The sequence below is a fragment of the Magnolia sinica genome, chromosome 15 (genome assembly GCF_029962835.1).
Source record: "Magnolia sinica isolate HGM2019 chromosome 15, MsV1, whole genome shotgun sequence".
Taxonomy (NCBI): Eukaryota; Viridiplantae; Streptophyta; class Magnoliopsida; order Magnoliales; family Magnoliaceae; genus Magnolia; species Magnolia sinica.
Genome location: NC_080587.1, coordinates 37,999,539 through 38,071,627, shown reverse-complemented (window position 1 = coordinate 38,071,627; position 72,089 = coordinate 37,999,539). Strand labels below are relative to the sequence as shown.

Genomic DNA, 72,089 nt, shown 5'->3' with positions numbered 1-72,089 from the left:
TCTGACAGATGCGACCCAACCTCAATTTCGTGGACCAGGTCGGATCACCTTAGGTCGGCCAAACCTGCCCTCCATGGAATCCGACCTAACCTTTATCTAGTATATCTGCGATCTCAGCCGAAGATTCAGAAAACTGACTTTGATACGGCTCTACCCAGGATTCTAGCTAAGGATCCAAAAAGATCCCCTTGCAAAGCAAAGAGTTTGAATCCTATTATAATCCATCCCTACCAAAACAAGGAAAGGCCCTCTACGCCACCGCCTCTCTTCATCTATAAATAAGAGTACCCTCAATAGTGAAAGGTACACACAATATTTAGCCCTAAACCCTCAATACTCATCCCTTTCTTGACTTAGGCATCAAAGGGTCCCCTACTTTAGTTAGGGTCTTCCTTGTTCATTCCTTGTGCAGGTACGTAGGTCCAAAGAGGGCTAACTAGAAAATTGCATTAACAGTTTGGCGCTATCTGTGGGAACAACATCGAAAGTCGTTCTCATCTCTTCAGGCTCAATGATGGCGAAAGGGAAGAAAAAGACAACCCTCTCTACTGTTGCCCTTGATCTAGCGCCATTAAAGCAGTCCTCTAGCCACCGAGACTCCTCATCCCAGCTTCAGGCTGACTTTGTGCCTGTGAGAATAATGTAGTGATCTAGGAGTCGGGGAGGTTGGCTTGTCTCCCTCGAATAACAAGTTGAGATCCTAAATAAAAACTTAAACTCAATGAAGCAGTTGTTGGAACAGTTGCAACCTCGTCCCATCTAGAAGAATGGACAGGCTTCAAGATGAGTGACTACAAAACTACCCGAGCCATCCGAAGAGCCCGCGGCTCTCATTGGAGCAGGTAGATCGGAACCTCAAAGCCTTCGCCCTCCCACATTTTGGGCACCACGACGTTGGCTGCATCTGACTTACATCACGAATTAGAGAAAAAGAAACATAGCAAAATTCTCGAGGTGATAGTTGAGAGCGGAGACCCTTGGGAAGCCGAGCTCAATGACTTGTGGGGTCAGAACGGTGATATATGGCAGGCTTACCACCCAATTACCCCGACCTCGGTTGAAGCAATACTGGAGGAAACTGAGCAGCCATTCACTGTCGACATTATGCACTCCCAGCTCTCGTCAAGATTCTAGATGCCACAGATCGCCTTGTACTCCGGGATTATTGACCTAGCCGAGCATCTGGAGTCCTTTAGGGCTTGGATGGAAATCCACGGTGCATTAACCTCAATCATGTGTTACGTGTTTTCCTTAACCCTAACAGGAGTAGCTCGGAAGTGGTTCTGGCTACTAAAGCCACAATCAATCAGTTCTTTCACATAGCTTAGAAAGATATTCATTACCAACTTTATCGAAAGAAAAGAAAGACTCAAGCCAGCCTCCCATCTCCTTAATGTTGTCGAGAAGGACAATGAAATGCTAAAAGATTACATTAAGCATTTTAATTTAGAAACAATGTAAGTACAAGGACATTCGGAAGAGATCGCTTTGACCGCCCTGATGGTGGGCCTCAAAGAGGGAAGATTTCTCTTTTCACTCAATAAAAATCCTCCTCTGACGATGACCGACCTCGTCAATAGAGCTTAGAAATACTCCAATGCCAAAGAGCATGCTAATCTACGAATGGTTGTTCGGAATAAGGGAGGCTCGACCAGAGATAAGCGGCCTAAGGTGGAGCCAACCTCAAGCATCAACAACAAGAGAAGGAAAGATTACGATATCCCTAGGGGCCAGTGCCCGAACCGACTACCTGAGAGCAGGTTTAGCTCATACACCCCTCTCAACACAACATCCGAGTAGGTCCTCATGGAAGTTTGGGACAAATGGATTCTCAAGTGGTGGAACAAGATGAAATCTGATGCTGACAAGTGAGACAAGAGGAAATATATTCATTTCCATCACAACCACAGCCATTCGACCAGTGACTGCTTCAATCTAAAAGAAGAAATTGAAGCCCTCATTCGTAACGGGCACTTGTGGGAATACGTCACCAAAAGAGAAGAACAGGTAGACCCAAAAAATAAGCAACCTACTAATAATGAACCTAATGGGGAAATCCGCACTATCTTTGCCGGACTCGCTTAGGGAGGTGACTCAAACAGAGCTCGGAGGACCCATGCCAGAAGTATTAGCTACTATGGCTTAGAACACTAAATCTGCGTCACTAGTAGGCCTCCAAAGGAGTAGAGAATGATACCTTGCGATCTGGCCGTTACCGAAGATGATGCCTGAGGTGTCCACCATCCCCATGATGACGCACTGGTGGAGGCTATGACTATAGCCAACCGCAAAATGTTTCAAATCTTGGTGGACACTGGCAGCTCGACAAATATCCTCTTCGCTGAAGCATTTGACAAGATGGGGATCGAAAGGTCTCGACTCTGACTTATCAAAACCCCTCTGCTCGAGTTCGCGAGGGTTAAAGTCACCTTGGAAGGGTCGATTCAGCTTCCGGTCACCACAGGAGAAGGGCAAAACCAATCAATGACCATGATCGACTTCCTGATGGTCGACTGCCCCTTCGTCTACAATGTCATCCTCAGACGACCTTCCCTCAACACTTTTCGAGTAGTCGTGTCAACATATCATCTCATGATGAAGTTCTTGACCAATCACGGCACTGGGCTAATCAAAGGGGATCAATAGGAAGCTCGTCAATGCTACTCTTTGGCATTGAGAAAATAGCAGGCGATGACCATCACTTCCCTCGACCCTCGAAAGACTCTATCAAGAGAGGGAATCTCGTGGAGGACCTCGTATCAATTCTGCTCAATGAATCTGACTCGACCCATATTGTTTATGTTGGGTCATCGCTAACTCCAGCACTACGGGATGAGGTGATGAACCTCCTCTGACGATATTCTGACGTGTTTGCTTGGTCACACTAAAACATGCCCAGAATCGACTTAAAGGTGATGGTTCATAAACTAAATGTTGATCCTAACCATTATTCGATCAAGCAAAAGCGAAGGGCATTCAAAGCCAAATGATATGCCATCATAGGAGAAGAGTTCGAAAATCTCCTCGAAGCAGGTTTCATAGAAGAAATACGATACCTAGATTGGATAGCTAATGTCGTCTTGGTGAAAAAAAATCTAATGGGAATTGGCGGGTCTATGTAAACTACACTGACTTGAATAAAGCCTACCTCAAGGACAACTTTTCCCTCCCCAGGATCGACTAGCTTGTCGACAACAAGGCCGAGCATGAGCTCTTGAGCTTCATGGATGCCTATTTAGGCTATAATAAAATCACAATGCACCCCTATGACAAACAAAAGATAACCTTCATCAGCGACAAAGGCCTCTACTGCTATAAAGTCATGCCCTATGGGCTAAAAAATATTGGGGCCACATATCAACGACTTGTCAATAAGATTTTCACCAAGCAGATCGGGCGCTTCATGGAATTCTATGTTGACGACATGTAAGTCAAGAGCATCAGAGCTGAGGATCACCTCTCGACTTAGATGTTCATGATCCTTAGAAAATATTAAATGAAATTAAATCTGAGCAAATGTGCTTTTGGAGTCAGTTCGGGGAAATTCCTAGGGTTCCTAGTCAACCAGAGGGGAATAGAGGTGAACCCCGACAAGATCCAATCACTGCTCGACATGAGCTCACCAAGAATGATGAAAGAGATCCAATGCCTTATAGGAAGAATATCTGCACTCAGTCACTTCGTCTCCTGAGCTACGGACAAATGTCTTCCTTTCTTTAAATAGTTGAAGGGAAATAAAAAAGCAGAATGGACAGGAGAATGTGAGCTCACCTTCCAGGAACTCAAACAATACATGGGGTCTCCACCATTGCTTTCGAAACCCGAGCAGGGCGAGCCACTTCTACTATATTTGGCAGTCTCTTCAGCCGCAGTTAGTTCAACCCTCATTAAGGAGTAGGGAGGGAAACAATTGCCCGTGTACTACATCAGCAAAGCCTTGGTCCCGGCAGAAACCAGGTACCTAGACATTTGAGGTAACCACCTTGGTAGTCGGGCCCTCACTCATAAATTTATTCGACAAGGTATTTCTGGCCAACCATCCAGATAGACGCCAGACAATATACCTAGAAATGTGACATGTGTCAGCGATTCATGACAATACCCGGTCAAGCCCCCAAGAAGCTAACACTTATGACCGGGCCATGGCCTTTTGCTCAATGGGGGATCGACATCATTAGCCCTCTGCCAACTGGAAAAGGGCAGACCAAATTTACAGTCGTTACGGTCGACTATTTCATTAAATGGGTCGAAGCCAAGCCCCTGGTAGCAATTACCGATCAAAAGATCACTGAATTTGCCTGGAAGAACATTATATGCCAGTACGGAATCCCCCACACATTCATCTCAGACAATGGGAAATAGTTCAACAATAACCGATTTCAAGGCATGTGTGAAAATCTCAGAATCCGGAATGTCTATTCATCACCTTGGTACCCCCAGGCCAACGGACAAGTCGAGGCAGTTAATAAGATTACTAAGGGTCATCTCCGAACTAAGCTCAAAAAAGGCCAAATGAGCCTGGGCAGAAGAATTCCCCATTGTCCTTTGGGAATATTGAACCACTACCCAAACAGCCACGAGAGAAACCCCTTTTTTCCTAGCCTTCGGCACCGAAGCCGTTGTCCCCGTCGAGATCTGACTCCCGACTGCTCGGACCTGCTCCTACGACGAACAATAGAACATCAAGCAGATGATGTTAGACTTGGACTTAGTCAAAGAAAAAAGGGAGCAAGCCTAACTTAGAGTTGCAGCTCGGCAATAGCAAGTCGTGCATTTCTACAACTCTAGAGTAAAGGTGAGGAGATTCCGAGCTAGGGACCTAGTACTCCACAGGACCTTTCAGAATACCAAGGAATCCAGTTCAAGAACCCTAGTTCCAAACTGGGAAGACCCTACGCAGTGACAAGCATGAGCCGACTAAGAACATAACGACTTGAGGACATGGAGGGACGACCCCTATCACATCCATAGAATGTCGAGCACCTAAAGATCTACCATGCGTAATCTATTGAACCTGAACTCAAAGTCTGCCTTTTTTCTACTACATTGAATGTACAATGTTAAAATCTACATACTTCTTTAAGAAATTACAATTAGAATCCTAAGTCAAGGGAATTTTACACTACATTCCCATCTACTAATGCTCAACCTACAAAATCTACTAAGGGTTCCCCTTTTCATAAGGGAAAAGATGCCTCATTAACGGCCCGACTATTCATAACCACAAGTGTAGGGTCGCGATGTAGTAATAATCTTCGTGAGATTGAGGTCGAATCCATAGGGACTAATCTTGTACGTTTCTGTAAGTAACTAGAACTAGAACTAGAGAAAGATATAAACTATTTGAAATAAGGAAGGAAATGTGAATATTGTGATTAAACTACCAATTTAAAGGTGGGAACTAGGGTGCCAAGGATCCACCTGTAGCAATTAAAATGCCACCTTGCTTGATTCAAGAGATCCAACTGGAGTCAGAGTCTTATCTTATCCAATTGGAGAAAGAGATGATCAAATCTTTGAACTTCTCATTGATCCAGTCTCAAAGGAGGAGAATTGTACGAATTTAGATGGGATTCCATCACCCGACCATGCCCTAGAGATGATGACAAACAACAGAATTTACCAATCCCACAATCTTAATTAAGAAAAGAAGATATCTAAAGCTATCACAGATCTATTATAATTTGAGTTATAACAAACCATTGAAAACTAAAAATATTCCTTAAAATCAAGTAGAAATAAATGAAGTTCTACATAAATATGAATCAAAGCAAAATAAACATCCCAATCATGCTACAAGCTTCACCTCTTAGCCCTAGCTAAGAGTTTTAGCCAACCATAGACATAATTGAACTAAGAACTCTCAAAGAAAGCATAAAATAACTAAGGAAGAAGAAGAGAGACTCCTGGTGGCGGTTCTCCACCCTTTGGCTCCAGTCCTTAAACCCTTGATGATCCTTAGGAATGCCCTAGGGATTCTTATTTATACTTGTGAAGCTCCACCTTACGCACTGACTTGGAATTTCCATAATTTGTTGTGAAACCACCATAATTTACGCAGTCTGTAGCTTTTCCCCGTTACGCTTCGGTCGGACCAAAGTTGGCTTCGGTTGGACCAAATTCGAATATAAATTCGAGTTCGAATTTAGAAAGGATTTTGTTTCAGTAGTTTCCCAATTTTGGTCGGACTGAGATGGGCTTGGTCGGACTGAACTTAAGTCATCAGTTGGATCAAATTAATCTTCGGTCGAACCGAATTAACTCCAAAATTCATCATTCTTCACTGGAGCTTTTTGTGCACTTTCAGTCGCACCAAATCCTCCTTTCGATCAGACCAAACTGGGTATCAGTCAGACCAAATTAACTATCAGCTGAATCGAATTAGTTTTGAATCTCATCTTTGGCTGCTAGACTGTTTTGTGAGATTTTGATCGGACCGAACATGGGTTTGGTCGGACTGAACCTGTCTGTTTTCTGCTACAGAATTTGCGATCTTTCAAGTCCTTTCTTCAGCTTTTGTACTTGGTTTCCTTGGATCTTTGACATGTGATTTCTTCACTCTCAATCTCCTAAGATCCCTCCTTTGCCTAGATGATTTTTGAGCATTAAATCCATGCTTTTAACATTCTTTTCAATCCAAGCTCTCAGATTCACCTTGCAATACAAACATGCATAAAATATACCTTTAAGCACTATCATGTTCATAAAACCAAGAAATAAATAGAGCAGAATATGCAATATTTGACACTCAACACACTCCCCAACTAGCATTTTGCTAGTCCTGAGCAAAACATGCTTGAAGTGAACTTCAAGTCTCAATGTTCAAACCTTTTTTAGAAAACAAACTTTTTTACAATTGAGTATGAATGAGTAGAACTAATATAAGAAAGTGGGACTTTGAAAACCTAGAGCCGATTCATATAAGCAATCAATCAAATAAGTTCTTTATCAATTTCTTTAAAGCATAAGTTCTGATATCATGTTTTTCAATATGCTAGTGGAAATCAAATTACTTCCCATGATAATACTATCATTTCATAATGTTAGCCACGTTCATCATATCAAGATTAGTCAAAAACTCAAGTACTGATTTCGAACTTATCCCATTCTCCTTCTTTTTCCAGTTTTTGATTTTATATCAACAGTCACTTTTATACATTCTTTTCAGACTTTACATTCCTTTTCTTTTCTTTGTTCATTCATTTCTAGTCTTTTCACCATATGTGACCTTTTTTTGTCGATCTCACTATTTTTTAACTGGTTCTTTTCATCTTTTAAGGTGGATAAAATTCTCCAGACTGAATTCTCAACATCTATCAATGATTTACATACTAATGATTAGAAATTCTAGCATAATTCACAGAAAATAGCTTGAACGTGTCTCATGATTTAGATCAACATGATATTAAAACTTCCTCTTAATCAATTGAGTGCAAGAACTTAGATGATTGGTTGATCAAACTTCAACAATTCAAAGTTCAATCTCTACCTTATTATTATACTTAAAGCATTCTTAAGTACATAAACTTTTGTTTTCTAAATAGGTATTTACTTGAAAAATTGAAAATTTTCAACAATTTTTTCTTAGAAACTAAGAAAATACTAATTAGTTTACCTAATCTACACCCCCAACCTAAAATCTACATTGTCGTCAATGTAAAAGATATAAGCATGTAATGCATATGAGACAATGAAAACAAAGGAGAAGTGATGGAAAGGTAGTACTTGAAGAAGACAAATTACAGTTCTTCCAAAGTTCTTAACGTGAAAGGTAGTATCATGCTGTATGTACTTTATCCACACCATCCATCCATTTCTCAGGATCATTTTAGTGTCTAATCTAAAAAATGAGCTAGATCTAAATCTCAAGTGGACCGCAACAAAGGAAAACAACAGTGATTAAACGTCCACTGTTAAAAAGCATTTTGCTTACGCTGACGGATTTTTGTGATTCACTGATGGCTAAAAGCCGTCGAGGAAACCACTATACGACCGTTGGCTTTGGTCATTTTTTTGGTAGTGAGTAAACTATCCTAGTCCTAAATACTATGAAAGCAATAAATCTAACTACACTGGCATCATACTAAGAGGTCAATCCTGGTAGACAGGATCCATCAGAGGTATGGACATGTCCTCTGAATCAAATTTCTCAACAAATGGCTTTAAACGATGTCCATTCACTTTAAAAACATTGTCATTCGTTGGATTTTGAATATCGATGGGCCCATGAGGGTAGACATTGGTAACAGTGAAAGGGCCGGTCCAACAAGATTTGAGTTTACCAGGAAAAAGATGTATCCAAGAATTGTACAAAAGGACTTTTTGACTAGTCAGGAATAATTTTTGAAAGATGTTCCTGTCATGGAACACCTTCATCCTGTCCTTGTAAATTCACAAGTTCTCGTATGCGTCATTTCTGATTTCCTTAAGTTCATTCAATTGAAGTTTGCGCAGCGAGCCAACGTTGTCCAAGTTAAAATTCAGGTTTTTAATAGCCTAGTAGGCTCTATGTTCCAATTCCACGGACAAGTGGAAAGCTTTCTCATAAATAAGTATAAAGGGAGACATTCTAATTGGGGTTTTAAAGGCAGTACGATATGCCCATAAAGCATCAGTCAAACGAATTGACCAAACCTTGCGATCCAGGTTAACCGTTTTCTCCAGAATATGTTTAATCTCCCTGTTGGAAATCTCAGCTTGCCCGCTTGTCTGCGGGTGGTATAGAGTACTCACTTTATGAGAGATGCCATATTTCTTAATTAAATTTATAAATTGCCTATTATAAAAATGTGAACCTCTATCACTAATAATGGCTTAAGGTGTTCCGAACTGGGAAAGTATATTTTCTTTTAAGAATTTAATGACCGTTTGATGGTCATTGTTCCGTCACAGGATCGATTCAACCCATTTGGTGAAATAGTCTACTGCTAGTAAAATATACAAATTCCCAAAGGATTGGGGGAATGGTCCCATGAAATCTATGCGCCAACAATTAAATGCTTAAATCATCAGAATGGGATTCAGTGTCATCATATTTCGATGGGACAATGCTCCCAATTTTTTATAATGCTCACAAGATTTGTAGAACTCATGAGTGTCCTTGACCATAGTGGGCTAATAAAAGCTGCACTGCGAGATTTTAGTCATGGTCGTTTTAACAGAAAACTTATCACCACAGGCCTGAGAGTGATAGAAGGAGATGACACTTTGGTGTTAATTGTCTGGCATACATCTCCTTAGAATTTGATCTGGGAAATATTTGAATAAATAAGGGTCATCCCAGAAGAATTTGCGTACCTCGGTGAAGAATTTTTTCTTATCTTGCGCAGTCCAATGTATCGGTGTGAAACCTATACTGTAGCAAGATAATTTATAATGTCCTCAAACCATGGTAGGTGGGAGAGTTTAAAAAGTTGTTCATTAGGGAACATGTCATTTATAGGTATCATCTTAAGTGAATCAGGGAGATCAAGTTTGAAAAGATGGTCAGCCACTACATTTTCTACTCCCTTTTTGTCTTGTATTTCCAAATCAAATTCCTGGAGTAGGAGGATCCATCTTATCAGGTGGGGCTTAGCATCATTCTTAGAAATAAGGTACTTGAGCGCCACATGATCAGTGTAAATGATGATCTTGGATCCAATCAAATATGACCTAAATTTGTCCAAAGTGAACACTACAGCTAAGAGTTCCTTCTCCGTAGTAGAGTAGTTCACTTGGCAGGATTTAGAGTTCTACTTGCATTGTGAATAACATAGGGCTTCTTTTCTTTTCTCTAGCCTAACACCAACCCAATAACATAGTCAGACGCTGAAAGGGGCGAGCTCTCAGTCCTAGAGGGAGGGGGGGGGGTGTAAATAGGACTATGTCAATTTAAAAATTAAAGAACTGAAAGATTAAATAAATAAGAACTAATCAGAGATCTCAACTGTAATAGTATTGAGAAATTGATTCAAACCTTGTTCAAAGGACAACCTTACACCAAAAATAAATGTTTTAGGTAGGATAACCTGATTTCTTAAACGCAGTAAGTATCAAGATCACAAACTAAACAAGAGGAATAAGAAAGAAACCTATCTATTACAACCATTCACCACAGGTACATAAAAAGATTACAACCATTTAACACATATACATCACATACATCATTCATCACAAAACACCAGGAGTTATAGTGGTTCGGTGTGTACGCCAACTGTTCTCAAGCAGCCACACCTACTCCACTCCTAATAATCATAACCCACGTGATATTGACGTTCACTAATAATCAAGGTTTTCTCAGGTATACCTTAAAACCTATACAGTTATATTTTCAAATGGGCTATCACAATCAAAACCCCACGCTGAGATTTTCTGGCTATCTCAGTCAAAACTAATATAGAGATTTTCTGGATATTTCAAGAAACCAAAAATGAATAAAGAACAATACTTCTCTTCTTCTGAAGACGCTCTTTAATGTAGCTCATAAAACCACTTTTCTTGATATAGAAATGTTCAATGTCTAATAACACATTCAAGGGTTTTAGGTTCTAATTTGATTTTAAATTAATTCAAACCATGGGCTACTTGTTTGAATTCCTTAGATCTCACAAAAAAGATTATAAACTCCCTTTATAACATAAGATTCATATAAGAGATCTAGAAAGCTATATTAAAAAGATTTAAAATATCTTACAATAGCTTGAAGAAGATGGGGACTTTTCTCTCTCAAAGTGAAGGCCTTTCGTGGCTTGAATCAATTGATTCAGAGTGAGAAAAGACCTTTATTTATAAGATGAAAAGTTGTTGCTTTGACCGGTCTAAGGTCTCCTTCGACTGGTATAAGAATCAACTAAATTTTAAATTTTAAGCACGATCGGATAAAATTGTTCTTCGACTAGTTTAAGGGCCTGCTCCACTGGTCGAGTGGCCTACTCGACTGGTCGAGCATAGCCTTCGACTGGTTGAGGGTGCCAAAGAATGGTTGCTGGACTTCGAGTCAAGCACTCTTCGACTGATCGAGGAGGTGCCTTCGACAATCAAGCACCTTGCTTGACTGGTCGAGGAACCAACATAAAATATCCATTTTTAAGTTCAAATCTTGGACTGGTCGAAACTTTCCCTAGACTGGTTGAACCAAAGCCTAGACGAGTCAAACTAAGGCTTAGACTGGTCGAACTAAAGCCTAACCAAAGTATAAAAACCCATATATGTTTAGCATATGAAAGAACCTAAGTCAAAGGTCTCTTTAGGGTCAATTATACTTGAAATTATTGGACATTGAAGTATATACTGTGAAACTTCTACTTGAATCTTCAGTAACGTTCAGTGGATCTTCTACTTGAAGTAAACTTGTAGTTGTAGCTTGATCTTGAACTTGAAGTGAAGTAGAGCTTAAACTTAAAGTAACCATCTTCATGTCTTGCACTTTCCAACTGCGTGTCTTGATCTTGAAGGTGAACTTTCCATCTTGATTCACATGAAGGTGAGCTTTCCATCACTTGTGTGAACCATATTTTAAGCTATTTTGTCTCATTAAAATTTGACAAATAAGGGTGCTTAATACATCACAACACTTACAATCTCCCCCTTTGTCAAATTTGTGACAAAACATACTTAGAAAAAAATAAATACAAAAAATTCACACTCTCTCACAATATGATCATGAAATCTTAGAAAACTTCACACTCTCTCGCAATATGAGCACAAAATCTACTCCCCCTCAATCTGAGCTTGGACTTGTGTAGAATACCTGTATTAACAAATATATTTCCAAACATACAATCCACACAATCCATTCCAACATCATTGCATCATTTGAGCATCATTCAATTCAATCATAACCATAAATCTCTCCCCCTTTTTGTCACAACTTGACAAAGGAAGATAGAATGATAATAATGAATAGATAATTGAATGACATAAAAGGCAATACGATGAAGAGTAAATCAGGAGAGTAAGGATAAGATTAAGAGAGCATAAAAGAAAGGAACATTCAAGAGTATGAATTAAGTCATACAACCCAAGCATAAGTGAAAGTTATACAATCCAAAACAAAAAGAAAGTCAAGCTAATCTGAACCAGAGGTAGAAGGAGGTGGGATAGATGGGTCAATTTGATGAAGTCCTTTAGTAATGTGATGAAAATATTTTCGCATATACTTCATTTAGGACTTGTGACTTTCAGTCAGATTGTCCCGTGAAACTTTCAATTCACCTACCTTCTCCTCTAAAGATCGAAGGCGATCATCAAATTGAGACGGTTGAAAGTCAGGATCTACCTCATCATTAGTTTCTAGCTCATCACATATGTCATCCATAGTTGTATCAGTAGGTAGTGGTGCTTCCTCTTCTTCAACATCATCCTCGTCTTACTGACCGGAGAGATATTCCAGACTCATCTTATGAATGTTAGCGTTGTCAAACGGAAAGGCTGTCTAAGGAGCGTCAATGGAAGGAATAACAACATTGAAATGGATGGCAAGTGTCTTCATAAGATAGGCAAATGGAATGGAACCATGACCCGAATGAATGCGAAATTGGATGATTAAGTAGCAAATTAAAGAAGGGAGGCAAATAGGGATGCCAGATACAATGGCATGAAGAATACGAGCCATGAATGAAGTCAACTTGGACTTGTTCCCAAACTGCGGATATACATTTGATGTAAATATGCGATGAAGAACACGGAGGCGAGGAATCATCTGAGTGGAACGTAAAGAATTACCGCTACTCCATTCGGCATCAAATCAACATAATTTTCTGGTAATCTACCGACGCTCAGGCTCAAACATTCTATCATTAAGTGGATGAATTAGTATGTCATCATCATTAAGATTTACATCAAGCAAACTTGAAATCAAGTGTCTGTATATAGGAACTGTCCCTTCTCTAAAGTTAATAGAAAATGTGAGATTTTCAAGGGACAACCCTCCAATTGATGCATATATGCCTTAAGCAATGGAGCGATAAGCCGTTCCACCTCAACCTATAATATTTTCCCAACCAATGGCAGATAGAATGGGCAACAGTTTAAATGGAGTAATGTGATTGAGATTAACTGTCTTTTCTATTATAATATCTCTTGTCACGCCCCAAACTCAAAATTCGGGCTCAAAAAATTTTCGATCGCCGAATCCAGCGCCGACAGCCTCTGTAGATCCCCATTCTCGGCTCCCAGCGCCTATTCACCAGGTTTCAATCCTAGGATGCTACGAGGAGGATTTTCAACATCAATTTGATTCGTAATAAGCATAACCAAAGGCATAACTCACAAACAACAACAAAAAACTCCATCACATTTCCACTATGATCAAAAACTTTACAAGTACAATGAGCATAAAGGGAAATACAATGAGAATGGATAAAAAGCTCTAAGAAGATTTGCTACGCGCTCCTGCCTCAGCGCTGTTGCGGTCCAACGTCACCTGCACGCAACGATCATGCATAAGCTTCTAGAAAGCTTAGAGGGTGGTGTAAGTGTGTGCACAAGGTAGTAATACAATTATGCAGTATCAGAGTAATGCGGAACATGTTGGTGAATCCATGAATACCATTAGCCGTACCAAGGCTTTGCGATGCAAGGCATGAATGGTGTCGGCCGTACCAAGGCCATGTGATGCGAAGCATGAATGATGTCAGCCATACCAAGACCATGCAATTCAAGATGCAACTCAAGCATACGAATCCTCATCTAAGTCCACATATCAATACGGTTTAAATCTGGAATATCACCGAGGTCTAGTACACTCCAAGCAGATCGCCGCCCCATCGCGCGTAATAAGGTGAGTGGAAAAGACCTCACTATTTGCCTGCCAATATCGGGCTCGGCCCGTCGATAGCGGACTCATTCCTCGAACTGGTCAAACTCAGCCTAGCTTTGCCCCCTCCTCTCGGGTAGGTAAGGCCGCACCCCCTTCCAACCGACCACGGCACAGTGGAAAATGCGGCCATCTGGTAATCGGCACTCGACACTTATGCACCCACTCGGTCTAGACGTTGGAGCAACCTCCTGGTACCATAAGGGTTTAGGAACTTTCACCCAGGGATATCTAGAGCACCCCATGTAGAACAAGATTTTTAGTATCTAATCCTACCAACCATGATGTGCCTGTGGCGGCTATGGCCCTGATGTCGCTAGGGCGAATAGTATACATGTCACACAATGCAAGATGCATGAATCACGTAATCTAGTCATACAGCAATCATGCGGGTACTACGCTCTCATGTGGGCATCTCCCTCTACCAGGGAGTCCCATAATAATTTGCTCAAAGGCCTGTACTATGAGCAATCACTCATCTCATCACAAGCATGCAGATGATGTGTATGAACATGTATCATGATGCTATGTTGTCATGTTCTCATAATCGATATTGATAATCAGCGTCGGCCTCGGCAATCGGCACAGAAAATCAGCATCGGTAATCGGCGCCGATAATCAGGGTCGATAATCGGCGTTGGCCTCGACAATTGGCGCCGATAATCAACATCGGTAATCGGCACCAATAATCAGGGTTGATAATCGGCGTCGGCCGTGGTTATGAAGTCATTCATCTACAGCGAATGGGGCCCACTTATTTGGGTCAACCCATGAAGAGAATGGCCTATCAAGGCCTAAGGGAAGGTCACAATGAGGACATCTAACCATCATTGCCCATCAATGTGGACGTTAAACCAACATTGCTCCCAAGGAGTGGTCTACATAAAGAATTTAGATGAAATGTAACGGTCACACATAGATCACATTGGGCCTCGCTTATGGGCCTCACGTACATCGCACCGGGTCGATTGAATGGGCCGATTCAAATGGGCCAACCAAGTGGGCCGAATCAAATGGGCCGATTCAAATGGGCCGAATCAGTTGGGCCGAATCGGTTGGGCCGAATGTATGTCAAATTGGGCCCACCCTTATGTAATTTAAGACCCGACCTATTCATTAGTTAACAAAGGGATAAATGAAGTGGAAAACAAATATTAACTTGAGTGGGAACCACCATGGCTCCTAAGAAGTTTTAAATGGTGGATGTCTCTGTACCCCACTAATGTTGCAATTGGTGGGGTCTACATGAACTTTGGATCTCACTCATTTATCCCATTGTCCGAAGATGATCTCACCGATGGTTGGACGGTTTGGATACAACACATGCACCATGGTGGGTGTCATAGATGGATGGTGTGGGTGAAATAGATGGGACCCACGGAACTAGCTGACATTGAGAGAGAGAAAGAGAGAGAGAGTAGCACGTGGCTCCTTTTTCACTTCTTTTTTTTGTGTCTGAGACAAAACAGAGGTGGGTCCCACGTAGGGCCCACCACAGTAGCATGTATTATAATATATTATAATATAATATGATATATCAGATTATATCATATATATATAATATAATATATATTATATTATATTATATGTATTAAACGTTCAGGCCGTCCAGGGCCTGGACAGTACACACATCACGGCGCTGCCCAACACGTGGGGTGGGTCCACTCCACACAACTACGGTGTGGCCCAACAAATGGGTGGACTGCATGGAATAGGGTGGGTCCCACGGACCCACCGTCCAATCACACTTCACCGTTAGCCACCCTACCAGGTAATCGAGGCCAAGACCTCAGTGCTGCAACAAGGTCTCTTTCACTCAGTTTGCCAGTTGAGCTATGGATATGGGTGTGGGCCTAACATTGAAACGAGGTATCTGTCACTCAGTCTACCACGTGAGCTATGGATGGGTCCCACCCGTTTGGACAGTGTGAATCTCACTTGTGACCCACAGAACTTACTGATGTTAGGGACGCAGCGTCCTGCTGTTGGCCATCCAACACATGGATGGCCTAGCTGAATGGGATGGATGGTGTGTATACAACACACACCCCATGATCAGTCCCACCGTCCTAGGCCATGGACGGTGGGAATATACAACATAGTGGGCCCACGTTGCTGGACAATGTCCTTACAGCAGCCCTCCAGCTGCTGTACTCGTACAGCGCACACACACACATATATTATAATATATACATACTATATATACCTATATATGTATTATTTATTTTCAATAACTGCCCAGTGTTCAGCCACCATCAACGGTGCTGGATGATGTCATGCATCAAGGTGGCCCCACATGGTGGGCCACTATTTAGATCCAGCTGATATTTATTTCGCCCTATCATTCGGGCTTATGTGACCGTCCGATCATGCGGACCCCGAACCGAGATCAAAGTGGCCCACTTGTTGGACGACATGGATGAGATACACACATCATAGGTGGGCCATGACCATAAGGAAGGAGAGAGAGAGGAAGAGAGAAGAGAGATCAACGATGTCGGAGGTGATGGAGGGGCCCCGCCACTATGGGCCCCTCTTTGATACCAAATATACATCAAGGTGGGTCCCACTACATGTGGCCCTTTAATCATAAAAAATGCAATGTGGAATCGAGATCACCCACCGTCTTCTGCTTCTTGGTTCGTTGGAAAGGTAGCTGCCTAAGCTTCGATTTCAACGAGGAATGATGAAGTTTGGATGGTTGAGATGGAAGATGAGAGGGTAGGAAGTGGGCCACATACAAAATTTCTCACGGAGGTTTTGGGAAGATGCTTGGACATGTGGTTTTTCTCTAGCTTGGGAAAGTGAGTTTGAGAAATGAAAATGAGAGAGAGGGTTGTAAAGAGAGAGAGTGAAAGATGGGTGATGGATGATGGATGTGGTGGGTGATGTGTGTAAGAGCTTTTTGACTTTTGTGATTTTTGGTGTAAGGAAAGTATGGGCTTGTGTAAGAAACTTTTGACTTTGGGGTTGCTTGGGAATGGGTGAAAAGTGATGTGTACTTGACATGATGGAATTGATTGATTGATTGATTAATGTGACAAGTCGTAGAGATTCTCTCGGAATTTGCACGCGCGGCGTTTTTCTCGCACCGAACGCTGGCTCACATCTCCTAGCCAGAGTATCGGATTGGTGCGCGAGTCATGGCATCAGAACTGTGGCAACGACACGGTCGCTAGGGTACAAGTCTTGAGTTGAGTTGATTCAGGTTAACGGCGTGTGACTCAGGGTCACGCGCAAATACCGGTTAAGGGTCGAAGGTTGTCGAAATTCGACCGGGAAGACCGTGGAAGCCTAAAGAATGGTACGGTCTAGGATACGAGTCTTACAGCTCTTCCCTTCTAATAAAACTTTTGTCTTCAAAATTTACACAATCATCGCAACTAGACATAACTCATGAGGAAGAAGAAACATAACATCATCATATAAAACCAAAGACAATATACAAAATACAACACATAATCAACTATTAAAGAGATGGAGATAGAGCTCTCGAATCTTGACCTCGTGCTCCTAAGAAGCCTCCTTAATAGAATGGTTACCCCACTAAACCTTCACCAACGGAATGACCTTAGTTTGGAGGACCTGCTCCTTCCGATCAAGGATACGGACTGGCTGCTCAATATAGGAAGCGTCCTCACGAACCTCTAACGGCTACCAATCAATAACAGGAACGATGTCTGACCCACACTTTCTCAACATGGAGATATGAGAAATATTGTGGACATTAGACAACTGAGATGACAAGGTAAGCCGATAGGCCACGGTGCCAATGAGCCTAATGATCTCAAAAGGTCCTATGAATCTCGGGGCAAATTTGCCCTTCACTCCAAATCGAACTATGCCCTTCATGGGCGAGACCTTGAGATACACATGGTCCCCTACATCAAACTCCAAGGGACGACGCCGATGATCAGCAAAACTCTTCTGTCGGCTCTGAGCTATGCACATCCTCTGCCTGATGATATTAATAGCCTCTGACGTCTCCTGCATAAGCTTGAGACCTAGGAGACGACGCTCTCCAACTTTGGTCCAATAACTCAGTGATTTGCATGGTCTGCCATATAATGCCTCAAAAGGAGCCATGCTGATGGTCGCTTGATAGTTGTTATTGTATGCGAACTCAGCCAATCACAGATGCTCATCTCAGCTACCCCCGAAATCAATCGCGCAGGCCCGAAGCATATCCTCAAGGATCTGGTTGACCCACTCGGTCTGGCCATCAGTCTGCGGATGGTACGCGGTACTGAGCTGTAAATCAGTCCCTATCGTTCTCTAGAAGCTCTCCCAAAACTGAGACGTAAACCTCGGGTCTCGGTTAGAAAGGATCGAGACTAGAACACCATGTAGTCTCGCAATATCCTCGATGAATAATCTCGCAAGCCGGTCCAAAGGCTAGTCGCATGAATCATAATAAAATGTGTTGACTTTGTCAGACGATCCACAACAACCCAGATGACGTCATGACCACGCTGAGTCCTCGATAAGCCCATAATAAAATCTGTCGACACGTGCTCCCACTTCCACATTGGGACACTCAACGACTGTAATAGACCAGGGGGTCTCTGATGATCGACCTTGACACGCTGGCACATGTCACACTCGGCCATAAAATTGGTGATCTGATGCTTCATCCCCACCCAAAAATACTGTCGCCTCATGTCACGGTACATCTTCGTCGAGCCAGGATGGATAGAAAACAGCGATCGATATACCTTGGTCATAAGATCTCTACATAACTCAGGAATATCCGGGACACATAATCGGCCTCTGAAGCGAAGTCCACCATCAGAACCAATCTGCCAATCTGCCTGACTCTCAGATACTGCCTCTGCTAGGTAATCCTGTAACGACTCGTCTGCCTGCTGAGCCTCGATCACCCTTGTGACAAGAGAGGGTTGAATCGACAGGCTCGATAACTGCACAATAGAAGACTACAAGCCAAACTCAAAGTCATACTTTGCTATATTCTCGAGCATCCTCCACTCCTGAATCATCATATGCATCACCAGGCCTCGTGGTTGACGGCTGAGGGCATCCGCTACTACGTTCTCCTTGCCTGGGTGATACTGAAGATCGAAGTCATAGTCCTTAGGAGCTCCATCCAGCGCCTTGCCTCATGTTCAACTCAGACTGCAAGAAGAGGTACTTCAAACTCGTGTGGTTAGAGAAGAGCTCGAACCTAACCCCATAAAGATAGTGCCTCCACACCTTCAGTGCGAAGACAACTGCAGCCAGCTCCAAATCATGCGTGGGGTAGTTCAGCTCATGGACCTTGAGCTGACGAGACGCCAAAGCCACTGGTCTCCCATGCGGCATCAGGACAGCACCCAACCCAATATGCGAGGCATCGATAAATACGATAAATCCATCATTCTCAGAAGGAAGAGTGAGGATAGGAGGAGACGTGAGGCGGTCCTTCAACTCCATAAATGCTCGTTCGTAGGCGTCGCTCCAAATAAACTCTATGCCCTTTCGAGTCAACCTGGTCAACAGGGCTGCAATACAAGAAAAATCCTCAATGAAACACCGGTAGTAGCTCGCCAAACCAAGGAAACTGCGAATCTCGGACTGTAACGCCCTGAAATTCGGGGGTCGAGCATAACTCAGCTCCCGAGTTCCAAAACATCACTTATGCAACATATTTAATGATGGATGTATGTTGACTGTATTAGTGCATAAAACATGGAATAGATTAAGCCCAAACACAGATATAATTCAGGGATAAGTGAAGAAAGCAAGCGGAAGACTTATAGAAATATATGTGTACAAGTGCAAATTCCTGAAGTACATATACAAACCAGGTCGTAATGAAAGTGTTACTTATCAAAATTACAAGTATCAAGTTACATCATTTAAATCTCAAAAATAATCCCAGCATCCCGCGCATCAGAACAAGGCTCGCTAGAACCCATCTGAAAACTGCATATAAGAGAAAGCAGCCTCATCATCATCCATCTCCCGCTCTGCCTCAGAAGTCGCATCAACATCTGCAACATCAGAACCTAAGACAGAGTCTGGTGGGTGTTTAACACCGCCCCAGAACGTGGGAGTGAGTGATCAACTCAGTGGAACAATAAGGCACCGCTTAACATGTTATCAGTTCAATCAAGCAGTAATGATAAAGTAGAACAATTAAACAAGTCCTAAGTACTCTTGTTAATGCAAGGATGTATGCAAAATGATGCGTGCCCTCACGCGTACACCCTCAGCGTCTTCATCTTACGTTACGCATGACACCACCTCAAAGTGCGCCACATCTACAAAGCACATGCAAATACGGTGCATGGATATGATTACCAAGTTGTTATTAGTCCTTTTCATACAGCAGAATTGGGAAGCTAAGATACCTTCCTCATATCACCATCCAAACAGTGATCCATTCTAGGGTCGTCAATCCTAGACTTCTCATACGATCATATGGTTTGAGGTCATAGCAAAGGGCTCATCACCAATCAATGCACGCCTATCACACCTTCGTTACTACACCAAGGCTCATCACCTCAATGCGGTATCCAGGCATGCTCGAGGTCACTACAAAAGGCTCGTCACCAATCAATGTAGGCCGATAGCACGAATATAGTGTCCCATACCACCATAATCGGCTCACGAGTTTAGTTGCTCACTGGTCACTACAGGGAGGCTCGTCACCCCAGCGTAGGCCGACAGCTCGACCACGGTGTCCCATACCACCATGTCCGGCTCATGAGTCTTAGCGGATCAAGGTACCATGGTTAATAGGATTTTACTGCTAAGTTCGGTACCCTAGATTCAAGCAGTAGCGTCCATACATGGTGAACATACATCGGACAATCGGGTTACTTGACGAACTCGACTAGCACGAGCACACGTTGGGTTGAACGACATAGAGTGCGGAAACACTCCGCGTGACCAAACCACTGCCGACAACTCTAATACGACTCGGGTTCGTCTAATCACGTCCTTTGTGGCAAAAGCGATCTCAGTCACAACCTTAAGGCAGATTACCGAATTCCTGGACTATTCATAGTCCCAAACACATTACACTACAACAGATATTCGTATTGAATGTAGAACAGTAATGGAACAACAACTTCAATCATGTGGTACTCAAGCATTTGAAGAATATCAACTTAACATAAATGTAAGCATAAGTAATGCTTGAAATTAAATAACAAGGAATGTAACTAGCAAGAAGGAAATCATACACATCAATAGGAGTGTTGAGAATCACTTCTCAACGCCCGTGATTAGTGTAATAAGTTACACTTTAGATCATTCAGACATTTCTACAAACACTTAGAATACATGAAACAACACACATGACGTATGTTGAAATACAAGCATTTGGACAATTCCTTTTACCAAGGAGTTGTCATACATACATCTAGCATACATACATGACAAATAATCATGGCAAACACAAGTGCATATTTTATACATATACGGTACTTTATACATACACATAGAATACACAAATCTCAATATAACACATGCATATCAGGAACGCAACATAAACACAACATTTGGCATGTGAAATCTCATCCATAACAAGAATAAATCATTAACTGGCATTGAAAGCCTTGAAAACCATAACCTATACACTTAAAGTCCGCACCTTAAGCCAGAAAAGAACACCGAACTGATTTTAGACGAGATGTCTTTGTCAACGGCGACAGAATAACCTAAGGCAAGAATAGAAATGAGATACAACAACACCAAGACTATTCTAAGCTCTAACACAGATTAGGGTTAGGTTAACTTACCCCAAGATGAACTCAGAATCGTCAGAATAACGATTCAAAGTGAAGGTTCAAGGATGTAGAAGAACAAGAAAGAATCCAAGATGATTCACCAACTTCTCTCTCACTTTCTCTCTCTTTTTCACTCTCTTTCTTAGGTAGGGTTAGAGAAAATTCGTATGGAAAAGAGAGCTAGGGTTTAAGGACTATAAATAGGCCTAACTTTGATGAAAATAACCCCAGGGCCAAGGTATACTTAGGGTATAACCAAAACCTGCCTCTTACGATCCAACGAAGCACTTCTGGTGGGCCTATAACCACGAAAGGTCGAACTTAAGCTCACTGACCATGGATCTAGGTCAAGCTGGGTTTTCGTACCGACCGGCTCTTCAGATCAGCCGTGGCGGACCACACTCAATTCAACGGTCATGGAATCTCGATCAGGTCCACAAGCACAAGGACATGCCTGGGCCACCTTCCCTGATCAGAGGGTGAAATTGGGTCAGAATCCAACGGTCAGATTGCTTAAAATCATCGCGCAAGCGACACGACTCAGATTTCATAAAAGCTTAATAAATATTCAACCGTTCTCACACTCTTCACTCCAGACTCAATCAAATCGACCCAGAACATCACATGGACTTGATTTTCGAGGTGATGGTCAAGCCCAACATGGTGACCGCAACAGCCTAAGATCATCGCTATCAGACTTTCGACGCGTGGTCCAGGTCCGATCCAAAACTTCCAAAAATTCTCCAGAACAACTGGATTTAGCGATGGATCCCAGATTTCAGAGTAACATAGCGCTAACTAATCTACAAGTTTTGAGTCATGCAGATACAATTTAAAGTGATTGATGCAAATTTCACAAGCAATCGAGTATAGTGCTAATTACCCCAAAAACAACTACTTAGGGAAAGATAAGCACAAGATTTCCAGGGTCATTACACGGACGCAGTCGTGGGCTGGCCCCACTGACGCACTACCTCAACCTTCGAGGGGTCCATTGTGACACCCTCCCTCGTCACCACGTGACCGAGGAACTTCACCTCTTCCTACCAAAACTCGCACTTCTCCATCTTCGCATACAGCTGGTGTGCGTGGAGGGTCTGCAACGTGACCTCCAGATGCTGTTCGTGCTCCTCACGGGTCCTCGAATAAATCAGAATGTCGTCGATGAAGACTACAACAAACTGATCGATATAAGGGCGGAAGACCTTGTTCATCAACTGCATGAAACTACGGGTGCATTGGTCAGTCCGAAGGACATGACCTGGAACTCAAAATGACTGTAACACGTCCTAAAAGTCATCTTCGGAATGTCCTCCACTCAGACCCGAATCTGATGATAACCGGAACGCAAGTTAATCTTCGAAAAGAACTGTGCACCCTGCAGCTGATCGAACAAATCATCAATCCTCGGGAGCGGATACTTATTCTTGATCGTGACCTTGTTGAGCTCGCGGTAGTCTACGTAGAGCCTTAACGAGCCATCCTTCTTCTTCACAAAGAGTACCAATGCTCCCCACGACGAGCTACTCGGATGGATAAAGCCCAACTCGCATAACTCGTCCAACTGCTTCTACAGTTCCCGTAACTCCAAAGGTGCCATACGATACAGGGCCTTCGAAATAGGCACGGTTCCGGGCACTAAGTCAATTTAAAACTCAGTGAGTCGACGAGGCGGTAATCTCGGAATCTCCTGAAACATATCGAAAAAATCACAAACCACAGGCAACTGATCAATACAAGCGGCAACAGGCTCCTCAACGGCGCAGGACATCAATTAAGATAATGGCTCTCCCCGAGGTTCTGCAATGAACTAAAACTGAGGCAAGCTTGGTATACAGAACGTGACTGTCCTCGCGGAGCAGTCCAAGATGGCGTGGTACTTGGCAAGCCAATCCATGCCTAAGATAACGTCAAAATCTGACATCGGTAGCACATACAAGTCGGTGGGTAAGAAAATCTCCCCCACTAGCACGGGGCAAGATGAACAGAAGCGGCCTAACACTGCAGTCTTCCCTAAGGGAGTCGATACTTACAGGCCCTCACGAGCAGACTCCAATGGTAAACCAGTCGATAGACAAAAACTCTCAGCCACAAAAGAATGCGATGCACCAGAATCAAACAACACACGTGCAATGCATGCAGATACTAAAAGTATACCCTCGACGACTCCTCCGGATGACTACGGGTCCTGTTGAGCCGCATAAAACTTAGCCTGAGCCGGCTGGGGAGGTGCCTATCCCCTCTGAGTGTGCTGCTGCTACTGGGGTTGCTGAGGTGGTCGAAACTGCTCCCTCTGCTGCTGCGGCCTCAGAGGCTAGTGCTGATGCTACTGCTGAGGTGGCCTTAATGGTGGGAGCTGCTGTCGCTGCTGCTGTGGGGTCTCTGCTATGGCTGTGGTGGAGGCTGCTGTGGACCTCTCGGCTGCTGCTACTGCTGGGGGTGAGGACACTCCCACATATGGTGCCCCGTCGCACCTCACCTAAAACAAGAGCCGGTGAACTGCCTCGGAGGTGGTGCTGGAGGTGCTGCTGGCGCTCGGAAGGCTGGGCGACCTGTGCGCCTCTGCTAAGGTCGACCCTGCTGGGAATCACTAGAAGAAGTCTGCCTCTTCCGGTCTCTCCTCTGACCGCTATCAGACTAAGAACTGGCCCACTCAGCATAAAAAATCTGGGCCTTCTATACCACTCCTTCGAAAGTCGGGAGCTAATGCCCAATAACACGGCCTCGAAGACCTTAACGCAAGTCGTCCTCAAATCGGTGGGCTCTCCGCTCTTCATCATCCACTAAGTACGGTGTAAATCTGGACAATGGTACAAAATGAGCCTCGTACTGAGCCATTGTTATATCACCCAGCACCAAGGCCTCGAACTCCAACACTCACTTTTGGTCAAACCGATCAATAAAGTCCTCCCATGTCTACACAAAATCAGCGCCTGCTGCTCGGGAGACTGATGTCCACCAATGCTTAGCCTCTCCATGGAGAAGAAATACGGCTAATCGGACTTGCCGCTCGGTTGTGCATCCCATTGTATCAAATATCTTCTCCACATCGGCGCGCCATCTCTCAGCTACCGTCGGGTCTGGCTCACCCTAAAAATGTGGGGGATCGAGCCTTCGAAACTCTCGAAGGAGGGCACTCGCGTGCTCCTACTCTGCTTGGGCCAATTGTCTGCCCTGCCCTTGAAGTGCGGCGTCACAGCCTGCAACATCTGCTGTAATTGGGAATGACTCACAGATACAGTCAGATTCGCACCGGTCTCTGGTATAGGAGAGGCATCCTCAGGCTGGGCAGTAGGAATCTCTGGTGGTGGAGTGGGGATCATATGTTGTAGGGCGGGAGCCGCAGGTGGTGGAGCGGGAGTCAATCAGGTCACTATCCTACACGACATGTCTTACAAGAAAGAGCGAAGGCACCTATCAACTTTGAAAACTCTCGAAGGCACGCTTGTTAAAGGTCTGTAATAAAAGATCGCTAGGCTATCCGAACTTAGGAGTTAGCCATTCATAGCGGATATGTAATATTGTTCTTAGTTATTCCCAAGTTATGCTCTAATACCAACTTCTATCATAAAATTTTCGATCGCCGAATCCGGTGCCGACAGCATCTGTAGAACCCTATTCTCGGATCCCAGCGCTCATTTGCCAGGTTCCGATCCTGGGATGCTACGAGGAGGATTTTCAATATTAGTTTGTGTAATACCCCAGATTTTTTGCCAACCTGGAAATAGATGTCCTTAGGCAATGGATCGATCATAACACCTTATTAACTTTTCAGAACTTAATCCCAAAGCGTATAGTCCCTTTTTAACCCTTTTCCTTCGAAATCTCACCTTTCACCATCCTATCCTTTAAATGTTTCTAAGCACATTCATAATACACACCAATCCTAGGGTATAAATGATGAAGAACAATACCAAAACTAAAACTTACCATAAATAGTAACTGAATGGATAAAATGGGTTTTTGACCCTTAGCCTTTTAAAATATAATGAAATAAATAGGTTAGTTGGATAGATTAGCATCTCCTACCCCAAAATAATATATTGCATTTCAAATAAACTCATTCTGGTTTACAAATTAGACCCGAAAATGCCTCACATGGACACGAGGCCAAACGACACAATTCGGGGGGACCCGAGGTGGGTCCCGCATGTATCCGGCACCCCCAGGGGGCGAGCCATCACCCCAGTGTCTAGTGACCGGCGAGGGGCTCACCGGTTTGGCAAGGCCTCGCCGCCAAGCGGGCCTGGCAAGGCCGCAGCGGGCCGACGGCCGGTTTTCGGCAGAAACATTTTACAATGTATATTTAACTTTGAAAAATCATATCTCCCTCGTTATAACTACGATTTAGGTGATTTAAAATCCATATTGAAGCTTGATAAGTCTAGTTTTATATAAAAATAAGTGAAAAATATAATAAAATACTTAATATAATTAAATATAGGTCGTTGTGACAACTATCTGAAAATCATTAGTTTGGACAGCTGCTGCTTCTGGAATTTTTAGAATTTTTTTACAACATGAAATATAATGAAATTTGGTAGGGGTGAAGTGGACTTGATGAAAAACTATTATAAAAATAATTAAAATAATATACGAACTAAAACTACCAGAAAGGGGGCATAGAACTGCCCTAAGACCTTATTCTATCGTAATTAGGGCACGATTTAGTTAAGTGCTAAACTGAACAATCAATAGAATTAGCTCGAACTACTTTAAATATGAACTATAAGACTCAAAATATGTAGAATCATTAACGCTACATTATCTTGAAACTTAGGATCCATCTCAAAACCCAGTTGCTCTCGGGAGCACCTTGAAACTCCGTATCGGACCTAGACCGCACATCGAAAGTCCGATTACCCCGAAACTATACGAATATGACCACATTACTGGACTTGACAACCTCCTCGGAAATTAAGTCTTGATTGTTTCTAGAAATGCACAACTTAAGCCCGGAGCAAAGAGTTGAGAAACGTGAAAATATTTAGAAATAAAATTCAAAATTATGTAATCTGAGTCGTGTTACTTGCGGGCTAAATATAAGGATTCAAACCATTAGAATTCGACCCAAAAACAACCTCGAATCAGGAGAAATGTCCCACACATGTAGGTGTACTTGTGGCCCTGATCGAGTGCCCGTGACCGTTGAACTGAAACTGGTCCGCCATGGCAGATCTGTAAACCCGATCGGAACGAAAACTCAGCCTGACCTAGATTCATGGTCAGGGAGCTTAAGTCTGACCGCACATGAAAAAGGGGCCATCAGAAGTCCTCCGTTAGACCGGAACAGTCCGTATTTGAATATAACCTAAGTATACCTTGGCCCTGGGGCCATTCCCATCAAACCTGGGCCTATATAAGGACCTTAAACACTCCCTCTCATATGCCATACGAATTTTGCAAACCCTAAAGGAAAGAAGAGAGAAAAGAGAAGAAGAAAGTGAGGAAGAGAGAGAGAGAGAGAGAGAGAGAGAGAGAGAGAGTGAGAGATAGATGTTGGGATCCTTCCCTGACGCTCCACGTGCTTAGCCACCACTCCTGTGTCGCTATACGGGCGATACCAATCCTGTTCTTAGGTAAGAAAACCTAACCCTAATCTGTTTTAGGGTTTCAGATAGTGTAAGTTATGAATTAGCTAACCTAATTTATGCTATAGGTTGCCAATCTGCCGTAGACAAAGACTTAGCTTTAAAACTGAGTTCATTACAAGTCTACCGACGAAAGGTGCAGACTATAAACGTATAGGTTATGGTTTTCAACACTTTCAATGTCGGTTAATGGTTTATTATTGATGTGGGTGCAATTTCACATGCCAAATGCGATGTTTTTAGCGCGTTTCTGATATATATGAACTATATTGAGTTTAGTGTATTCCATGTATATGTAGAAAGTATCGTACACGTATGAAATTTGAACATGTGTTTGCCATGATTAATTGTCGTGTGTTTATGCTAGTTGTATGTGTAACAACTCCTTGGCGAAAGGATTTGTCCTAATATGTGCTATCACCAACATACATCATGTATGTTGGAATATGTAGTCTAAGTGTTTGTAGAAATGTCTGAATGAACAAGTGTGTAATATATTGTACTTTATATGGGCGTTGAGAAGAGATTCTTAACTACCGTAACGATGTGTATGATTTCCTCCATGTAACTTACATTCTTTGACTGTTTTACTTAGACACTGCTTATGTGTGAATTCATGTTTAAGTTGAAATCCATCAAATGCTCAGATGCTTGTATGATTGGAATTGTTGATCCATTACTGTTCTAATTAGCATGTATAATTATCTGTTACCATTGAATGTGTTTGGGACTATGGAATAGTCCAGGCAATCGGTAATAGTTTTTGATTCGGTGGCTGAGGTTGTTTTTGCCCACAGGACGTGTTTGATGACCCTGAGCCGTACTTCGGTTGTCGACAGTGGTTAGGTCACACGGAGTTCTCGTGCACTTCATGTTGACAATTCGATGTGTGCTCGTGCTAGTCGAGCTCGTCAAGTAACCCGATTGACCCGATGTATATTCACCATGTATGGACGCTACTGTTTGAATCTAGGGTACCAAACTCACCAGTGAAAATCTCTTAAAACCTTGGTACCTCGATCCGCTAAGACTCATGAGCCGGGCATGGTGTAATGGGACACCGTGGTCGAGCTGTCGGCCTGCATTGGGGTGACGAACCTCCCCGTAGTGACCAGTGAGCAACCCAGACTCGTGAGCCGAATACGGTGGTATGGGACACTGTATTCGAGCTGTCGGCCTACACTGATAAGGTGATGAGCCCTTTGTAGTGACCTCGAGCATACACTAAGACTGCGTAGAGGCGATGAGCCCTTACGTAGCAACATGAGTACACTAGGCTTGCACTGATAAGGTGACGAGCCCTTTGCAGTGACCTAGAACCGTATCATCGTATGAGATTTACTAAGATTGACGACCCTAGAATGAATTATTGTTTGAGAATTGATATAAGGGAGGTACCTTAGCTTTCCAATCCTGCTGTATGAAAAGGACTAATAAGAACTTGGTAATCACGCTCATGCACCACATTATATATGTGTTTGGCGTAGCAGGTCAAGCACTGAGGCAGTGTTTCATGCGCGATCGTAAGATGAAGTCGCTGAGGGAGCGTAGGCGAGGCCATGCATCATTATTTCATATCATTCTTGCATTAATCACAGTACTTAGGGATGTTTGCTTGTATTGCGTTATCATTACTGCTTGACTGAATTGATAACATGTTAACCTTTGCTTTATTGTTTCACCGAGTTGATCACTCACTCCTACGTTATGGGACGGTGTTGTCCACACTAACCAGACCCTGTTGTAGGTTCAGATGATGGCGTAGCCTACGAGGCAGAGCCGGACTTTGAGGATGGCGAGGAGGCATTCTTATATATGCAGTATTCAGGCGGATTTACATAGACCGTGTTCTGATCTACGAGGCTTACAGGGATGCTGACTAGATATCTTTACACTCGTCATGATTGTATTTTAGAGCACATATATATATATTCATTTTGTACATTTTAGGGGTATATATGTACTTGTTTAACCTAGTTGCCTGATCATACTTCAGAGACTTACTACAGTTCATATATCTTATACATCTAATACAGTCTTCCGCTTGCAAAATTCACTTGTCTCTGGAGTATGATATGCTGTTTTGGTATAATCCCATTCATGTTTAATGCACTAATATGGACAACATTTAATCATCATTATCTATGTTGCATAAGTGATGCGTTGGAACTCGGGAGTCGAGTTTGTGCTCGACCCTCGATTTTCAAGGCGTTACAGTTTGATTCGTAATAAGCATAACCAAAGGCATAACCCACAAACAACAATCAAAAACTTCATCACATTTTCACCATGATTAAAAACTTTACAAGTACAATGAGCATAAAGGGAAATACAATGAGCATGGATAAAAAGCTCCAAGAAGATCTGTTATGCACTCCTGCCTCAGCCTTCCTGCGGTCCAACATCACCTGCACGCAATGGTCGTGCATAAGCTTATATATAGCTTAGAGGATGGTGTAAGTGTGTGCATAAGGTAGTAATACAATTATGCAGTATCAGAGTAATGCGGAACATGCTTGTGAATCCATGAATACCGTTAGCCGTACCAAGGCTATGCGATGCAAGGCATGAATGATGTCGATCGTACCAAGGCCATGCGATGCGAAGCATGAATGATGTCGGCCATACCAAGGCCATGCAATCCAAGATGCAACTCAAGCATACGAATTCTCATTTAAGTCCATATATCAATACGGCTCAAATCTGAAATATCATCGGGGTCTAGTACACTCCAACCAGATCCCTGCCCCATGGCGTGCAATAAGGTGAGTGAAAAAGACCTCACTATTTGCCTGCCAATATCAGGCTCGGCCCGTCGATAGCGGACCCATTCCTCAAGCTAGTCAAACTTAGCGTAGCTTTGCCCCCTCCTCTTGGGTGGGTAAGACTGCACCCCCTTCCAACCAACCACGACATAGTGGAAAATGCGGCCGTCTGGTAATCGGCACTTGGCACTCATGCACCCACTCGGTCTAGACGTTGAAGCAACCTCCTAATACCATAAGGGTTTAGGGACTTTCACCTAGGGATATCTATAGCACCCCATGTAGAACAAGATTTTTGGTATCCAATCCTGCCAACCACGATGTGCCTGTGGTGACTATGGCCCTGATGTCGCTAGGGCGTATAGTATACATGTCACACAATGCGAGATGCATGAATCATGTAATCCAGTCATAAAGCAATCATGCGCGTACTACATGCTCATGTGGGCATCTCCCTCTACCAGGGAGTCCCATAACAATTTACCCAAAGGCCTGTACTATGATCAATCACTCATCTTATCACAAGCATGCAGATGATGCATATGAACATGTATCATGATGTTATGTTGTCATGTTCTCATAATCAATATCGATAATCATTGTCGGCCTCGGCAATCGGCACCGAAAATCAGCATCATTAATCGGCGCTGATAATCAGGGTCGATAATCGGCGTCGGCCTTGATAATCGACACTGATAATCAACATCGGTAATCGGCACCAATAATCAGGGTCGATAATCGGTGTCGGCCATGGTTATGAAGTCCTTCGTCTACAGCGAATAGGGCCCACTTATTTGGGTCAACCAATGAAGAGAATGACCTATCAAGGCCTAAGGGAAGGTCATAATGAGGACATCTAACCATCATTGCCCATCAATGTGGACGTCAAACCAACATTACTTCCAAGGAGTGGTCTACATAAAGAATTCATACGAAATGTAACGGTCACACATAGATCACATTGGGCCTCGCTTATGGGCCTCACATACCTCACACCGGGCCGATTCGAATGAGCCAATTCAAATGGGCCGACCAAGTGGGCCGATTCAAATGGGCTAAATCAGTTGGGCCGAATCGGTTGGGCTGAATGTATGTCAAATTGGGCCCACCCTTATGTAATTTGAGACCCGACCTATTCATTAGTTAACATAGGGATAGATGAAGTGAAAAACAAATATTAACTTGAGTGGGAACCACCATAGCTCCTAAGAAGTTTTAAATGGTGGATGTATCTATACCCCACTATATGTTGCAATTGGTGGGGTCTACATGAACTTTGGATCTCACTCATTTATCCCATTGTCCTAAGATGATCTCACCGTTGATTGGACGATTTGGATACAACACATGCACCATAGTGGGTCCCATAGATGGACGGTGTGGGTGAAACAGATGGGACCCACGGAACTAGCTGACATTGAGAGAGAAAGAGAAAGAGAGAGAAAGAGAGAGAGAGAGCAGCACGTGGCTCCTTTTTCACTTCTTTTTTTTTGTCTGAGACAAAACAGAGGTGGGTCCCACGTAGGGTGTCACGCCCCAAACCCGGGGACGGATAGCTTCCGTGATGCCCCGAATTCGGCACTCGACTTCCATACACCAAGTCTCAAGTTCGGCGCACCACAAGGAAGATTTTTTTTACTGAATTATATATATATATATATATATATATATATATATATATAGTAATACCTGAGCATGAAGATCCATGATCAAATTACCAACCAACACTCTCCATCATAAGTCCCGATGGTTATAAGTATAATGCTTTACAAAAGGTACGTAATGTAAACATTGCCAAATAGAAGAATAGATGCAATGCATCGAGAAAGCTAAGTCTTCTAAGCTACTCCAACCCTGAAAAAAATGAGAAATAGGAGGCTTAGGCAAAAGCCTAGTGAGTACACACGTGTGTGCAGCGTGTCCTACATGCAGGCAAGATAAATATGCTACAAGGAAATCATACCACAGCCATAACTATATTACATGCATCCGTAATCACATCATCATCATCATATTGTCATGCCATAATTATACAATATTGGAAATACTGACAAGTCAATGAGTCATACAATATCAGAGTGCGCAATATAAATCAGCATGCAAATGAGGAGTTATAAAGAACCAATTATCAGATGTCGAGGATGCAATGCAATATACAGTTCCTGATGAGTTCAGGAATACCGTCAGCCGTGTTTAAATACTGAAACATAGTAACCCGAAATGCTAAGTGTTACTAATGCAATGCAATATGTGGTGCGAATGAAATGACTATGTTGGAGTGAAGTCGGGATGATAATACGTTTTATCACAAACTATGGGGTCTATCACAAAGGACTTCTATCCAAACTAGTCCCATACCTAATTTAGATAGTCAAACTCAATGTGGTAAACTCCTGATCTCAGGTTAGTCGCGCACCCCAACCGAAATCCTGGCCATTGCGAAGGTACACGTAACAAATAGTTACTCACCATCAGCCCGAGTGAATAGTGAATTAATGATTGAATGAGTATGCAACTTCTACTCATTAAGTCCACATATCAGTACAGTTCATCTCTGGGATCATCACCAGGGTTTAGTACATTCCAAATGGCAGTCTCTCTCCCAGCAGCATAGTCCAAGAGAGTGTAAGAAATCTCACTATCCGCCTGGCCAATAGTCACCAATACCTATCAGGCACGTTGATAGCGGACCCATTCACGCGCTGGTTAAACTCAGCCTAGTAATGCCCCCTACCCTTGGGCGAGTAAGGCCACACCCCCTCTCAACCGACCACGACACAGTAGGAGACGCGACCTCCTGGTATTCGGCACTCGGGTGCTCATGTATCCACTCGGTCTCAACGTTGGGGCATCTCCTGGCCTCGGAGGTTTAGGAATTTTTACCCAAGGACATCTATGGTGCCCGTATGCTAGAACCAAACATTTCCAGTGTCCCATCTGGCCATCTACGATATGCTTGTGGAGGCTATGGCCCTGATGTCACTAGGGCACACAATGTAAGATGCATGAGTCATACAATACAGTCATGCATTAATCCTACACATACCGTGCACTCATGTGAGATAACCTCCGCCTATTAGGGAGTCTCATAAAAATCTGCCCAACGACATATGAAATGGTTAACCACATCTCATAAAAAATATGCAGACGACCCATATAGGCATGTATAATGATGTTATGCTGTCACATACTCATAATCAGTATCAATAACTGGCCTCAACAATCGGCTTCAACAATGTGGACATTTAACCAACATTGCCCCCAAGGAATGGCCCACATAAACATCAATACATATATCATGTGAAATCACACATCACATCGGTCCTCAGATACATCGCTTTAGGTCTCACACAAGGGCCGCACATTCATCGCATTGGGCCTCACTCATGGGCCGCATATACATCACATTGGGCTGTATCATATGTGCACTACACATCGCAATGGGCCTCGGCTCATGGGCCATGAATACACCACATCAGGCTTCACGACCCATGGGCTTCAAATACACAATAGGTGGGCCCTACACATGGGCCTCAAATACATCACAATGAGCCTCATCATATGGGCCGAAAATATATCTCAATGGGCCTTACCCATAGGCCATGAATACATAGCTACACCAATTATGATAAGTCTTATACTACAACCACTTCTCACGTCACATAGTTAATGGCTTATATTTGGTGTTACATAGTTAAGGGCCAAGAGCCACATTTCATCGAACCATTTACGGTTTAGAAATCACAGCGTATAGAATCCAAGACCTTGATAGCATTAGCTTGGGTAACATAACCCTACATCACATTTGGTTTAGTGTACAACTTAGTTATATGTGATTCAAGTGGTGGTATCTATATCGATAAGCACAAACCTATGTTGTTAAATGGCTATCAATGCCACTTGATTTCATATGGTTAGGTGGCCTTGTACGTATTTCATATTCATACAATTAGATGACTATGTATACTACATATACTCCACCATTGCCTATGATTAGGTGGCTATATATACATCAAATACCTACATGATTAATGGACCAAATAGGTATATCACACCCTCACACCACTAGAGTCTACATATTTGTTATAATTAAACATGTTTAAGGGTTTAAACACAAGTCACATGATCATATTACTTAGGGTCGTACTTTAACCAAAGTGCTAAGTGATCAAGGGCTGTCCACGATCAACCCATTTAAGGGATTAATCATCATTGCTTCAAAAATTACAATACCAGTTCGTCATATGTTTAACACATGAAAATTACAAACTCTTGTTGAAGAGGCCTAATGGTTGGCCCAAGGCTACCACTGATGGGCCCACATGGCATTTACTTAAAATGGGCCTTAACATTCTTGGACCCACAAATAAATGGAATTTACAATGAGTTCTATATGGTAGAGCTCATGGGGCTTTACCATGAGGTTAAGTTGTATGTGACCCACTTAAGACTTAGGTCTACTTTGATTTTAGTACAAATCCTAAAATGATATGAGGAAGTGGATGGTCCACATGGATTAAATAGATACCCCATGGTGGCCTTAGGTTGGATTCAATAGTTAGGTCCTTATTCTCACAACCTTATATTATATGGTCCAATTCAGGTTGGATTGACTGATCTTTGGGACAATGCTCTAAAGGGGACCCAGTACATGGGCTAGATGGGTTGAATATCTAATACATCATTAGGATGACCCATAACAAATTATTATTATTTTTTTTTGTGACGAGAGTTTAATTTACATTATTTCATAATGTACGGCTATGTAATCATTGGATGGGCCTAATTCATGGTAATATACCATCAAAAGGGTTGATAAAATAGATAAACAGTGAGGATTTTAAATATATATCATGTCATAGCCATGGTGGATTAAGTGACATAACACTTACATCAAAGTGGGCTATACCACACACAGGTTGAGAGGTTTACCCTCCATTAAATATTCATAATCATGTGTTGGGCCCTCAGAGATGTGGTTCATAAATTTAGCCCATCCATTATGTGTATCCCACTTGCTTGAGGGGTCAAACCAAGTTTCAGATGCATCAAAATTTCAGGTGGACCCCACAAAGTGCTTTTATATACTTGAGCTCCGAGTTGTATGAACGGTTTAAAGAGATCAAAGCTACATGGGTCCCAAAGTGATGTATTTATTATATATACAGAGTTCATCTATTTTTTTTATTTTTATATATTTATTTATTTTAGAGATCATTTTATAGCATTATTCAAAAATGAATCATATCCAAAGATTATCTGGACCTCACCATAAACAGTAGTGGAGATAATGATTTCACCGTTAAACAATTTACAGGGCCAACCTTAATATTTATTTTTCCATCCAATTTGTTCATAAGGTCACAAAGACCAGAATTAAGAAAAAAAAACTAATTTCATATTGGTCCAAAACTTCTATGACCTAAAAAGGTTCCAATGGTAGACGTTCAATCCCTGGTGCTTTTGTAGTGTGGCCCACTTGATAGCTATATCTATCTTTTTTTTTTCTCAAGCCTTAGGACAAGCTCACCAAATGGATGGATGGTTTAGATATAACATATACCACATGATCAGACCCATAAAATTGCTGATTTATTCAGCTTCATCAATTTATTTTTATTTTATTTTTTTTTGTGGTGTGGGCCACCTGAGTTCCGTGTATGGCTGAAATTTGGAGGTGACCCATTTTTAAACGGGACCCATCAAATGCATGGGACTGATGTTCGACACACATCATGGTGGGGCCTATGGTGGGGTCCACCTCTTTCCAGCGTCAGCAGAGACGCTGCTTACTGCAGCGTTAGACGCTAGCAGCAACAGCGTTAGTGCTGTTTTGAAAAAAAAAATTGGGGCCCACAACAGGACGATCTAGTCCATCTGTTGTGTGTATCCTACGTGGTGGAGGGGTCAGTCTAAGTTTCAAATGCATAAAAATTCCAAGTGGGCCCCAGCAAGTACTTTTATATGTTTTAGCATGTCTTCACATGATTTTTAATGGTGTGGCCTACCAGAGAACTAGATTAGTTTCATTTTTCAGCTCAACGCCTAAAATGAGCTAGAAAATTGGATGGATGGCGTGGATTAAATACATACATTATGGGTGGGGCCCATTGTGGACCCACTGCCCCAGCCCCTTTTGAAAGGGGTTGGACGCTGACAACAATCAGCGTCTCACTCTCTCCTTTATATATATATATATATATATATATATATATATATATATATATATATATATATATATATATATATATATATATTTAAATGTAGTGTGTGTGCACATGTGTATGTGTGAGTGTGTGGCTAGCCCAATGGCCATACTTGAACAATTTGGATGGCCTACAAAATTTTGGTGGGGCCCACTATCAATGGGTCCCACATAAAGCCTATAATAAATTATTATTTATTTATTTATTTATTTTATTATTATTTTTTCATGCATCCATACCATTAATCACATCATTATCATCATATCATCACAAGTATTAATTTTATTTTATTTTTGTTTATTTTTTCTCTCCTATGTATCCACACCATTGATCACATCATTATCCTCAAATCATTTCCACTAATAATCATACAAATAATTAAAAATAAATAAACAAACTAAGAGTGGAGTGGGTGTACTCACCTTGATGAATTAGATGGATGGTTGAGATGGAATTGATGGTTAAGATAGATGGAAGGGATGGGATTGATAGAGTTGATGGCCCACCAAGATCACTCCTCTCTCTCTCTCTCTTATGGAAAATGGTGAAATGCTAAGGGATGGAGGGGTATTTATAAAGAAATGGATAGAATTTTGGTTAAGTTAAGCTAATGTGATTAATATTAGCTTAGGCTAGGATTATGGTACTTAATTCATGCTTTGTAATTAATGGTGGATTAAAGGAGCATGGGATGGCATGGTGTGGTGATGTCATACATAGTGTATGGCATGGAGAAAAGTTAACTTTTCATGTACATGAGAGAGAAGAGGTATGGGTATGTGACATCACACACATGGGTAGAGATTCTCTCACCCATGTGCGGCATGTACATGTGTGCATGGCATGTGATGTGTACATGTGTGGAACAAAATACATGAAGCCATGCGTACATGATACACTTACTATTCTTCATGGTGTACCTCACTAACGGAGTATCATATAGACGCACAGGTGGTACCTATGTGATCGCAGCGATGGGGCGGTTGATATGAGATAGGTTTCGGGGTCTTGGGGTTCCGGTCAGTTAGGTGTGTACTAAGAACGGTCAATGCATGAAAAATGGTACGGAATGGACAGGGTGTTACATAGGGCCCACCACAATAGCATGTATTATAATATATTATAATATAATATAATATATCATATTATATCATATATATAATATAATATATAATATATATAATATAATATAATATATATTATGTATCAAACGTCCATGCCGTCCAGGGCCTAGACAGTACACACATCATGGTGCTGCCCAACACATGGGGTGGGTCCACTCCACACGCACTACGGTGTGGCCCAACAAATGGGTGGACGGCGTGGAATAGGGTGGGTCCCATGGACCCACCGTCCAATCACACTTCACTGTTAGCCACCCTACCAGGGAATCGAGGCCAAGACCTCAATGCTACAACAAGGTTTCTTTCACTCAGTTTGCCAGTTGAGCTATGGATTGGGTGTGGGCCCAGCGTTGAAATGAGGTATCTGTCAATCAGTCTACCACGTGAGCTATGGATGGGTCCCACCCGTCTCGACGGTGTGGATCTCACGTGGGACCCACAGAACTTGCTGATGTTAGGGACGCAACGTCTTGCTGCTGGCTGTCTAACACATGGATGGCCCAGCTGAATGGGATGGATGGTGTGTATACAACACACACCCCATGATCAGTCCCACCGTCCTAAGCCATGGACGGTGGGAATATACAACATAGTGGGCCCACGTTGCTGGACAACGTCCTTACAGCAACCCTCCAGCTGGCGCACACACACATATATATTGTAATATATCCATACTATATATATATATATTATTTATTTTCAATAATTGCCCAGCGTTCAGCCACCGTCAACGGTGCTGGATGATGTCATGCATCAAGGTGTCCTCACATGGTGGGCCACTAGATTTGGATCCAACTGATATTTATTTCTCCCTATCATCCGGGCTTATGTGACTGTCCGATCATGCGGACCCCGAACCGGGATCAAAGTGGCCCACTTATTGGATGACATGGATGAGATACACACATCATAGGTGGGCCATGACCATAGGGAAGGAGAGAGAGAGAGGAAGAGAGAAGAGAGATCAGCGATGTCGGAGGTGATGGAGGGGCCCCGCCACTATGGGCCCCTCTTTGATACCAAATATACATCAAGGTGGGTCCCACTACATGTGGCCCTTTAATCATAAAAAATGCAATGTGGAATCGAGATCATGCACCATCTTCTGCTTCTTGGTTCATTGGAAAGGTAGCCGCCTAAGCTTCGATTTTAATGGGGAATGATGAAGTTTGGATGGTTAAGATGGAAGATGAGAGGGTAGGAAGTGGGCCACATACAAAATTTCTCATGGAGGTTTTGGGGGAAAGTGAGTTTGAGAAATGAAAATGAGAGAGAGAGTTGTTAAGAGAGAGAGTGAAAGATGGGTGATGGATGATGGATGTGGTGGGTTATGTGTGTAAGAGCTTTTTGACTTTTGTGGTTTTTGGTGTAAGGAAAGTATGGGCTTGTGTAAGAAACTTTTGACTTTGGGGTTGCTTGGGAATGGGTTAAAGGTGATGTGTACTTGAGATGATGGGATTGATTGATTGATTGATTGATGTGACAAGTTGTAGAGATTCTACGCGCGACGTTTTCCTAGCACCGAACGCTGGCCCACATCTCCTAACCAGAGTATCGGATCGGTGTGCGAGTCGTGGCATCGGAACCGCGGCGACGGCGCGGTCGCTAGGGAACAAGTCTTGAGTTGAGTCGATTCAGGTTAACGGCGTGTGACTCAGAGTCACGCACAAATACTGGTTAAGGGTCGAAGGTTGTCAAAATTCGACCGGGAAGACCGCGGAAGCCTTCGGAATGGTACGGTCTAAGATACGGTTCTTACATCTCTTATGCAAAAATCCCTTACATACTCCAAATTTTCTTCAGGAGCTCTAAGGGTTCTCATCCTAATTGGAGTTGACCTAGAAGATGAGCCATGAGTTACTTTCCTCTTAGTTCGATGTTCCATTTAGAGAATGCTCAAGGGAAAATCAAAAATAGAAGATGGGTTTGACAAGAATCAAAATTTTCCCTAAAAACCCTCCATGAAATGAGTGAAAATCTCAAATCGACAACAAAATGAAGATAAAGATGCATACAAGAACCCAAATCTAAAAGGAAATTAAAAATGAGGCACTTACAATGACTCTATTAGATGGGTTCAACGAGTCTAGCAAGAGCTTGTTAAGGAAGATGAAGAAAAATTACGAAAAAGTGGTTTTTCCCTCTTTTAGAGAGGCCCACCCGTGCTACTCGACTGGTCGTGCCGCACTAAAAATTTCAAAAAATTTTAAAATTTTTAAAAAAATTTGCATAAAATTTTTTAAAAAATGTAAAAATAACATGATTTAATTAATTTGAAATATACATACCAATATCATGTTTTAATTTGGAATAACTATTCCTGTCAAGCGGTTTAGTCATAATGTCGGCAAGCTAATTTTCGGTCTGAATGTATTCTAAAGAAATGCTTTTATCTCAACCAATTCTCAAATATAATGATAACGAATGTCTATATGCTTCGTACGAGAATGTTGGATGAGATTTTTTGAAATATTAATTGCGCTAGAGTTATTGCAATATAAGATCATTGTATCTTACACAATTCCATAATCGGTTAACATTGTTTTCATCCAAACCAGCTGGGTACGTGTATTACCAGCTGCGATGTATTCAGCCTCAGTTGTAAATAAAGAAACCGAACTCTGTTTCTTACTATTCCAGGAAACTAAACAATTTTCAACATACAAACATCCACCACTAATAGACTTTCTATCATCAATGTTCCCTGCCCAGTCAGCATTTGTATATCTAGCTAGTTGTACATTTGTATCATATGGACACCAAATGCCGAAGTTAGTAGTACTAGCAACATATCTAATTATGCACTTAACAACAATACGATGTGATTCTTTTGTATCAGATTGATATCTAGCACAGATTCTTACATTGAAAGCAATATCTTGTCTACTAGCAATTAAGTATAGGAGACTGCCAATCATGCTGTGATATAAGTGAGAGTCTATACTTTTACCTGTTTCATCCTTTGAAAGTTTGAGAGTCGTACTCATAGGAGTATCGAATTTCTTACCATTCTCGAATCCAAACTTCTTAACCAAATTTAAGGTATATTTGGTTTGAGAAATGAAGATACCATCTTCTTGTTGTTTAACTTGTAAGCCTAAAAAGTAATTTAATTCTCCAACCATACTCATCTCGAACTTGGATTTCATAAGCTCTGCAAACTCAACGGATAGGTTAGTGCTTGTAAAACCATAGATAATATCATCAACATAGATATGTACAATTAGTATGTGTTTATTGTATTTTTTAACAAATAAAGTTTTATCAACACTTCCTATGATAAAATTGTGACCGAGTAAAAACTTAGTCATCTTCTCATACCATGCCCTGGGAGCTTGTTTAAGACCGTAAAGTGCCTTTTTAAGGCGATATACATGATTTGAGTGTTTAGGGTCCTTAAAACCCTTAGGCTGTTCAACATAGACCTCTTCAGGTAGATCACTATTTAAGAATGCACTTTTAACATCCATTTGATATATCTTAAATTTTTTAAAGCAAGCAATGGATATAAACTATCTAATGGATTCAAGGCGAGCTACTGGCACAAAGGTTTCATCATAATCAATTCCTTTTATTTGAGTGTACCCTTATATAACTAGTCTAGGCTTGTTTCTAATTATATTTCCCATTTCATCAGATTTATTTTTGAAAATCCATTTAGTTCCAATAATATGTTTATCAGTTGGTCTTGGAACCAAATACCAGACATCATTCCTGATAAATTAATTTAACTCTTATTGCCCCTACAATCCAATTTTCATCGGTAAGTGCTTCTTTTACGTTGACTGGTTCAATTTGAGAAATAAAGAAAACATAATTGCAAATATTCTCTAATTATTTTCTTATTCGCACACTAGTGAGAGGATTACCTAATATCAGATCAGTAGGATGGTCTTTGACTGATCTTAGTTCAGTATTAACTAGACTAGATGAAAAGTCAGGTTTCTTAATTAAATTGACTTCATCATCTTCTATACTAGGTGTGGGTGTGATTAGATGATCATCAATTACAACATTAATGGATTCTTGGATCACTCCTGTTCTTTTATTAAGAATACGATTTGCTCGATTATTCAGAGCATAACCCAAGAATATCCCTTCATCACTCTTAGCTTCAAACTTTCCTAAGTTTTCACGGTCACGTAATATGAAGTACTTACTTCCAAAAACTTGAAAGTACTTAACAGTTGGCTTCTTATTGAACCATAAATCATAGGCTATTTTATCTTTTGATTTTCTTACATACACATGTTTATAATATAACATGCAGTATTTATAGCTTCAGCCCACAAGTTTTTAGATAAATTCATGCTATTTAGCATAACATTGGCCATCTCTTGTAGCATAACATTGGCCATCTCTTGTAACCCACTTCATTATTGTTTTGGGTTTAGGAGTACCATTAGTTTTTCTTGGCTTATGAAAGTTCACTACCAAAAAATCGAACAAGGGCTACGGACTATGGGGGCTTTTAGCTACGGTTTAAAGCCGTCGCTATATTACTATGGGTTTAATCCGTAGCTAAAATAAATATATCCGTAGCTAAATCCGTGAAAAATAAACCGTGAGGTATTTCATTCTTGCGGGTTCGGTATATCATTCTCGCGGGTACTTTTATCATTCCCTCTCTCCCAATATCTCTCACACACCCTTTCCCTGCCTCCACCTCACCCCCACGCCCTAGCCCCACCTCCACCTCTCTCTCTCTCTCTCTCTCTCTCTCTCTCTCTCTCTCTCTCTCTCTGATTTCTCCTTTCAAGTGCCCTCTCTCGTTCCCATTTCTTTCCCCCTTTTCTTCTTCTATGGTTAGGATTTTTATTTTCCATTTCCGATATTTTCTCCACCTCTCTTCTACGCAAGAGGGAAAGCATTGGTGTTGACGGTTATTCCGTCAATGAGGGTGATTCGAGCATCAGCAGCAAGTTTGTAGACACTGAACAATTTCAAATGTATGTAACAATTTCAACATTTCTCCTCCTCAAGAATGGCCCTCTCCCTCTCATCCTGGTCTTCTCCTGCTGCTTCGTTTCTCTCTCCGCCTTAGAGATTCCTTATCCCTTCAAGCTCCATGCCTCCCTTTCTTCCTCCATCCGTCCTCCGCCCAAGGTCATCCTCACAAGGGAGCTCGGCAAGAACGACAAGCTCATTGATACTCTGGTTCTCTCTCTCTCTCTCCCTCTTTTATTTTTTATTTTCATTTTCCTTTTAAAAAAACTTTGTGCATGCAATTTGGTCTGGAAAGTCTATTTTTTTCATACAATTGCTCGGGCCGAACACCAAAATTTGGTGCAGTGACCATTCGGGTTTTCATTTTGTACAAGTGGGGGGTATGGTTGGACGATCCAAACTGTTGGTATGACGGGTCTCGCTGTTGATTGACAATGGATGGAAATTTTCAGAGATTGGCAGATCCCAACCGCATTTTATGTGGACTTCTTGTCACGCTCCAAACCTGAAAATCGGATTCACAGGAATCTCAATCGCTGAATCCAGTGCCAAAAGCCTCTGTAGTACCCCATTCTTGGCTTCTAGCATCCATACGCCTGATTCCGATCCTGGGATCCCACAAGGAGGATTTTTTTTCCAATGTACATTTAACTCGTAATAAGCATAACCATAAGTATACCCAAATCACAAAGGTAACATCATCATCACATATCCACTAATATGAACATTTGAATACAATGCTGAAAGGGAAATACATATGAAAAAAACTAAAGCTCCAGAAGTCAGATACATGCTCCAAGCTCCACGCTGCTGTAACCTAACATCACCTGCATGCATCTATCATGCATAAGCTTATAGAAAGCTTAGAGGGTGGTGTAAGTGTGTGCACAAGATAAGTGCCAAGTATTCAATGCAATGCCATAATCATACAATTTCGAAAATAAGCAAAAATACTAACAAGATCATGAATCATATGATATCAGAGTAAGCAAAAATATTAACCAGATCATGAATCATACGATATCAGAGTAAGAAGAAATATTAACCAGATCATGAATCATACGATATCAGAGTATGTGAAAACATACTGATAGGCCCATAAATACCATCAGCCTTATCCAGGCTATGCAATGTAGAAGTATAATAAAAACAATATCATGATCGCCCCACACAACAGGTGGACGGCTTAGATGAAACAAACATATAACGGTGGGGTCCATAGAACTGGTAACGTCACTACAGCAACGTTAGCTGGTGTGAGGTATACCATCCAACTCGTCCAGTAGGTGGGTACCACATGGGGCCCACCACTAGATACATAGTATAATATAATATTATTTATTATTTTATATTCTTTTATTACTATTATTATTATTTTTGAAGGAGCCAGCATCTAGACCCTGGATGCTGGACAGACTGTAGGCTATACACATATTTCACGTGGGTCCCACTCCCACACTTTTTCTTGGTTGGATATGAATCGTTTGCTGTGTTTTCTATCTTGGCTGCCTATTAGTCCATAGTTTTTTAAAGGGCTGGGATTCTTTAATCAACTGTGTGGTCTGTAATATCAACTGTTTGGATCAAATGCTGGCCCCACTTGTCCAACCTTCAAATTCGAATGGTGAGCATTGTGTGGTACTTGGATCATTGGCGCTCCTTCATGAGAGTGTTCTCCACCATTTATCTAGATGTTTCATCCGGGGGTGGGCCCTGCGGTGGATAGGGTCAGAGCTTGAAATTGCACTGATCTGATGATGCTCACTGTGTGAACAGTGTGTCTTGCAAATGTAAGGTGGATATGGTAAATGGACATTGTATACATTTGACGGGAAAAGGTCGATGGACGATCTCCATGGTTTTCTTTGTTCATGGCCCATCCTAGGTGGGGCCAACTGGTTTGAGTCACTGTAAAAATGGTCTAGTATACTTTGGGTGTTGGTTGATATTTTTCCCCCCTCATGCTTTGTCTGAAAGAAGAAAATGAAAATCTGGGGAAACAGCTGAGTGGAGGAGATGTTTATAGCTTTTATACATGTCAGTTATGATGACCAGTAATGGTTGGTGTAATCCATCATTATACACAATGTCCAATCAAACTTATTTTCTCAAGCTAATTAGTACATGTGGGCCCCACCTGTTGTTTATCCAAACCATTCATATAGTGGGCCACATTTGTAAATGGAAGATGCTGAAAATCCTCTTCCATCAGATAATGATCTTGTCTGATCAGACCTATCTTTCTTCCTGTAAAATGTGGAATCGGTAGCTATAGTCATTCTTTTATTTATTTATTTATCAAGTGACTAATAGAGGAGAGATTGGGGTATAGCCCAACTCATGATGAGGAGTCTCACTAGATGAACGGTTTAGAATTTTTAGCTCACTAAAAGGTCGCCCCACTTGTCCCATTTGGGTTAGACGAATGTGTCAATTCTTTCGGTCGAGTATATTATTATACCTTCCTATACAATGACTGATCACTGCTATTTTTATTTAATTTATAGGTTAAAAAAAAGCAACAATTTCAGTGGTGATTTCGTAAATGGGGGCAATTCCCTGGTTTTGCTCAGTGCTTGCCATCTTTTCCCTGTTCTGGATTGATAGTTTTCATTTCTTATCATGATTATGTTGAAATTATAGGGAAGAAGGCTCTATGCAGAGGAAGGTAGAGGTACTTCGTGATTTGAGGCATTTGTTGTCGAAGTCTGAGGTGCCTCTTGTTGAAGCAGCCTTCAAAGCTGGGGCAATTCCTGTTCTTGTGCAGTATCTTTCATTTGGATGACTAGATGAGCAAGTCCAGAAATTTTGACTTTTTGTTCTGGTAGTATATAGCTAGTTTAAACATTTCTTATACAAGTCATTCTTGTTAAAAATCGGAAGCTAATCACTTATTCAACATTTACAACTTAGGAGTAAGATTTTCCTATTTATTGCATGCTTTTAGGAGTGCATGAATTGGTAATGTTCATTCATATTGTGGATGCATGCTTGTGCTTCTATGGATGTGTACAATATTCTACTTCTCTAATGCCTCTCACAGGGAAAAGAAAAAAGATAAAAAGAAAAGAAAAAGACAATGCAGCCGCTAAGGGAATTTTTCATTATTTCTTTGTTGTTATATTGTAGTTGCTTGAAGCAGCCTGGTGTCTGACTAACATAGTATCTGGAAAACCAGAACAGACAAAGGCTCTATTGCCTACATTACCTCTAAATGTCCCTGTAAATTTCTTTATTTACTGCTACGTTTGAATGTCCCTGTTATTTGGTTCTGATTCTCGCTATTTACTCAATCGCTATCTTAACAAACCTTTGCATTGTTATGGTTCTTTGAGTTCAGAACTTTTCTATTTGGGATTCTTATAGCGAAGAAATCTACTTTCATGGAGAATGAAGTGGTTGCAGCAAATCAAGGAATGGAACAAAGAGAAAGAGCCAGTTCCAACTTAAATTTGTGGAGAGTTTTTATTTGGGTATCTTTAGCTCTCCAACTTCTGTAAATTCACTGATTTGGTGGTTAGGTTAATTATATCCTTCCTCATCTCGCCACTGATCATCAATCTCAATATCCTCATTTCAGCCATGCTTATCCTTGAACATGTTGTTCCTTAACTGACTAGCATTTATTTTATTTTTTTTGGATCAGCCATGAGTATATGCACTTTCTTGTATATTCCAACTTCTACCATTGTTTGGATGAGTTTATTTAGAGCAAAATGAAATACTTCTGTTGGTCACATACCCATCTATACATGTTACAAGCTGGGTCAATGGTATTTCTCCCAGATTATGGAGATGAGGATGTTGAAGTAGAGGTATTAAAGTTTTACAAATACCATTTGGGTGTTCATTTCGCACAAGTGGTGCAAGTGGAACACCCACTATCCAAAGATTCTAACAGTTGACATCATAGGCACCTCTGTGGGTGGGTCACAAATGAAATATTTTCCATTCGGCTATCAATAAATAGATGGTTAAGAGAGAAAGTACAACACTTGTTCACATTCTATGAAGAAAAAGTCAGAATATTTTACAACTAGGATCTTTCAATTTGAGTGATTTTTGGTCCATAAACCATCCAAGATGAGGTCCATAATATTGATGGGCCCATTTGTGCAAAATGAACACAATCTTTTCCTTATTTTTCTTGGATAAGTTGTTTCCATCTTTCTACCTTTTGTACTGTTAGCATTTTGGGATTGGAACTAATGGATTTCTATTGTTGGCATTGCTTTTTTTTTTTTTGGTATTGAAACTAATGGATTCGAGAAACATTTTCTTTCATGGGGGCTATGCCAATTACAGCCATGGTGTTTGGAGATTACAAGGGTCGTTAACTGTATCTAGAGGGATTGGTGATTCACATCTTAAGAAATGGGTAATTGCAGAGGCCCGAAATAATGATTTTTAGAATCAAGCATGACTGTGAATTCCTAATTGCAGAAAACTTTTGGGGGGAAAAACACTTACTATTGTATTATGCTATTTGGAATTATATGCCTGCAATTCCTATCTCGAATGGTACAACATTCGTTCGAACTCTTGAATTTTCGGCTGCAGTTTTGAGAGAAAAAAAAAAATTCAAGCCTTCTGTCAAAGGCTCAAACCTTTTTCCCTTGTAACACAATATTAGCAGTATTGTCATAGCACTTGGAAAATTCCAATTCAGATTAAACTCTATGGGCCTGTTTGGGTTTCTTGAAATGTAAATTGATGAAATGTCATATCCATGAAAATGGCATTTTTTTTTGTTTGTTTTTGTAAATTTCTTGAAAATGTCATTTCCATTTCTCTCATTTCCTGAAAAATGCCCCCTTTCAGTTTCCTTGCCTAGACTGGCAGCAAATTTTCCATGAATATAGATTTGTAAATGAAGAAATTTTTTCAAGAAAATCTTGCTGAAAGATAATCATGGGAAACAAATTTTCATTTCTTACTATTTTCTAGATATGGAGTTTCCCAAAAAACTCCATTTTCTTAAAAAATAAAAAATAAAAAATCCACAAATCCAAACAGTCCTTAAAGTAGGCTTGAAGAGATTGCTCGATTCATTGATAGCCAGTGAAATCAAATTAAAGAGTTTGAAGCAGAGAGAGAGAGAGAGAGAGAGAGAGAGAGAGAGAGAGAGAGAGAAACTGATACGATTGCATGAAGATAAGAAGATTGAGCTGAAGTGGAGGTATTTGGAAGAAGAAGTGGAGCTGGGGAAGGAATTTAATGCTAAGCTGACCCAACTGATGGACAAGTGACTATTATAAATAGGTCCAATCTTTGTCTTTTTTCTATCAAATTTCGATTGCTGTTTCAGCTTTTTCTTAACCATCTATTTGCAAACCATCAGTTAAGAAAACAGTTGGTTAGGAAAAAGATGCAAGAATAGTCCGTGGTTTGGTGTGCTAGGCTATTGATCTGAGCCAGCTACAGATGTGCTAGCTGCAAATAGATCATTAAGAAAATGCTACAACAATATTAAATCTCCCATTTATTAGAGAAAGATAGAGTGATCTTTTTTTTTTTCCTGTTAATTTTGTCTAGAAATTGATCGATTTCACTTTTAGACAATACTGAACTTGATATGTAATTATGGATCCTGATGTATGTCAAAGCAACATGACTTGTGGGCCTTGGTTCTTAGATGCTCTCTAGGTTCAATGAGTTCAAGTCATGAGACAAATTCATTCATGTGCAACGCTCGTTTTCTTTGTTCAGGCTAGTATATATCAGGAGGAGAAGAATCTCATAGACTTATATATTATCCTTCTCAGATTTTCAAGGTAAAGAAAGTATCATTATGGGAGTTTTGCTTGCCTTTTCCTTGTTTTTATTGTCACTTTCTCGTTGTTATGGAGTATTGCTTTTTGAATATTGTTCTTTTTGTAAATTTTGTAAGAATCATATATTTTACAACTCAATTGAATGGAGCCTTGCTGCTACCTTGAGGTTGTGGGTTCAATATGAGACTATTATCACATGTTTCCTTGTGATTTTAAAGATTGTGAGAGTATTTGAATTTCCTTAAAAATTCAGTTCTTTACTATTTGTTTAGCTGGGTTTAGTGATTCCATATTTGCATTTGGATAGGTATTCAATCTTCCCAATTTAAAATCTTCCCAATTTACTATCCGCAATCCCATCCATTCAATTGCTCTCTAAATTGAATCAGTTTGATAATGCACTAACCTTTGCTCTATCCTTTGGTAGTGCTTATTTCGTTTGCTTCTATTATAAATTTTGTTTATTCTTTTTGTCATTACACTGATTGTTTCAAAGATTTTATTTGGAATGGAGCTTCGATATTAGGAACATTGTGTGATCTAGGTTGTATAAATGAAACTATAATAGTTATCAGTTGCATCTGGTTTATCTACTTAATGTTAACCATCATTTTCAGTTGCAAAGTTACAATCGGGATCTATTCCTATTTCTATACTTTCTAGTTTCAGCTATAACTTATTTCAAAATTCACCATGAGGTGAGACTGCTTGAATGTGGTTGGAGATTTAGTCGTTCCTATGTTTTTGTTCATATAGATTCATATAGAGTTTGAATTTTATAGGTGAGACTGCTCGAATATGCTTGGAAATTTTAGTTGTTTTCACCTCTTTTTTTTGGGTTGTTTGAATTTCAAAATATTCAATTCTCAAAATTTTGAATTTGCAAGTAAGTTTTTCTGTTCATTGGAGTCTAATTATTTGTTTTCTCATTCAAGCCTATGGAAGAGTATAACTGATCTAGCTTTCACTATATTTGATTCCTACACCATTAGTTCATCGACAAGACCTCTTGAAAAGGTAACATTGTCTTTTGTTATCGTCCAGTTTTTATCATAGACTATTAGCTTTTGTGTTGTTTTTTATTTTTGTGTTGTGTTGGTCAATGAATACTAAAATGAAGAAAAGGAAGGCTGTAAATTAGTGGAAATGTACTACACCAACTGAAAGCACTCATCCTGAAGAGGTGGTTTGATTTTGTTCTCTGATAATCTAAGCAAGACTAAGAATGGTTATAATTTTTACTACTGATTAGTTTTTGGTTTTTGTAGTTATTAAAAGACTAGAAATTTGTAGTTTTCTTAGTCTTCCATCAGACTCTTCTTAGAAATTTGTAAAAAGTTAGCTTTTATGATAAATATTGAAAAGTCAGCAATTAATGCTATTTAGAAGATTATTTCCCCTTACCTTGCTGATGTGGTTTTCAAACCACAGCCAACTCTGCCAAATGATGTGTTTGTTTTTCCTCCATTAGTTGTCAAATAAAATATCTTTGGAGGCTTCCTATCTCTTCATGGCACCCAACAATGGAATAATGACATTAAGTAAATATGGCAATTAGAAAACACTGGTTTGATGAGAGTAATTCAGCCTCTAGACAAATTAAGTGTTTTTTTAAAAGACAGATTCATTACCAAAATGTTCCTAGATCTTTATTTTTATTGAACAATTGCTGCCCCTTTCTTGATGTATTTCGATTATTATGAATAAATGTGCCATTAAAAGAAGGGGAAGTTTTTCCAAAGAATTGGACTGAAGTTGGTGGTGAGATCTTGCTAATTTGTATTATCATTATGTAGGGAGAAGTTTGCTTCAGTGCCTTCTAGTGGTAGTGGCGGTGGCTTTGCTGTGGCTACAAGTGCCGGTGGTGGAGCTGCTGCTGCTGAAGCACTTACTGCTGAGGCCAAGAAAGAAGAGAAAGTGGAGGAGATGGAGAGATGCTCCATTGCTTTCAGAGTAATGTAAGTTATAGTGCACGTAGTTGCCTTGGGACACCTAGTCCAATCCATTGATCTAGACTATTCATCTTTAACCCTTACATATGATTCCAACGAATCACTCTTATTAGGCAGTCATGACCATGCCATCCATCTTTAACAAATGCCAATTAAAGATGCCACTTTTGACTCTTGGGACAGTTTCCCCTTCTGTAATATGTTGATTTCTCTGTTTCTCCTGTGATTATGTAAATAGATCTATTGTTACCAAACGGAAATAGATCTATTGTTTTTATGTTGCAAAGTCCTCTAGAGGTGGTTCACCCTTGAATAATTGCAGAAAATGCACAAGAGAAGTTATCGGTATAGTTGTTGGATGTGCAAGTGGGCTACTGATACTCGCATCCATTTTCTATCTATGGTGGATGAAGGATGCACCTAGCCACATGCGAGTGCACACAGACTCACCAAGATTTGTATTTTCAGCATTATTGTAATTGTAATTGTAATTAATTGAATGCAGGATTGTAATTGATTTATTATTGAATGAATTATTATAATTGTAATTTTTAGTCTGAATGAATGATTGTCATTGAATGAATGAATGATTATGCATGCAGGTGGTAATTGATTGATTGAATGATTATAATTTTTTTTAAATGTAGGCAATAGCTACGGATATTGACCATAGCTTGTAATCTAACAACCGTAGCTGTTATTAAATTTGGCATATTATTATGGATCCAGTGCTACTTTTAGCTACAAATATTATCCGTAGCTATATGTACTCTTCGCTACGGAAATGTTTGCTACAGATTATATCTATAGCTATTGTAATCTATAGCTACGGATTAAATCCATAGCCATAGGTTTTGAACCTATTGTTATGGCACCTACGACTATGGTCATGCTACAGACTAAAACCGTAGCCATAGGTCTTTAGCTACAGCTTTTATCCATAGCCTTTGCCCAGTTTTTTGGTAGTGGTTGGAATTTCTCTATCTATCAACTCTGATAATATTACAGTTAGATTTGAGAAGCTCTTTGAGTAAGTCCACTATTTTTTCAGCTAAGAGGTTATATCTTTGATTTTTAAAGCTGATGTTATTAGGATTAACTTTAGAAGCTTGAAAAGGTTTTGAATTTTTGAAATTGTTTTGGTTATTATTTCTCAAGTTCTTACCTTTTGAGTTTGAGGATTCTCCTTTTACAAATATAGGAGATGCAGTCTTATTTTTTAGAGGAGTATCTTTGACATAGCCCAAACACGATTTATCGCCACACTTTCTTGATGCGGTTAATAATTTTTCCAATTTAGTATCTCCACGGGCGTATCTCCAAGTATCCTTAGAACTCAATAAAGAAGAAACTTCAAGTTTTAAATTCTCATTTTCTATTCTGAGTTTTTCAAATTCAAAAGTTTTAAAACTTAAATCAACTTTTGCTTTTCATAACAATCAGAAAGATGAGATTTTTCCAAAACAAAATTTTCAAGTTCTTCTTTTAATTTAAGAAAATTTTCTTTTTGAATCTTTAACTTGGCAGTTATTTTGTAACTTTCCCTGTATAGGGCATTATAGGCATCCTGAAGATTATCTTCATTTTCATTTTCAGGGTCACTCCTAAGATTCTCATAATTAGATAAGTTACAACTATATGAGGAGGTGACTCTAGCTATAGTCATTAGGGCTTTCACTTCATTTGAAGTTTTTAGTTCTGATTTATCTGACTCAAAAGAACTTTCAGAGTTGAATGATTCATCCCAAGTAGTTAACATGCCCTTTCTTTTTTACTTATCCCTTTTGGGACTTTTATTTGCCAAATGCTCGTATTCATGACAGTTGAAACATTGACTGTCTTTTACAAAATTTCAAGTTTTAGATTTTTCATTTCTCTCATCAGAAGGTTTTTAAAAATTAACTCTTTTCTTACTTTTAAAAATAATGTAAAAATTTTTAGCAAGTAAAGCCATATCATCCTCTGTATCTTCAATATCAGAATTAACATTGTTATCTTTTGAAATAAATTTGGATGACTTAAGGGCAATGGACTTACCTTTAGGAGCTTTAAAATTTAACTAGCATGTTTGAAGAGAACCAACTAACTCCTCAACCTTCATTTGATCAGTATCTCTAAGTTCCTAAATGACAATTACTTTGGAATTAAACCTCTCAGGAAGAGATCGCAGTATTTTAGCACAGATTTTGCTTTTTGGGATTCCATCTCCTAAACCCCACATAGAATTAACTATGTTATTTAATTTCATATAGAAGTCTATGAAAGTTTCATTTTCTTCCATACGAATTTTCTCAAACCTTGTAGTGAGGATTTGAACTTTAGATTAATTGACAATAGTAGTTCCTTCGTGTGTCAATTCAAGAATATCCCAAGCTTGTTTGGCTATATCACATGAAATGATACTTTTTAATTCATCAGGTGATAGAGCACATGTAATTGCACTTAAAGCCTTAGCATTCGCACTGCTTTCATTTTTCTATGGTATAGTCCACAAATAAAAAGGAGTTTCTTTAATGGACTTGGTTCCATCACTGCCTAGAACCTCAGACACAGGTGATTTCCATTTGGTTACCGTGGCTTACCACATGCTTTCATCTATGAATTTTAAGAAAATCCTCATTCTGACTTTCTAATAAGCATAATTTGAGCCATCAAAGGGTGGTGGCCTGGTAATAGACAAGCTATCAAAATTTGACATAATAAAAGCTTTACATCTTTAAACTCAAGGAACTTAATCCAAGTAAATGAGCAACTTAGCTCTAATACCACTTGAAAGGGGCGAGCTCTCAGTCTTAGGGGGGTGAATAGGACTATGCCAATTTAAAAATTAAAAAACTAAAAGATTAAATAAATCAGAACTAATCAAAGATCTCAACTGTAATAGTATTGAGAAATTGATTCAAACCTTGTTCAAAGGACAACCTTGCACCAAAAACAAATGTTTTAGGTAGGACAACCTGATTTGTTGAACATAGTAAGGATCAAGATCACAAACTAAAATAAGAGGAATAGGAAAGAAACTTATCTATTACAAGCATTCACCACATGTACATAAAAATATTACAACCATTTAACACATATACATCACATACATTATTCACCATAAAACACCAGGAGTTATAGTGGTTCGGTGTGTACACCAACTGTTCTCAAACAGCCACACCTACTCCACTCTCAATAATCACAACCCACATGATATTGGCGTTCATTAATAATCAAGGTTTTCTCAGGTTTACCTTAAAACCTATACAGTTGTGTTTTCAAATGGATTATCACAATCAAAACCCCACGCTGAGATTTTCTGGCTATCTCAGTCAAAATCAATACAGAGATTTTCTGGATATCTCAAGAAACCAAAAATGAATAAAGAACAATACTTATCTTCTTCTGAAGACGCTCTTTAATGTAGCCCGTAGAACCACTTCTCTTGATGTAGAAATGTTCAATGTCCAATAGCACAATCAGGGGTTCTAGGTTCTAAATTGATTTTAAATTAATTCAAACCTTGGGCTACTTGTTTGAATTCCTTAGATCTCACAAAGAAGAGTATAAACTCCATTTATAACATAGGATTCATAAAAGAGATCTAGAAATTACAAAATAAAAGGCTATATTAAAATGATTTAAAATACCTTGCAATAGCTTGAAGAATATGGAGACTTTTCTCTCTCAAAGTGAAGGCTTTTTGTGGTTTGAATCAATTGATTCGGAGTGAGAAAAGACCTCTATTTATAGGATGAAAAGTTGTTGCTTCGACTGGTCTAAGGTTTCCTTTGACTAGTTTAAGAATCAACCAAATTTAAAAATTTGAACGCGATTGGATAAAACTGTTCTTTGACTACTCGAAGGGCCTGCTTGACTGGTTGAGCACAGCCTTCGACTAGTTGAGGGTGCCAAAGAATGGTTGCTAGACTTCGAGTTGAGCACTCTTGGTCGAGGAGGTGCCTTTGACTGGTCGAGCACCCTGCTTGACTGGTCGAGGAACCAACAAATTTTTTTTTTTTTTAAGTTCAAATCTTGAACTGGTCAAACCAAAGCCTTAACTAGTCAAACTAAGGCTTACACGGGTCAAACTAAAGCCTAATCAAAGTATAAAAACCCATATATGTTTAGCATACGAAAGAACCTAAGTCTAAGGTCTCTCTAGGATCAATTATACCTGAAATTATTGGACATTGAAGTATATACCATGAAACTTCTACTTGAATCTTCAGTAATGTTCAGTGGATCTTCTACTTGAAGTAAACTTATATTTGTAGCTTGATCTTGAACTTGAAGCGAAGTAGAGCTTAAACTTGAAGTAACCATCTTCATGTCTTGGACTTTCCAACTACATGTGTTGATCTTAAAGGTGAACTTTCCATCTTGATTCACTTGAAGGTGAACTTTCCATCACTCGTGTGAACCACATTATAAGTTGTTTCGTCTCATTGAAATTTGACAAATAAGGGTGCTTAATACATCACAACACTTACAGACGCATCACACATAATCTCGAAAGGTATGCTCCAATCGGGTAGTTGCATGATAGGTGCAGTAGTCAACATGCCCTTGAGCTTAGTTAAAGCTTCTTGGAATTGCTCAGTCCACTCGTATGGTGCATACTTTTGAAGAAGATTACATAAAGGACGAGAGCGGTGAATAAAGTCCTGTATGAATCATTTATAAAATCTTACGTATCCTAAGAAGGATCACACATCTCGTATAATCTTGGGTGGATGTAGGTTAGAGATAAGGTCAATTTTAGCCTTGTCTATGTTAATTCTCATGGACGAGATTATATGTCCAAAAACTATTCCCTTAGAAACCATGAAATGACACTTCTCCTGATTGAGTACCAAATTCTTTTCCTCACATCACTTCAGCACATTTTTCAGATTTTTTGGACATTCGCTGAAGGATGGACCAAAGACAGAGAAGTCATCTATGAAGACCTCTAAATATTGCCCCACTATGTCAAAAAATATATTCAGCATGCATCGCTGAAAAGTGGTAGGGGCATTACACCGTTCGAATGACATCCTTCGGTAAGCAGAGGTGCCATAAAGATATTTGAACGTTGTCTTTTCCTGATCTTCAAGGGCTATCTCCATTTAATTGTAGCCCAAATATCCGTCAAGGAAGCAATAGTAAGAGTGACCAGCTAGCCTTTCGAAAATTTGGTCAATGAAGGGCAAAGGGAAGTGGTCTTTCCTCGTGACGGTATTCAATTTTCTGTAGTCAATACACACTTTCCAACCAATAGTAACTCTAGTTGGCATGAGTTCGTTGTTGCCATTGGCTATGATGATGATTCCGGACTTCTTAGGGACCACCTAAGTTGGACTCACCCATTGGCTATCGGATATGGGGTATATAATACCCACATCCAACAACCTGAGTCTCTCGACCTTAACCACTTCCTTCATGTTTGGATTTCATCTACATTGTGGTTGCCGAGAGGTCTTCGCATTATCCTCAAGATGAATGCGGTGAGTACAAATCAAAGGATCAATTCCCTTGAGGTCCGCAATCGACCATCCAAGGGCTCCTTTATGCTCAATGAGAGTAAAGATAAGTATACTCTCCTGTTCTTGCTCAAGGTGGGAAGAAATCACCATTGAGTATGTCTCATCTTAACCTAAATAGACATATTTGAAATCAGAGGGCAACGGTTTTAGGTCAAGCTTCGGTGCTTTGAGGTTAGATAGTAGAGGCACTACATCAGTCTGGGGTAATTTTTCAAATTGTAGCCTCCACCAGTTAAATTCAAGTACCGATGTAGCATTAAGCACGGCATCCATCTCCCTAATTATGTCAACATCCAAATTGGGGGAGTGTTCCAAGCACGTCTCTAGAGGGTCAGAGGATAAGGTCATCAAAGCTCTATCTTTTTAAAAGAGTCTATCATATTAATGTCATGGGCCTTGTCATCATCCTCTGTCTATCTGCTCATTTTAAAAAAGATATTGAGCTCCAATGTCATATTTCCGAATGACCAATTCATAACCCCATTCCTGCAATTGATGATAGCGTTGGATGTAATAAGGAACGAGCAGCTAAGTATGATAGGAATTTGAGTGCTTATATCTACAATGGGCTGAGTATCTAAGACAATAAAATCTACTGGATAATAGAAATTTTCAACCTGGACTCACACATCCTCAATCATCCCCTCGGTACATGAACTGAGTGATCAACAAGTTGTAATGTGGTCTGAATGGGTTTTAATTCACCTAGACCCAGTTGTTTGTAGACTGAGTAAGGGATCAGATTTACACTTGCCCCCAAGTCAAGGAGTACATTCTCAATCTGGTGATTCCCAATTATACAAGTGTTAGTTGGGCTATCAGGGTTTTTATATTTTTGTGACACATTTTACTTGAGGATGGCACTCACTTTTTTTGTCAGGAATATTTTCTTTTTGATACTTTACCGCCTCTTGGTTGTGCATAGGTCTTTCAGAAATTTGGCATATGAAGGAATTTATTTCACAGCATCTAGAAGAGGGATGTTGACCTTCACTTGTTTCAATACCTCTAGAATGTCCTGAGAGTTAGCTAGAGGTTTTAGTGCAATCAACCATTGGGGGAATGGAGCAATTGACTTGCTTAGAGGTTCTAGTTCTAATCCATGTGGAGTAGTGTTAGGTCTATCATCTGTGTCTTCTTCTGGGTCCTTAGACTTTTCAGCCCTTACCAGAATATATTTGTCAATTGTTTTTCAACTCCTAAGAGTGGTGATAGACTTCGCTTACTCCATTTGATTTAAAGAGCTTGGTCCACTAATTTCACATAGTGGTTTTGGATTGGGGAGAGCTTAAGCTGGAAGCATCTCTTTCTCCCCAATTGTTAAGTGTGACTCTATCCTTTGAATGGATGAAGTAAGCGTTCCCATTACTGATTTGATATCCTAGAATGCTTGTGTTGTACTCTGGTTGAGTAGCTTTTGATCTTAAATATGTTTTAGAACCGTGTCCTTTTGAGGTTTCCTTTGGTCCAAAAATTGGTTAAGGATTCCTTGAGGGGTAGCAGTTTGTCCATTCCTCCAACCAAATTTTAGATGGTTTCTTCAGCCGGAGTTGTATGTGAGGTGGTTCCTTTGAAAGGCCTCTAGTAGTTGTTTACGGCATTTGATTGCTCATTCAGTATTTCTTAAAAAGCAGGTATTGTTGAGTAATTTTCCGTTGTATGAATGTTGCAAGAACAAATACTGTAAACAACTTCCTTAGCCTTATCCTTCTTAAGTTTCATGGCCTCGAGTTTCCTTATGAGACTGGCCACTTTAGCATTTATATCGTCTTCCTCTTTTAACAAGTATATTTCACCCCTCTCCTTTGATTGAGTAAGCTTAGAAGTGGTGTTAGGTCTTGGGGAGATGTCTCATGATTGTGCAGTTTCAGTGAGTTTGTTAAAGTAATCCCACACATTATCGACATCTTTGTTCATGAATTCCCCATTGCACATTGTCTCGACCAATTGGCGCACAGAAGATGTCAATCCTTCATGGAAGAATTTTGTTCCACGCCACGTTTCAAAACCATGTTGTAGACATGAACTAACAAGATCCTTGAACCGATCCCAACATTGGAAGAATGTTTCATTTTCCTTTTGGGCGAAGTTCATGATCAACTTTCTGATGGTGTTCGTCTTATGATAAGGGAAGAATTTCTTTATGAACTCCCTTGTCATGTCATTCCATCTGCTAATAAATCATGGATGTAGTGAGTGCAACCATGTCTTAGCTTTTTCTTTCAAGGAGAAAGGAAAGAGTTTCAGCATGATTGTGTCCTCAGACACGTTGGGAAAATATAAAGTGGTTATTATCTTGTCAAACTCTTTCAAGTGTAGATATGGACTTTTAGATTCAAGTCCATGGAACTTTGAAAGGAGTTGGATCACTCCTAGCTTGATATTTTATTTTCTATATTTTTTGGAAAAACCATACAGGAAGGTGTGCTCACCGCCACCGATTGTAAATAGCTCGTAAGGTACGAGGCGGGGGTGTATGATGCACCTCATTATCATTCTGAGCTTCCTCAACTAGATTTTGAGGTTGATTAGTAGCCATCACTTCTATTGACTCTGAGGATCTCAAGTGGTGTCTAGTCCTGTGATGGATAGGCAACCCTTCGACTAATCCTCCTTCACTTAAAAGACGTAGAGTGTTATCACAGACCCACTTGGGCATGAAACACTCTCAGCCTTCAAGTTTAGAATCTAACTTAAAATCTAAGAATTGAAAACTACAACTATTTAGAAGTAAGAGAGAGAGAGAGAAAGAGAGAGAGAGAGAGTTAGAACGAAGTTAGCAGATAGGAGATGCTAGGTTAGGATCCTACAAAATATAAAATAAAGTTAGTTTCTAAAAATAAGTTCAAAAAAATTCCTAACCTAGAAACAAAATAGAAAGTTAATCCTAATCTTAACTTAATTCTAAAACTAATTAAAGTCAGAAAAATGCTACTGTAGTCCATGAATTAGCTCTGAATCTCGTCTTTGGCTGTTTGACTATTTTGTGAGATTTCGGTCGGACCGAACCTGTTTGTTTTCTACTAAAGATTCTACGATCTTTCAAGTCCTTTCTTCAGCTTTTGTACTTGGTTTCCTTGGATCTTTGACATGTGATTTCTTCACTCTAGGTCTCCTAAGATCCTTCCTTTGCCTAGGTGATTTTTTAGCATTAAATCCATGCTTTTAACATTCTTTTCAATCCAGGCTCTCAGATTCACCTTACGACACAAAGATGCATAAAATATACCTTTAACCAGTATCATGTTCATAAAACCAAGATATAAATAGGGGAGAATATGCAATATTTGACACTCAACACTGACCCTTAAAGAAAAGTTTGGTTCAATAGGGAGAAGCAGCCCTTGACCAGTCGATCGACTCGAAATAGGGAGGTCAAACCTTCAACTATCATTACTACAACAACGCGGCCTAAAGAGGTCGAGCCCGACCATAAACGAGACAATAAATTGACCAATACACTTAGAAAAGTTAGATCCACAAGCAATTGTCACAATAAAAAGTTTTTCATTAATATGATTAATAGAATACAAAAATAAGTACACCAAAAAAAAGAGAAGAGATGGTAAAGCCAACCCTCAGGGAACATCCCCAGCCCTAGGCCCAGTAGAGGCAGGAACTTCAGCAGGAGCGGGAACTTCAGTAAGAACAGGAGTCTCAATGGCATCCTCGGCCAAGCCGTCCAGATCTATGCTTGGATGCTTCAGCTTAACCAACTCCTCACACTAAGTGAAACTAAGATTAAAATAATCCTTAAGCTCCTCAGTTCGCTCCTTGGAAGCCTTAAAAGCTTCCACTGTAGCCAACTTAATGTCAAGGATAGAGGCTTTAACCTTGGCCAGTCGAGCTGAAGTCTTCATCGACTTGGAGACTACCTCCACAAGAGCAGCCTCCAACCTCAGCTTTTTGGCCTCTAGAGCATCCTCCGACCTCAACGTCTCAGCTCTCAAGTCCTCCAGAGCAGTCTGCCTCGAGCTGCTCTCCAGGAGGCCCTCATCTAACTGAGTCCTCAAGACCCTCCAGTCCTCCCCCAACACCTACAAGGTTCCTTGTAGAGCCTTCGACTAGGCCATGATAGCGTCCCTAGCACTCACCACGACCTCGAGTCCAGAGGTCATCGCTTTGAGGTCAGCCTCTAACTTCTCATAGCCGAAGCCGACTTCCTTAAAAACCAGCTAGTTCGACAAGAGAGTGGGGGGGCACCTGAAAAAGAAAAATAAAGTCAAAAAATAAGAAGAACTACATGAATATAATTCAGAAGACCGCCCAGAGACATACCTTCAAGAGAGAAATGGTTGCCTCGTACAACGCATCCATCAGATGCAGGAAGGCAGAGAAACGATCTAATGCTTGTCCACGTGGCGAGAGGCCCACCCAGCAAGCTTTGTCAGAGGGCCCACTCGGAAGTCGAGCCACTACCCTTCGCCTCATAGGTGGGAACCCCGGCGTTAGGAGCAAAGCAAGTTCGTTCTTTCACCTCGAGAGTAGTAGGGATTACTCCATCAGGATCCTGAATATGAGCCTCCTCCACAAGAATATGCTCCAGTTTAGGAGCAGCAACAGCGGTGGTGGCAACCTCTTCCCTGGGCTAGTCAACAAGCAGTGGGATCCCAGGCGAAGGTCGGGTCGCAAGCCGAGCCTACCCCATAGCTCGATTAGGGGCTCCCTCCTTCATCCACTTCCTGAGCCGATCCACCTCAGCCGAAGAAGGGAGCTTCATCTTCTTTGGAGGACAGGGGTTACCAGACATATCTACAAAGGTGAAAATGTCGGCAAGCGGAAATACCATAACTCGATAAATGATGAAAAAAGCATGACCAATATTATACCTAACTGCCTGGGAACGATCTGAGATATCCCGGCTTGGAACAAGGACTAAGGGGTGATTAACACCTTCTAATTCTTAAGAGCAGGCTTCACTAAACGCACACAAGCATTGCATTGGAGCTGCGACGAGGAGAGTTTGGGCTGCACATGATGGAAGCCCACTGCACATAAAGGGGAGCATAAACCTAAACTGCATTCAGCCCAAGTTTCAACTCAATAATTCCCAACCTGGAGTTGTGAATTTAGCAGGGACATCGATCACCAGATCTGCCCATTCCCTGGATAAGAAGAACCACTTGTCTTTCTGCCCCTTTTTAGACAAAGGGTTGCCGGTGATGAGTGCTTGACCTTAGTTAGCCCAGGCAGAGAAGTAATACCACCCTAAATTCATAAAATTGACCTTCACCTTATACAAGTACAAGAACTCTTTAACAAACAACTCAGGAAAGCTGAGCCGCTGCTAAAGGACGTAAGTCCTGACCAAGGCCCTTCAGGCATTTGGGATCAATTGACCCGGAGCCAACCTCACTGTCGCGACGACCTTCTGGACCATGGGATGAAGGGGTAAGCGATGATCGCATTGTAGAGCTATGACATAGACGGTCAGCTTGCCCTCGCGAGACTGGCCCGATACTTCCCTAATCTTAGGGGCTTGGAGTACCATCAACTTGAGGATCTGATAATCCCCTCTCACCCGATCCAGCTAGCATTGGTCAGAATAGACCCGAAAGTGCCGACCTCCCTAGACTCAATGCGAGGACCCTCTGGCTCTAGCCAAACCCCTTCCTCACTCAGGCCATGAAACTCTGAAGAAGAGGGAATGGGTATATTAGCCTAAGTATCCTTGAGAGAATGGTAAGAATCGTTGTGGAAAGCTCCCGACACTGACCTCACCTTAGACCAGTCTGACATCTCAGGTAAAGTGAGACAATACTATAAAGGCTGGAGAAAGGGAGAAAATAATTGAAAAGGGGGAAAAGCTACCGAAGAAAGGGAATAAAGAGGATTTCTGACTTACCGAAAATCGCCTAGTCCGGTGGAGAGCACAGAGCGAAATGGTAGGAGTGAAGGGATAAATGCCCTTCCCCCTCTTTATATACACATCCAACCCAATGCATTAATGACCTGCAATCAATACCTGAGCGTGAGGAGCCACAACATTGCATGCGAACATCCTCCCTATAGGACACGTGGTAAGCAACGATCTCAAGCGCTGGTCCACGGACAGCTGGTGCTCAACCAAACATCCAGAAATCAAGCGACGTTGTCGTTCCTGATGATCCAAAGATATGTTGTGATCATTAAACTTCACTTTGAGCTCTGTGCTCACCACCTTTATAACATTTGTGATGGAAAGATCCAACTTCTTAACCTCATGACCTGCTCAACGGCAAACACAAGCCACGGAACTCGACCTCGAAGCCGAACTGGATTCCATCATTATGGGTCATGACCCCAATATCCGAGATTAGCCCTAGGCTCATCCTAACTGACTATGAACTTAGCTTTGCTTATATCCTGAGCCCGATCTCAATGTTAGTCTGACCTGGCCAAAAAAAAAATACTTGTCGAGTCCGTTACACAAACTCGAAAGTAGAGGGGGCTTACTTTTATGGGAAAAATGGACTGACCAACTAATACAAGCTAGGTCAGCACTTTAAACAGCACCAGCCATGACTTAGTAATCTCAACGCTCATCTCGTCGACCAAGTGTAAAGAGAGGTCAAGCTGGACCTCTCAGCACAAGGTCGGGATAATTGTTGGTTGACCACGATATGAAAATAGAAAGCTACTCAGCTCAAGATGGTAGGACCCATCTTCTGACAAATGCGACTCGACCTCAATTGTGTGGACCAGGTCGGATCACCTTAGGTTGGCCAAACCCGCCCTCCATGAAATCCAACCTGACCTCTATCTAGTCTGTCCGTGATCTCAGTCGAAGATCCAGGAAACCGACTTTGATATGACTCTGACCGGGATTCTATCCAAGGATCCAGAAAGATCCCCTTGTGAAGCAGAGTCTGAATCCTACTATAATACATCCCTACCAAAATAGGGAAAGGCCCTCTATGCCACCGCCTCTGTCCATATATAAATAAGAGTACCCCCAATGGTGAAAGGTATGCACAATCTTTAGCCCTAAACCCTCAATACTCAACTAGACCTAGATCCCTTTCCTGACTTAAGCATCAGAGGGTTCCCTACTTTAGCTAGGGTCTTCCTTGTCTATTCCTTGTGTAGGTACGTAGGTCCAAAGAGGGCAAACCAGAAAACTGCATTAACAAATAGCAAGGTGGCTCCATGTGGGCCCTGCATGATGTATGGTCCACAATGAAAGGCAACTTAACATGATGGATGTCCCACATTGATGTTGGTTTCCACGGGATCGATGGCCCCACATGATGGACAATGGGCATCTAAGGTGGGCAACACATGATGGATGGACCGCATTAAAGGTGGGCCCCCCATGATGGACAACTAGCATCAAGGTGTGCCCATCATGATAGATAGTCTATATCAAGATGGGCCCCACATAATGGAAACTAAGATCAAGATGTGCCCAACATGATAGATGGTCCATATCAAGGTGATGCTGCATCATGAAGGGCACATCGAAGTTAGTACCCACATGTGGGATGGCCAAACATCTATGGTGGGCCATAAATGATGGATGATGAACATTTAAGGTGAGTCCCTGTAGACACCACACCTGGGTTAATATAGTTGATCTATGTATCTCCAAATCCCTCCAAAATCCTAAAAAACTAAATCCCAAAATCTAAGCCCAGACGAAAGCCCAAACCTAAGCTCAGAAGCCTTAAACCCAGGACAACTTGAAAACAGGAAGTCGAAGGAGGTACTAAGGTTCTACTAGAGCTCCCACTAGAAATTGAGAACAAATAACGAGGTAGGCAGCTCATCATAAGCAACCTGCCATGTGGATGATTTCGTAACCCAAGGTATGATGAAGTGGAGGAGAGAGAATTTTATACCCCACCTCGAGTGTTTTGCCCAAGCTCAAAATACCAACTTACCATTGGAATTTTCCCTTTTTACAATATATATCAACCCTTACAGCTAATAAGAGAATGTCACATGACACTCTCATCCCTTCAGCCAATTACAAGCCTTTAAGTCCTCTTTTACCCCTAAAGTTTACATAAGTTACCAAAAATCTACCCATTTTAAATATAAATACACCCCCACTTCTTTCATTTTATACATCCATCCACCCCCAATCAACACTCATCCTTAAGAGATAGGAGAGCCATAGCCCATCCCATCCATCCACCAAGGAGAGAGAGAAGAGAAAGCTCATCCAAGCCTTAGGCTAGCTTGGCCACTCTTAAGCCTTGGCCATCTTGGCGATCAAAAGGCCAACCCATCTCCCTCAGCCAATCCTTATGATGGCTTGTCCATCTATCGCCCTCTCCCAGGATCAACTAGACCACAAATCTATTGCATTCATCAGCACCATTATTGCATCGAGCATTTACATAATCATATCTCTCCTCAACCCCCCTACTTCTCTAGTCTATCTGATGTGTGCTCTATGACTTGCCAATTTTTCGGATCCTACCACATAAAAAGCTCAAAATGATCGAAGTATTTTTCCTTTCCTTACCATCTCTCTCTGGTAAATAGATCATAACATATTTCTTGTGTTTTGATCTCTCACTCACATTCATGAGTTGGACATTGCACCTGCTTATCTTGCATTTAGCATTTGCATCATCATATCTCTCATCAACCTCCCCACTTCTTTAGTGGGTTCGATTGTATGCTTCGGAGCTTGTTGGTTCTCTGGATCCTACCATGCCAAAAACTTGAATTGACCGGGTCTTTTTTCCTTTTATTTACCGTCTCTCTCGGGTAAACGAGTCTTGGTGGATTACATGTATTTTGATCCCTCATTCCTACTCCTGAGTTGGACATTGCACTAATGCATTTCATATCATTCATTTGCTTCATCATTGAACACTAAGTTAATCAAATCCTATGAGATCTACTAAGTCTTATAAAGTAGAGACCGCACTTGCATGCAAGCAAAAAAGGTGCCTAACCCTTTCCTTCTCTTTCACCAAGGTCCCTTACTCAAATCTTAGGTCACAAATCAAGAGTCATTATAAACAAAATTTTTAAGTTCTCTCGTATATAAAAATTCTACAAAGTTTATCAAACTACATGAATCTGAGTTTACTAGCTAGTGGCATCTCCAAGTCTCAAGTCAAACCATGTAATAGCACAAGTGAAAGCCTAAAAAGACACAATAAACATGATCCCCATGATACTGCATGGTGGATGGCTCCCATCAACGGTGAGCACTACATGATTTTCTGCTACCATCAAGGTGGCCCCAACATAATGGACAATGGGAATTGATTAGGTGCAACCTTGATAGTAGGATCCACCTTGATTTATGCATTGTACATCTACGTCATCCATCCATTTTCAGCTCATGTTAGGGCATGAGCCAATAAAATGAAGCATATCCAAATCTCAAGTGGAGCACAGATTGGGAAACAGTGGTGATTGACCAGTGAAAACCTCTTATGGGCCACAAAAGTTTTAGATCAAGTTGATATTTGTTTTTTTCCCCTTTATCCAAGCCTATGTGATCTTATCAAGTTGGATGGCAAGTAAACATTAAGGTGAGCTCTAGGAAGTTTCCAATGGTGGGGTGTTTAATCAAGTGTTTCTTGTGGTGTGATCCACCTGAGATATGGTTCTGCTTCATTTTTAGCTCATGCTTTAAAATGAGTTGTAAAAATGGATGGACAGCGTGGATGTACAATACATACATCAAGGTGGGGCCCATAGTTAGAAACGCACCTAATCCGTTCCCATAAACGATAAACATCACAGGTGGGCCACACATGATGGATGGCCCAAATCAAAGCCAGCTCCCATGGGAACTTGCATGATGGACTGTCCACATTGAAGGTGGAACCACATGATGGATGGTTCACATTAAAGGTGGGCCCCACACGATGGATTGTCCATATCAAAGGTGGCCTACACATAATAGATGGTCCATATCAAAGGTGGGCCAATATGATGGACATCCCACATTGATGGTGGGCCTAATAGAATGGATGACCTTCTTCAAAGGTGGGGCCTACACAATGGATGATCCACATCAAAGGTGGGCCCCACATGGGTGGATAGAGGACAATGAAGGTGGGGCTCCACATAATAGATGGTTGACATTAAAGGAGGGCCCAGACAATGGACAATTGTCATCGTAGGTGCACTGCCCCACATTACGAGCAACCCACATGGAAGGTTGGAACCGCATTATAGATAGTCTATATCAAGGTGGGCTCACGTAATTCATGGTCTACATCAAAGGTAGGTCCCACATGATGGACGACCCACATCAAAGTTGGGCCCTGCATGATGGATGGTTCACATCAAAGGTGGGTCTCACATGATGGATGATGGACATCAAAGGTAGACCTCACATGATGGATGGTGCCCCAAGGTGGGTCCACATGATGGGCAGTCCACATCAAAATTGGGTCCATGAATGGTGGAAATCAAAGGTGGGCCCCATGTAATGGACAATCCACATCTAAGGTGGGCCCCGATTTTTCTTGCCCATTCCTCTTGATTAGATGATTAAGTCATCCCGTCAACAGCCAGAAACCTGAATGGTCCACATTTATTATAATAGAGGAATAATAGAGGTGTAGTCATAAATTTGGATTGTCAATGAATTTCATGGTGAACCTTTAGTTGTCATTTTTGAAATGAAGGGTTAAGAGTAAAAATAGGAGGTGATGTTGGAAGAATAACTTATTTTAATAATACATTATATTGTATAATTTTATAAAAATGTTTTTATCAACACTGACATCCAAACAACATTATAAGAAAAATAGATAAAATAGATGGTGACATATAAACAACATTTGGGTACTAAAGTAAAATTTTGAAACTAATTTTTTAAATTTTGGTTTTTTATAGAACTTATCTTCAAAATTATTATTATTATTTTCAAGCCTACCAAACAGGCCTTAAGAAACTCTTTGAGGTGTAGCCCATGTATGATGGGATTGAATAGGCCAATGATTTGGATTACAAAACAGACAACCTGCATGGACGCGGGTGCAAAAATGGGCCATGGGATTTAACAGGCAGATGATTTGGATAATGAAATAGAATTAAGGCATATGGATTGGGCATGTGTTGGGCCTGGGTGAGTTCGAGGAGCCTAACCCATGAGGCCACTAGGCTGCTGGGCTGAGCATTTGCCATAACTGGAAAACCTAAAAACTAGATTGGACTCAATGTTCAGCTGAGTCAGGTTGACTCGAAGATCTTACTCAACTTCATATTTAATAATTTTAAAATTAAAAAAGTTAGTTTTAGAAGTAAATATTTAAAATACTTTAGATGATTAATATAAACTAATAAACATTGTCATTAAACACTCAATGGGTGTTTGGATCGTATGTTACTTTGGATAAACTACTCTCATCTTGGTTTCTACTTATTCAACATGTGAGTATATTTGGTAACCACCATGCTTATCAACTAAAAAGTAAAAAATATATGTTTGATTTCCAACATCATAACCAATACTCTCTTAAATCTGGTCCCCCTCATATCCACCATTTATCATGTGGGGCCAACCTTTGATGAGGGCCATTCATTGTGTGGGCCCCACCTTTGATGTGGACCCTCCATCATTTGGGGCCCACCTTGGATGTGGGTCATTCATCACTATGGCCCGACTTTAAAGTGCACAATTCATTGTGTAAGCCCACCTTAATGTTGGTCATCCATCAAGTGGGGCCTACCATCTTTGTTATTGTCCATCATGTGGGACCCACCTTCAATATCCATCGCCCATCATGTGGAGCCTACCTTTGATGTGGGTCATCCATCATGTGAGCCCTACTTTTGATGTGGGCCATCCATCATGCTGGGCCCACCCTGGATATGGGCCACTCGCGTTTGATGTGGATTGTCCATCATGTGGGACCACCTCAATATGGGTCATCCATCATGTGGGGCCTATCTTCAACGTCCACTGCCAATCATGTAAAGCTCACCTTCGAAGTGGGTCATCCATCATACAAGCCTGCTTTGAATGTGGGCTTTTTATCTTTATGGGCTGACCTTCGATGTGGACCATCCATATGTGGGCTCACATTAATATGGGGTCATCCATCATGTGGGGCCCACCTTTTATGTGGACTACCCACCATGTAACCCCACCTTCAATGTGTACCATGCACCTCCTTTGATATGACGGGTGAGAGAGCCTCCTTTACCATGGTCGTGAGAGACAAGTAGAAAAGTCACAAGTTAAAAGGCTAAAAGAAATTAGCTATTTCGGTAAGTAGCTTTTGGCATATAAGTTACTTTTGCAATAATGCTTACCAAACTAACATTAGAGCAAAGAGTAACTTAATTACTTAACATAAGTTAAAAAGTAACTTATTTGTTGGTATCCAAACAAGCCCTCAATGGCCCATTGTGACTCACCAAGGGGGCATTTGTATCTTAAGTTACTTAAGATAAAATACTTATGTTGTCATCAACTTATCATGGCTTTTACTTATTAAGCATATAAGTACGTTTGGTGAGCAACATACCAACATACTTATGGACCAAAAGGTAGAAAAACATATTTAACTTCCTACATCATAAGTAATTATCCCTCAAGGTCCCCCTCAAATCCACCATTCATCATTTGGTGCCAACCTTTGATATGGACCGTTCATTGTGTGAGCCCACATTTGATGTGGACCGTCCATCATGCGAGGCCCACCTTGAATGTGGGCAATTCATCAATAAGGACCAACCTTTTATGTGCACTATTCATTATATAGGGCTCATCTTAGATATTGGCCATCCATCATGTGGGCCCACCGTTAATGTTATTGTCCATCATGTGGGGCCCACCTTCAATATCCACCGCACATCATATGGAGCCTACTTTTGATGTGGATCATCCATCATGTGGCCTCATCTCTGATGTGGGCCGGCCATCCTGCGAAGCCCACCTTGGCTATGAGCCACTCATCATTAGGGTCGACCTAAAATGTTGACCGTCCATCATGTGGGGTCCACATTGATATGGATCATCCATCATGTGAGGACCGCCATTATTAATTGCCCAACATGTGGAGGGTAACTTTGATGTGGATTATCTATAATGTGGGCCCCACCTTCAATGTGGGTTCCCCATCATGCGAGGCTCGTCTTGGATGTGGGTCATTCATCATTAGGAGTTAGCATGTGGACCATCCATCATGTGAGGCCATCTCAATATAGGTTATCCATCATGTGGGGCCTAGCTTTAATGTCCACTGCCCATCATGTGGAGCACACCTTTGATGTGGATCATTCATCATGTAGGCCCCACCTTTGAAGTGGCTCGTCCTTCATATCAACCCCCTTTAGATGTGGCTTTTTATCATTATGGGCCAACCTTAGATGTGGACCATCCATATGAGGGCCCACATTAACATGAAATCATCCATCATATGGGGCCCACCTTTTATGTGGATCATTGACCCTCCTTTGACGTGGACTAAGAGAGAAGTAGAAAACTCATAAGTCAAAAGGCTATATATAAATATATATATATATATATATATATATATATATATATATATATATATATATATATATATATATATAAACTTATTAAGATAAGTAACTTTTAACAGGTAAATTACAATCATGTTTACTAAACTAACTTAGGTAGAAAAAGTAACTTAATTGTTTAATAACTTATTTGAAGGTATCCAAGCAAGCCCAAGTGACTGTGTTAAGTCATCCCAAGTCAGGATCAAGTTAGGCCTTGGACTGAGTTTCCTAGTGACTCTGCTTAAAAAGTACCCGAGTTTTGAGTCGACATAGCCAGTTTCAGAACTATGGTATTGTAACACCCCGGTCCCAAGCGGGTGGTTCGCTAACCGCTTCCACTTGTGAGAACAAAACCGTGAGGTGGACATTGTGCCATTCCAAAGCGCCGTACCCTTGAAGGACGAAGCCTCACATATAGCCCAAATCTTCAGGTATTCCCTTTCGAATGTGGGACAGGCAACCCACCTTTTTGACAGCTGGCAGTCTATTTTCAAAGGCTCGTCACCAACCCGACTGGGCAGGCACCCACTTCCTTGATAGCTGACAGTCTATTTTCGAAGGCTTCTCAGTCGGGTTGGTGACGAGCCTTCGAAAATAGATTGCCAACTGTCAAGGAGGTGGGTTGCCTGTCCCATATTGGAAAGGGAATGCTTGAAGATCTGGGCTATATGTGGGGATTCGGCCTTCAAGGGTAAGACGCGTTTTGTGGGTGGTTCGCTAACCGCTTCCACCTGCGAGAACAAAACCGTGAGGTGGACATTGTACCATTCTAAAGTAGATAATATCTTACCGTTGGGACCAGGGTGTTATAAATGATATCAAAGCAAGGGTGCTCTGTCTCCCGAGGGGGGTTGGGTGCCTACCCAGCCGGGAAGTGGTCCTCAGTCGGGTTGGTGACGAGCCTTTAAAAATAGACTGCCAGCTGTCAAGGAGGTGGGTTGCCTGTCCCACATCGAAAAGGGAATGCCTGAAGATCTGGGCTATATGTGGGGCTTCGGCCTTCAAGGGTAAGACGCGTTTTGTGGGTGGTTCGCTAACCACTTCCACCTGCGAGAACAAAACTGTGAAGTGGACATTGTGCCATTCTAAAGCGGACAATATCTTACCATTGGGACCAGAGTGTTACAAATGGTATCAAAACGAAGGCACTTGTCTCCCGAGGGGGGTGGGTGCCTGCCCAGCCGGGCTGTGGTCCTCAGTCGGGTTGGTGACGAGCCTTCGAAAATAGACTACTAGCTGTTAAGGAGGTGGGTTGCCTGTCCCACATCGGAAAGGGAATACCTGGAGATCTGGGCTATATGTGGGGTTTCGGCCTTCAAGGGTAAGACGCGCTTTGCGAGTGGTTCGCTAACCGCTTCCACCTGCGAGAACAAAACTGTGAGGTGGACATTGTGCCATTCCAAAGTGGACAATATCTTACCGTTGGGATCGGGGTGTTACAAATGATATCAGAGCGAGGCTGCTCTGTCTCCTGAGGGGGTGGGTGCTTGCCCAGCCGGGCAATGGTCCTCAGTCGGGTTGGTGACGAGCCTTCAAAAATAGACTGCCAGTTGTCAAGAGGTGGGTTTCCTGTCCCACATCGGAAAAGGAATACCTGAAGATTTGGGCTATATGTGGGGCTTCGGCCTTCAAGGGTAAGACACGCTTTGCGAGTGGTTCGCTAACCACTTCCACCTGTGAGAACAAAACCGTGAGGTGGACATTGTGCCATTCCAAAGTGGACAATATCTTACCGTTGGGACCAGGGTGTTACAAATGGTATCAGAGCGAGGGCGCTCTGTCTCCCGAGGGGGGTGGGTGCTTGCCCAGCCGGGCTATGGTCCTCAGTCGGGTTGGTGACGAGCCTTCAAAAATAGACTGTCAGCTGTCAAGGAGGTGGGATGCCTGTCTCACATCGAAAAGGGAATGCTTGAAGATCTAGGCTATATGTGGGGCTTCGGCCTTCAAGGGTAAGATGCGTTTTGTGGGTAGTTCACTAACCGCTTTCACCTGCGAGAACAAAACCGTGAGGTGGACATTGTGCCATTCCAAAGTGGACAATATCTTACCGTTAGGACCGGGGTGTTATAGGTATTTAGTTTGTGGGCTAGGCAGAGCCATGCTCCTTAGGTTTTAGATAGGTTTGGGTTTGATCCGGGCTAGGGTCCTTAGTTCCCGAGCCTGAATTGGACATGCTTCGGCCAATACCAGAAGGCAACCCTACCATTCACGTTGGTTTCATAGATTGGAAAACTTTGATACTCTGGTAGTGTGTTGGATGATATTCAGGCACAAAAAAATCTCCACGTCCCATATCAGATGACATTTTAAACCATGATCGTAAATGAAAAATTACACCTATTTAATTACATAACCCCCTATTGGTGGGCCTTTACTGGATGGTTGAAATGAAAAATGTCTAAATGTATGATCAAGAATTAAGCATCCATGGATCAAAGGCTAGGGTTGTTCGACCAATCTGAGTTTTGGGAGTTAATGTACGCCATGTGTACAAGTTTTGAGTGCTAGTGTATCAAGTGTCAAGCACTGGCAAATTATTTAAAATCATGCAACTATATTAAACATGAGAAAAGCTTTTATACTCTGTAAAGTGTGATAGATGATATGCAGGCACTTAGAAATTACTTATGAATTGCATACTTGTCGTAGAAGTAATTCAAATTGAATAGTCCAAATTTGGAGTCTCTGTAAAATCCGAATCAAAATATATGCTTATTTGTCAGTTATTAGATTGGTGGACATTTATTGGACAGTTAAAAATGAAAATTATACAATCGTTTCCTATAATGGTCCAATGTCAACAAACAAGTTTTTAGGAATTAATGGTTAGGGATTCTTCAACCAATCTGATTTTGTAACCGGGCGCTGATTAGGTACTACTAGGGCTGAAAGTTGGGCTGGGCGGGTTGGGTTGGGTCAGGTTGGTGCTCAGCCCTAGCCCAACCCAAGGTTCCTATACCTTAACCCTAACCCAACCCAACCTCGGGTTGGGATTTCTCAACCCAAGCCCAACCCAAGCAAGCTCGGTCGAGTTGTTCAGGTGGATACATGCTAATATTTTTATTATTACATTAGTCTATTATATTTCAATACAAGTTTTATTTTTTGTACGTATAATTTTGTTAATTATTGATAGTAAAGAACAATGTTTCTAAACATACAAGCTAAAATATAGGACCATTCCTTTATAAGTCATGTTGTGTAGTATGCAATCTATTTGAGAGATAGGAATTTGGCATATCTTGTTAGCTTTAG

The 72,089-nt window shown here is 41.1% G+C and overlaps 1 long non-coding RNA gene and 1 other non-coding gene across 2 annotated transcripts; both read left to right on the top strand.

Moving 5' to 3' along the window:
• Positions 1 to 41,878: 41,878 nt before the first annotated feature.
• LOC131227252 (uncharacterized) lies at positions 41,879 to 47,274 on the top strand. The gene is made up of 3 exons (XR_009162138.1): positions 41,879 to 42,374; positions 44,808 to 44,961; positions 45,294 to 47,274. It is a non-coding gene; the product is annotated as an uncharacterized LOC131227252 (long non-coding RNA).
• A 10,131-nt stretch (positions 47,275 to 57,405) lies between these two features.
• Positions 57,406 to 57,512, top strand: LOC131228439 (small nucleolar RNA R71). Its single transcript, XR_009162942.1, has one exon. It is a non-coding gene; the product is annotated as a small nucleolar RNA R71 (small nucleolar RNA).
• The last annotated feature ends 14,577 nt before the right edge of the window (positions 57,513 to 72,089 follow it).